This window comes from Nicotiana tomentosiformis, chromosome 6, assembly GCF_000390325.3.
Source record: "Nicotiana tomentosiformis chromosome 6, ASM39032v3, whole genome shotgun sequence".
Taxonomy (NCBI): Eukaryota; Viridiplantae; Streptophyta; class Magnoliopsida; order Solanales; family Solanaceae; genus Nicotiana; species Nicotiana tomentosiformis.
The window spans coordinates 86,430,650-86,502,738 of record NC_090817.1 but is presented as its reverse complement, the minus strand read 5'-3'; the positions used below and the strand labels follow the sequence as shown (position 1 = coordinate 86,502,738).

Here is a 72,089-nt window from a genome sequence, read left to right as displayed (position 1 = left end):
CCGCAGAATGTTATTATGATTTATGCCATGATTGGATTAGTATAGCTCTTGGGCTGAAGGAGCCCCTCTGGAGTCTGTACACCCCAGTGAGTGCAGGTACCTACAGAGTGCGAGTGTGAGTACCAAGTGATTGGGAGGACTGACTGACTGAGAGGACTGAGTGAATTGATACTCTGAGAGTATGCTTTTGGTTTTATCACTGAGTTGCATTGCATTCGACATGCACACTTGACATACAGACATAAAGATGCATTTTCCTCATGTTGTACGACATTGCATCATTCATGACTTAACATACACATTGACATGTAGGCATAGAGATGTACTTTCCTCATGCCATTTGAAAATGAAACATTTACCAGTTGAATATTTTGGGGAAAATCACAGTTTTACAAACGTACTCATATTTTGGTGATTTCGGTAAAAGATTTGGATTTTCACTGACATACTTGAAAAGCATGCCTATTTTTCGGAACTGTGAACAAGCTGAGCACTATAGCTCTGAGTTACTTCTTTTATTAGTTTTATTATGTTGTTATGAACTATTGTTGGCTACTGATGTTAGACTCCAGCCTTTGTTCCAGCTCGTCACTACTTTCAACTTAAGGTTAGGTTTGTTACTTATTGAGTACATGGAGTCGGTTGTACTCGTACTACACTTCTGCACCTTGCATGCAGATGTTGGATGTTGATGTTGCTATGCACGGCGGGAGGTGGATTTGAAGATGTACCTGTGTTTCGGTCATAGCTGTCTCTTGATCTTGGTAGCTTTAGAATATTAATCTGTTCATGTATATTTCAAACAGATGATGTACTTTATTTCATACCAGCTTTGTAAATACTAAATCTTAGAAGCTCATGATTTGTAGTACTAATCCTTGGAAAATTCTTGTATAAAAGCAGTTGAATTTTTATTTCTTTTCTTAATAAATCTCATTTAAATTGGATAGTTGTTAATGGGCTTACCTGATGGGTTGGGTTAGGTGCTATCACAACTAGGTGGATTTTGGATCGTGACAAGGTAGTATCATAGCTCTAGGTTCCTAGGTTCTACAACTCATGAACAAGTGTCTAGTAGAGTCTTACGGATTGGTATGATGATGTCTATACCTATCTTCAAGAGGCTACAAGACATTTAGGATAAACTTCCCATCTTTCTTTCCTTATCATGTGACATTGATTCGGCTTGAAACATAACTCTTTGAATTTCCTCCACGCATTCGTTTGTGCATATGGGCGCTCGGTATCAGTCGTGCATCTCCGGCTTGTGATTTCATGGATGAGGTGCTAGATGTGATTTTTGTGTGTTGATGATGGGTCAGTCTGGAGGACTTGAGGACAGGTTATGGCTGTAGCTTGAGCACGAGGATTTCCGTTATGTGAGCACGTGTTTTTGGACTTATATGTCCGGTAGCGTCCATATGAGTGTAATTTGTGACTCGATGAGTGATTGGATGGCTATATGATGAGTATGATGTGACTTCGGGATGTGTTTAGATGGTTTGAATGTGATGAAAAGAGTTTTCTTGAGATGTAAAAAGGACTATTGGGTGATAGATTGCTGTCTTGATATGACGTATAGTCTCGAGTTGAGTGTGTTGAAAGATTTTTCATGTTGTTTAATTGAGGAATGAAGTAGATTTTCATATCTTGTGGTGAGTTCAAACTCAGGAAGATTTAGTGTAGCGTAGTAATCGCGGCTGCGAAAGGGTATAGCAAGATACCAATTTGAGGCTAAGTAAAATCAATCTATAGACTAAATAAAATTAAGCTTATCACTATCAAGCCACATCTTTTCAATTAAGCTCAAACACACCCATGACTTTGGCTGATACCAACAATTAGCCCTTTGCATATGCATTCTTGGACTTTCCTCCCCATATTAAAACCATGCCTAGAACTCTCTTGAATAGTTCAAACCAATCAAATAACAAATTCGAGACATCTCAACCTCAGAAACTGACTCCCTAGCATAACTACTTTCAGGCCAACTTACTCACTATAACTGAAGAGCTTAATAAAGTCGCATATCCATCATGAAACATGTGCCCTCACCACAAATCAAAGAGAGATAGTCCACACACTCAAATAAAATTCGAACATATTTTAAGGACTTCAACCCATGGAAGAAATCACTCATTGAGACCAGGTTCTTGTCAAGCAGAGGAACTCCATGAGTTACTGATCTAACAAGAGGTTATGAGTTCCTGCACGTCTATTTCATCGTTGAAGTATTGTGAAGGTTAAGACCAGGCTTATATGGGTTATGAGGTATATCACAGGCATCTGATTCGTAAATTTACAGCTATTGTAGTCGGAGGATGTTATTATGAACATACGAATTGTGCGGTACATTGTGTGATCTCAGCATGGGTGCATAACCATATTTGATACAATGTGTAGTGATTGATGCGGTGTTCGTGTGTTGAAATCAGACCTGGTAGAGAATTCTGGATGTTGGGATTTGGTTTTAAGGCTTGTGGGCTAAGGTAGCAGGAAGGATTTTCAGTCTATCTCGAGCTAATGTATTCACCTGGGTTGTGGTGGCACGGGTAAGTGCACAAGGCGTTAAATAGTGATTTTGGGGAAACTCCATAGCAGTTCTTGGCACATTCGAGGACGAACGTTTGTTTAAGTGGGGGAGAGTGTAACGACTCGAACAGTGGTTTAGAGCTCTAGTGCATCGTTCGGCGGTTTGAGGCCATGGGTAGCTTCACTTTATGTACTATGACTTGTACGTGTAGTCGGAATTGAATTTTGGGAAGTTTGGAATTTATTCGAATGAAACAATCTCAATTCGTATGCTTTAAGTTGGAAGAGTTGACCAAGGCTTGACTTTTGAGTAAACGACCTCAGAATCATGATTTGAGGGTTCCAATAGGTTCGTATGATGATTTCGGACTTGGGCGTATGTTCGGGTTGATTATCGGGTGGTCCTGGAGCATTTCAGCGCTTATTATGGAAAGTTGGCATTTTGAAACTTTAAGAATTCTTTAGTTTGATTTGAAGTGAATTTTGGTGTTATTGATGTCCGTTTGGGGTTCCGAGCCTTAGGATAGGTTCGTATCGTGATTTGTTACTTGTACGTAAAGTTTGGCGTCATTTTGGAATGTTTAAGTATAATTCGAACGCGTTCAGTGAAGTTTAAAGGGTTGAAAGTTTAAAGAAAGGTTTCGATCGTCGATTCCTAATTTTGACGTTTTTTGATGTGATTTGAGGCCTCGAGCAGGTCTGCGTTATGTTATGGAATTTATGGGTATATTCGGACGGGGTCCCGAGTTTCTCGGGTGAGTTACGGACGTGGTTCGGATCGTTTCGTTGCATGATTTCTCTGCTGAAGGGGTCTAGTGCTGGTGCAGTCGCTTCTGCGGAATTTGGTCGCAAAAGCGGGTTGCTCATCGCGGAAGCGGGAAAAGGCTGGGTGGTGAAGGATCGCAGAAGCGACGTTTGGACCGCATCTGCGAAGGCGCAGATGCGGCTTTTTGGAGCGCAGAAGCGAAGGGGAGCGCAGAAGCGATGGTCGATTGTCGCACCTGCGATGTCGCAAGAGCGCAACATTGTCCGCTGGTGCAAATGGGCGACCTCCAGCGCTTTCCGCAGAAGCAAACTTTTTGCCGCAAAAGCGGCCAATAGCTTCGCAGATGCGAAGATTGCCTGGGCAGAACATATATGTTAGCCAAATCGAGTTTTTGGATCATTTCACCTCATTTCTCTCATTGGAGTTGGCCTTGGGGGAGATTTTGGAGTGCTATTTTTATCATCGTTCACGGTAAATGATTCCTACCGTTGTGAGTTAAATACGTGATTTACATATGGAATTTAACATGAAAAATTATGAAAATTGTGGGATTTTAAGAGAAAACCTAGAAATTGGTATTTTTGGATTTTTACCACGAAATTGGACGTGAAATTTGGAATAAATTATATATTTGAGTTTGTAATGTTATGGTAATGTTATCTTCGAATATTTTCGGAATCTGAGCACATGAGCCCGAGGGTTGACTTTGTTGACTTTTCGAGCGGAGTTGGAAATTTTTACAAAATGATTAATTATGAGTATTAGAGTATATTTTTATTAGTTTGCACATTGTTTGACTAGTTTCGGATTGTTTGCCATCGGTTTGAGGTGTTAGAGAGACGTCGGAGTCGGTTATGGAACTTCGGAGCGAGGTAAGTCTGTTGTCTAACCCTTTGAGGGGAAATTTAACCCTTAGGTTTTATTCTTATTATATTCTACATGTTGTGGGTGCTACGCACATATGAGGTGACGAGTGTCCGTACGTATGCTAGAATGTTTTATTATGTCCGGGTAGACTTAGGTTCACGCCATGCTTTAATTGTACTAATTGAGTTATCCTTGCCTGTTTATTCCCTTTATTTTGCATTACGACCTGAGACTAGGCTTGCATAGAGTGACGAACTCGCTATTGTAGAGATTCAACGAGCTACTTTATTAGCCGCAGAATAATTGTGCTCTCCCCTACGAATTTCTCCCGCGTTGTGTATTTTCATCAAAAATCTTTCTTAAATTTCATAACTCATACGTATATTGGTGAGTGGGGTCAAGGACCCATTAAGGCTTCTTATTCTAATAGGATCGGTCAATTCACCTCGGCGGTATCATATTCAAACAGGATCGGGCCATTCGCCTCGGCACTATCATATTCTTACGGGATCGGGCCGTTCGCCTTGGCGATATCATATTCTTACAGAATCGGGCCGTTCGCCCTCGGCAGTATCATATTCTTATGATATCGGGTCGTTCGACTCAGTAGTCTCATATTCTTATGGGATCAAGCCGATCGCCTCAGCAATATCATATTCATATGGGATCTGGCTATTAGCTCGGCAATATCAGATTCTTACGAGATCAGGTCGTTCGCCTCGGCAGTATCATGTATCATATTCTTATGGGATCGGGCCGTTCGCCTCGGCAACTTCATGAAACACTCTAATCGGACCAGGTCATTCGCCTCGGCAGAATCGTGCGTAATATTTGAGAAGATGCCAGTGTATCCGTGAATTTTCCTAATTTGAATTGTGACGACCTATCTGGTGGGGACTATTTTGTATATATATATATACTCCGGTTGAGGAGGTAACCGATAATTGAGAGCTTGTGTGTTACTATTCAGAGGAGGATGTACCACGTACCTATATTTATTTACACTATTTATTTACGATGCCTCATTCTTGTTTACTTTCTATTGTACTTGATTTATTGAACCACTAGTAAGTGTCGATATCGACCCCTCGTCACTACTTCTCCCGGGTTAGGCTAGATACTTACTGGGTACGCGTTGATTTACGTACTCATACTACACTTCTACACTTATTGTGCATGTATATATATTCCTGGTGGTCTTTTGGGCGCAAAGATGCGGCTATTGCGAGGACTTTACGGTGAGCTACATCCCATGTTACGATCCGCCGCATACAGAGTCTCTATCAGAATTATTTACATTTTTTCTTGTCTAACTTGTATTCCAAACAGATGTTGTATTGTTATTGTACCTTCTAGTAGATGCTCATTCACTTGTGACACTGGGTTTTGGGGGTATTCTAGAATTTGGTATGGATTGTTTTACATTGATACACTTTCACTTATTATTTTAACGAAATTGTACGTAACTACGATTTATTTTAATGCACTGACCTCTCTATCTAAGTAAGATTCATGATTTTAAAAATAATAAAATGGATAATTAAGTGTTGGCTTGCCTAATGGCGACGTTGGGCTCCATCACGGCCTATAGTAGATTTTGGGTCGTGACATAAGTGTATTCTACACAATGTGAGTTTAATACATAGATTATGGGTAGATTTTAATATGAAAAATTGTAGAAATTTTACTATTTTGTTGAAATACCTAGGTTTTGATAAAATTGGGATTAGACCACAAAAATGGTTATGGAATTAAGTAAAAATTATATATTTGTGTTCCTGGTATTATGGGTAACAATTATTTACAAATATTTCCAGAATTCGGGCAAGTGGGTCCGGGGATAAATTTTATGAATCTTCTAAATTGGGTTGGGTAATTACTCTAATAGTTAAACGGAAAAGGTCCAAAATTTCCCCTAAACTAATGAATATAGAGCAATTATGTCCTCCATTTGATTTTGGTACCAAAAATATCCTTGTTGATAAATTATTGGACCACTTATACGCCTAAAAACTACTAGAGCTCCAGCTCAAATTTGACACATTAAAAGATTTTCTTTTTTGACTTTTTGACTCCACCTTCCACTCAACTTTCAGACACCTACAATGTGAAGGCAACACCTTATCTTCTGTCTATCACTCGCTGGAAAAACCTCTACAGTGACACTTCCATTGGGGAAATCATCTTGTGGATATAGAACCTTCAAGACAAGAAAATCATTCAATAAAACAATATTGCATCGATTGCAACTCCATTAAATTCATAGTAATTCTTGGGGATAAGCTCATCTTTTTTTGGTCTCTAGTATCATAAACATAAAACAATAAAGTCTATTATTTACAAGCGATCACTACGAATGACAACTTTTAGAACACAGTGATAATCAAGTACTGTAGATCCATAATAAAAATTATAAACCAAGTAATTCATATAAGAAATACAGAAATCAACAAGAAGTGTACTAACAATCCAAACTTGAACACAAAAAGTTTCCTACTTCTTGCTGCAGTGTCGCATAGCAAAGGAACTGCAACATTTTGATAACAAAATCTGGAGTCTTTTAAAACCAAACTAGTCGTTTAGGGGGATAGGCTCTTATGTGCAGTTCACCATGAATGACTTAATTATCTAGTGAAAAATTGACAACGACATACCAAATCAAAATCCATTTGACCACTCGGGATAAAAAACTTGAGTTGACCATCGCCCTCCCTCCTCTCGGCAATGTTGTCACCAAACATAATCACCGGCGCCATCGACTTCCATACCTTGACCATCGCACAAATTCTCTCTCTACCATCATCGATTTTGTCTCTCTCCATATTCAATTTCTTTTGTCCTTGGCCAAAAATATTATCACCAGCAGCCCTGCCTCCTGATTAAGGAGAATGGAAAGGATATGCTTGTAAGGGTTTTAATGTGTTGTCCATCTTTCAATACATGGTAGTTGTGTATTTTAGGACGGTGGTGTAACGACAATGATGGAGGTTGTGTAGCAGGTATGGAATACTTAGCCCATGCTTAGTCTAGCCCTTGACACTTCACTTTGAATTATCAAATATTTCATCTGAGTTGGACTTCTGCATCAGCATAAACATACTTTTTAAATGTGTCAAATTTGAGCTGGAGCTCTATGAGTTTTTAGGGGTATAAGTGGTCCAGTAATTTAACAGCAAGGATATTTTTGGTATCAAAATCAAACGGAGGGCATAATTGCTCTATATTCATTAGTTTAGGGGCAGTTTTGGACCTTTTTCGATAGTTAAATTATGAACTTTTGAGCAAATATTAATTGGTTTGTACAACCTTTGGCTAGTTTCGGATTGCTCGGCACTGACTTGAGGCTTTTATTGTGATTTGTGGACCAGGAAGTGGAGTTTGAAATGAGGTAAGTCTCTTGCCTAACCTTGAAAGAGGGAATTAACTCCATAGGTGTTTAAATTGTTATTTGCTACTAATTATGGATTATACGTACGCACGAAGTACCGAGAGTCCGTACGTAGCTAAAAACATGCTATGTCGAGGTAGACATAGGACTTTATTATGCAATACTTGCACCATTTGAACTCAACTTGTTAGTTTAATTGCATGTATTAATAAGTAAAATTTGATTAAAGATTATGTTAGACCGAGCTTCATTACTTAGATATTTGGCGGGATGTTTAATTATTGATGGAAAATTTATATCCCTTTATGGGCTTACTTTGGGGTTTTAAACACATAATTCATAGTTCGAAGAGTTCCCTGTTCCTGTGGATCGGGCCGAATGCCTCGGCAATATTTAGATATAATGTTATGCATCCATGGATCAGGCCGTACGATCTCGATAGTGTATGTACATGATTGTTGTGGATCGGGCCGTACGACCTCGACATAACTCGTGCGTGTTGTCCCTAAGAGTCTGATTATACTCGATATATCCTTCATGATTTGAGAAATTATAGTTACTTGTTGAGATTAGCATGTGATATTATGGGACTTTTAACTTATTATTTTATTAAATAATCACTTATTTATTGCCTCATATTCCATTATTACTGTTGTATTTTATGCCTATTTATAATTCTTGACTGTTAGCTTCACCTCCCAGGTCATCATCATCAACCATCCTAGCCAGATTGAAAATGGATATGCCTATGTCCTTGACTATCACACCTCCCACATTGTTGTCAAGTTTGTTGAGATCTTGATCAAGATTGATAGTCGTTCTGGTAAGGATATTGAGAAGGAACCTAAATTCTTGAAGAACGGATGCTGGTATGGTGAAGATAATTCCCACAAAGCCTATGGTTGTTAGACATTCTCAGAGTACCCTTCATTGGGTCGTTTTGTTGTGAGGAAATTGTTGTTATTGGTGTTATTAAGAATGTCGACAAGAAAGACCCAACCGGTGCCGAGATCACCCAGGCTGCCCAGAAGAAGAAGAAGTGAGGCTCTTTTGATTAATTTCTACATGGTTGAACTATTTTTGCTTATTTTCATTAGCTATCCTAAATTTTGGTTATGGACATTCACCAGATCTTGATACGACTTCAGATGTATTGTCATTGTTCTCTAATCTCTTTTGAGGCAGTGGAGTTATTGAGAGTTATTACTGTTTACCCTAAACTCGGATAACAATTGAATTTATACGCGGTTTTAAGGATACGTGATATAACTTGATACAAATTGAAAGAACAGATTAATGTTGAAATTAATGATAAGAAAATAAATGCAAACCACACAAATTGAACATCCTTAGCCTTGAAGGTTGGTCACCTTCGAATCAAGAAGTGCCTCAATCGATGTCAGAATAGAATGACAAGATAATAAGAACTAGAAATAACAGTGTATTGCTTTTGGATGAGTTTTTTGATGTCTCTTACAAATAATCAGACCCCCATTTATATAGTAGGGGAGTCCTATTCTTGATATAATTCTATAAAAGGTAAAAAATCTCATAATTTGATAATTAACCGCCTCTCCTTAATATGTGCCGAGATTTTCGCTGTGATATCCAAATGATTGCGGATATTTTGGCCTTCCGTTATTTGGCTCAATAAAGTTTCCTCGATCTTGTTCGGTCCCGGAGTCACGAGCTCGATGATTTAACTTCGCGCCTTGGTTTGATATAATCCGGAGTCAAGCTTCAACCTGTCACGTTTCAGCCCCAACTTGTCAAACAATAGACGAGCCCGGTTTTGACCGTATACAGATAGTCCCCTCATTTTTCGGAGAGAAGATGAGAAGAAACGATATGAACTTCCGAACCTTGCTTCGATAAATCATGACATAAGTGACAAAAGGTAACTGAAATGTCCTGTCGGTCCAGTCTCCAAGGCATTAAATGTGTGTCAGTTACTGGTCGGCCATTACGGGTATTGAACCGTCATTTGCAAACTATAAATACTTCATCTTTCCATCCATTAGAACTTTTACATTCAAACTTTGCTCTTGTGTTTTTAAGAAAATTTCATCACCTTCATCCTCTGGTTTTCTTGCTTAAATTTAAAACTTCTTCCCTTCTAGTTTTCTGAAAACTTTCATAAACTATTCGCCAATTACGTCCTCTCTTTCATCAGTACCATTTCTTCACCCTTATTCAGAAGCAATGACAAAGACTTCAAAATCTGTTCCTCAAAAGAAAACTCCCTCTTCCTCGAGACCGTCTGAAGAAGAAAATGTTCCGTCTACTGTTGTCGAGAAAAAGACACAGGAGCCCCCCTTAACTATGTTCGTTCCTGCGAGGTGCCCAACCGGTGCTGACTTCAAAGTTGAAAAAACCACTTTTGTACCTTGTCGATGCGAGCCGGTCTAGAGATATATATGCTCCATCACTGACAATCTCCTCCCCAAAGTTAAGGAAGATTGTAATTGGGCTTGTAAACACGTGGTGGTGCCTATGCCCGAGGAGTCAATCACTACCCACGTGGAGGGTTTTCTAAGTGTTTACACTTATCCCTTCACGTTGGGCCCTCCAGACTCGGTCATTATCGCCTTTTGTAAGAGATACGAGATGACCCTCGGTCAAATCCATCCCTCCTTCTGGAGGATAGTGATTCTCCTCCGCTTCTTTGTAAGTAAAATCGACAAGTGGCCCTTCACCATCGACCATATCATACGTCTGTACAGTCCCCGACTCTACCAAGGGTGATTGATAAAGCTTGCCCGTTGGGATGCTAAGGCTCAATTCTCGAGCAAAGACAAAGACCGAGACCAAGGCTAGTTTGGCCGATTCATTCGAGTGAAGACCTCGAATCTAATCCCGACTGAGGAAATACCATTTCCTGAGAAATGGAACATGAAACGAAAGTATAACCTTACTTTTAAGATTTTGTTTATTGTTTTTCCCTATACTCTCATCTAATCGATATTTCGTGGTACAACTGTTGCTCGGATGCTGGATGCAGTTCCCCGACTCAAGGAGTGGGTCGAGGGCATTGTATCACAGAAGCCCTATTTTGAGCGTGCGTGGCGCGAACTTTCAAAAGGCCGGTGGGAGGCCCAGTCTCACTGTAAGATTCTTTCCTAGAACTGACATCACTTGGGTTTCTTTCTGAGTTTACTGATCTCTTTTTCTTTGTAGGCCTTAGGAAGGATGTTGCAATGAGGTCCCCATCCGGAGATGAAATCATCCTCCCCCAATCACCTGCTCCGAAGTAAGATAAAGAGAAGAAAACGAGAAAAGCTCTGAGTTCCTCGGGGCCTGAAAATAAGAAACCGAGGGGGCGGCTGGTACGCAAATCAAAAAAAACTACCAGCGCCTGAGAGCTTCAATTGGATTCACTCCACCAGTTGAGGGATGAGTCCGAAGAAGAAGAAGAAGAAGACTCTGAATTGATGATTCACGTGAGGAGCGGTACCTAGATGCCTCAAACCAGGGAGGCCGGTGGAGAGGTAGTGGCCGAGGCCTCCGAACTAGGGAGGGACGAGCCTGTTTTGCCCCGAGCTAAGGAGGTCGATTGAGAGACCGTGGGTGGTGCTCCTCAGGCAGAAGACAATGTGCCAAAGGACGCTCTCGGGGTGATAGATCTCTTTGGGTCGCCTTCATTCACTGATTCTATGATAAATAAGGCTCAAACGCTGAAAGGACACCCAAATGAGGGTCCTCAATGGGAGGTCGATCCCTTCAACAACTTCTTTGACGGTATGGATTCCACTGCCTCGGAAGATGTCACCGGGTTAGGTGACTTACCAGTACCAAATAAGATGCCGCCTTCGGGAACTAGCGGATCTTCTCCAAGTCCGAGATTGGTTGACTAGTTCCCAGCCCCGAGTACAAATCCTGACCGGAAGCGGTCAATCATTATGTCCATACCGGAGGATGCCTGAGTTGTCTCCGCCCCTGTAGGGGTTGCCAGCTATCTCCGATGCCTGGTGACGGAAGAGGATCAAGCCAAAATGGACGAGGTGGAGGCCCCATGCCTTTTTAACGAGGCTCAGCAGTCATTGAATCAGGTAACTTCGAAAAATTTCATATTACGTACTTAGATTAAATTGCGAATAATCATAACATTCTTCTTTGTTTTTGTAGGCCTCGGTGCTACATCATAAAACCTTTCTCTGATACCGGGAGGAAATAAATCAACACGAGGCCGAGGTTTGGGAGCTCGCCGAGAAGAGGGATGCTTACAAGCTCCTCAGTGAGAAGCTCCAGGCCGAGTTAGAAGCGGCTTGGAAGGAGCATGCCAATCTAGTCGAGCAGGCAAGACGAGTATTCGAACTTATGTTGATGATTCATACATAATGGCTAATGATCCAAACCCATAGGTTCGAAATAGAATTGACTAGATCGAGCAGCTCCAGGTAGAGGTGGACAGGTGAATGCTGAGGCCGAAGAATAGAAGAAAAATATAGACCGCCTGGTCTAGGAAAAGGAGACCGCCCGAGAACAACTGGCTTTGACAGAAGTCCAGCTCCGGGCTACAAAATAAAAAACCTTGGTACAGGCCAAGAAGATCAAGGAGCTGTCTCAACTGAGCTCGGCAGTCTCCGGCCAAGAAAATCTGGCCAAGGAACTCGAGATGGCCAAGTCGGAGGTTGCTGTGTTTAAGGCCAAGGCTGATGAGTGGGTAGACCAGCATAAGGACGATGCTGAGGCAGCTGAGGTCCAAGCGAGAAACTTGGTGGAGAACTTGAAGTGGCAATCTTGAAGGGAGGCCCTTGAAGGAGTTCAAGTTCAGGGCTTCGACCTGCTGGTTGAGATCGAGAATGCCAAGATATCTGAGGCCAAGGCCAGGAAGTTGGCTTATCCCGAGGAGGAGGATTCCGAGGGATCTGAAGACTCGGATGAGCTTGAAGACGGTGAAGGCCCAGAAGGCGACGACGCGGCTCCTGGTGAAGATTAGGCCACTTAGGATCTTTTTAAACATTTTGTCTTTGCCATTTTGGCCTATGTAAATTTCTGTATCGGGGCCATTTGGCCCTTTTAAAATGAATTTTGGGTAAATATATATAAGGCTTTCTTTCCCTTTCAGCTTTCGAATTTTCCTTTGTTTTATCAATTGTGTTCACAAAGATCGAAATGCCTTAGCATGAAGTAACTTAGGTTATGTTCGAAGGTTCATACAAACCTCGCCTTTATATTTTTACATTTTAAGGCATCTTGGGGGTCCGGTGTTACCAGAAACCTTTTCCCAAAGTAAGCAATTCGGATTATAGTTTGTAGAGGGTAGCCTTTAGAACCGGTTATGAAAAAAAATTTCTTTTTCTAAGGCCTAGTTTTTGTTACGGGTCTCGGACGTCTCCGAGCCGTGTTAATATGGCCGTAGCCTTTTAATTCGGGAGTCGCCTAGTGGACTTGCTTTCCTGAGTTATCCTGGCTTGCCCAAGATAACAGTCCTCGAGCAGAGGTGGCCGTGGCTTTCAAAAGTTGGGGGTCGCCTAATAGGTCTTATGCCCCCGAGGTCTAGTAGCTTGGGCCGTTCGAGTTTGTTTTCGGACGCCAGTCCCCGAGTGAGAGAGTTCGAACTCCGGTTATAAGAGGCCCTTGGGCTCATTACCTTTAAGGGATCGGAAGTAGAAAATTCTTTAAGGAATGCAAGGAAGAAATTTTAAAATATAAGATGATTGCAAGAAAGAGACATCTCTTTATTCTTGTGCATAATAAGGATGTATGTGTACATGATTTGCATCAGGGTTCGAGCAGTCTACGTAGGCATGGTTCATTTGACCGTTTGGCCCTTACATTCAATCCTATAGATTAAAACCCTTCAATCCTGAAATCTCTTTCCATGTTAAAATTGATATCAGAGGGTAATGCCCCTAGTGTTCGAGCTTGATTGAAGTGAGGCCTCGAATACTGTATTGATCGTTGTTACCGGTTCGTTGTCAACCTTCAATTCTAAGTTAGCACGATTTACTTGTTGCCTCGTTAAAAACCTTGGCAAAAAACCCATTTGGGACAAAACCGGTTCAAGGGAAAAAGAGTGCAACGCGTGCTTTCAGACCTAAAATCTCGTACTTTTCCCCGTCGATTACCTACAAGAGTTAGTCTGAAATATAAGTGAAAGAATATGAATGAGGTTGTACATTAGCAGTAATATAGTTTTAGGTGAGTTACATTCCAATTGCTCGGTAGTTGTTCACTGTTCATCGTCCCGAGCTTGTAGGTTCCTTTTCCGGTGATTTCGATGATATGATACGGCCCTTCCTAGTTCGGCCCCAACTTTCCCTCTTCTGGTTTTGGGTGTTCAATATGAGCTTCCTTTGAAGTACCGAAGGGTGGCCCTCCTATTGTAATATCTCTTGATCCGCTGCTTTTGGGCAGCCAGCTGAAGAAAGGCAGCTTCACGCTTTTCATCCAATAGCTCCAGGCTCGTATTCATGGCCTCGTCATTTGATTCCTTTGTTGCATATCAGGATCTTATGCTTGGCTCTCCGACTTCGACCGGTATCAGAGCTTCAGTATCATAAACCAATGAGAATGGAGTGGCCCCGGTACTGGACTTCAAGGTCGTACGATATGCCCAAAGAACTTCGGGCAGGAGTTTCTTTTATTTCCCTTTGGTGTTGGTCAACCTCTTTTAAGGTTCTGGAGTATGGTTTTGTTGGTTGCTTTGGATTTCCCGTTCCCACTAGGGTGGTATGGTATCGATAGGATCCCTTTGATCTTGTGGTCTTCGAGAAATTTGGTCACCTTGCTACCGATGAATTGCTTCATGTTATCGCACATGATCTCGGCCGGCATTCCGAACCAACATATGATATGGTCCCAAATGAAATCGATGACCTCCTTCTCCCTGACCTTTTCATATGCATAGGCTTCTACCCACTTGGAAAAATAATCAATCATAAATAAAATAAATTGGACCTTATCGGGTGCCCACGGTAGAGGGCCGACGATATTCATTCCCCACTTCATGAACGGCCATGGCGATAAAACAAAATGTAGCAGCTCTCCGGGTTGGTGTATCATTGGAGCATACCGTTGGCATCAATCACATTTGTTTACGAAATCCTTCGCGTCCTTTTCCATATCGATTCAGTAGTAACCTACTCTGATCACCTTTCAAACTAATGATTCGGCGCCCGAATGATTTCCACAGGTGCCCTCGTGAATTTCCCTCAGAACGTAATTGGTATCTCTTGATCCTAGACATATTGTCAGCGGGCCATCAAACATTCTCCTGAATAAGGTTCCATCCTCAGACAATCAAAATCGGGCTGCCTTTGTACGGTCTTTTGAATCCGAGGGCAATTTGTCGGTCTTCAGATATTCTATGTATTTGTTTCTCTAATCCCAAGTCAGGCTTGTAGAGTTTATCTCGGCATGACCTTCTTCTACCACCGATCTCATGAGTTGCACCACTACTCCCGAATTAAGCTCGTTGTCTTCGACCGATGATCCTAAGTTAGCAAGTACATCAGCCTCACTGTTTTGATCCCCAAGGACGTGTTGTAAGGTCCACTCCTTGAACCGGCGTAATGCTACCTGTAACTTATCCATGTATCTTTGCATTCGTTCTTCTCTAACCTCGAATGTTCCATTAACTTGGTTTACCACGAGGAGGGAGTCGCACTTAGCTTCGATCACCTCAGCCCCCAAGCTTTTGGCTAGTTCGAGACCTGCAATCATGGCCTCATATTCGGCCTCGTTGTTAGTCAATTTTAGAGTCCTAATAGATTGTCTAACTACATTACATGTTGCTGGCTTTAAAATGATGCCGAGTCTGGACCCCTTTGCGTTTGAGGTACCGTCCTTAAAGAGGGTCCAGATTCCCGAGGACGTCCCTGAGTTAACCAATAACTCTCGTTCGACCTCGGGTATTAGGGCCGGCATAAAGTTGGTGACAAAATCCGCTAAAAATTGAGATTTGATGGCTGTTCGGGGTCGATACTCAATATCTTACCCACTGATTTCAACGGCCTAGTTGGTCAATCGTCCCGAGAGCTCGGGTTTGTGTATAATATTTCGCAACGGGTAAGTTGTTATAACACATATGGGGTGACAGTGAAAATAAGGTTTTAGTTTCCTAGAGGCGCTTAGTAAAGCGAGCGCCAGTTTTTCTAAGTGAGGGTATCTAGTCTCGGCCTCTCCTAGGGTCCTGCTAACGTAATAAATTGGAAATTGCGTACCTTGCTCTTCTCGAACCAGGACTCCACTTACCGCTATTCCGATACTGCCAAGGACAAGTATAGTTGTTCATCTATTTTCGGTATATGGAACAATGGTGTGCTTGATAAATATCGTTTGAGCTCCTCTAAGGCCTGTTGACATTCTGGGGTCCGTGAAAGGTTGTTCTTCTTTTTGATCAGCAAGAAGAATTGATGATTCTTATCCGATGACCTCGAGATGAATCGCCATATGGCAGCTATGCGTCCGGTTAATCTTTTCACAACCTTCATATTGTCCACGACCGTGATATCTTCGATGGGTTTGATTTTGTCGGGGTTGATCTCGATTCCTTGGTTGGATACCATGAACCAAATGAACTTACCTGATTCGACTCCGAAGGCGCACTTCTCCGGGTTCAGCTTCATATTATACTTCTTCAAAATGCTGAAAGTTTCCTAGAAATGTTTTAAATGGTCCTCTGCTCGCATGGACTTAACCAACATGTCATCAATATAAACCTCCATCAATTTTCGTATTTGTTCCTCAAACATCTGGTTTACCAAGCATTGATAAGTGGCACCGGCGTTTATTAGTCCGAATGGCATCACGTTATAATAGTACATGCTGTACTTGGTAATGAAGGAGATTTCCTCCTAATCATCCGGGTCCATCCGTATTTGGTTGTACCCGAAATAGGCATCGAGAAAGCTAAGGATCTCGTGGCCAGCCATGGTATCGATCATGCGATCGATGTTGGGCAGAGGGAAGGAGTCCTTCGGGCAGGCTTTGTTCAAATCTTTATAATCTACACACATTCTTAGTTTGTTCCCTTTTTTAGGAACTAGTACTACGTTTGCTAACCAATCCGGGTATTTAACCTCCCGAATGAACCTTATTTTAAGGAGTTTAGATAGCTCGTCCTTGATGAAAACATGTTTCACCTCGGACTGGGGCCTCCTTTTCTGCTTGACCGGAGGGAATTTTGGGTCCAGGCTTAGTTTGTGGGTAGTTACCTCTGGGGGGGTCAAGCTACCTGGATCAACTAACACACATTTAATCTGAATTTTATTCACAAGCATAGATATTACCAGTGCATCATTGTGGGCCTGTATGATCCCTTCTGTGTCCTTGTCATTGAAAGATAAAGTTCCTTCATGTACCTAGTCTCGAGTTCGTTTCTCCCTAGAGAGAGATACTTTGGTGCATTTCAATATCGGCCTATGTGGGATATCAACCCCGCCGATAATCATTGATGATGTGCTGAGGCTCTTCTTGTTCTGCCTGTTTGTTAAAATCCCTGTTCCTAAAGTGATTCTTGGCTTGGTCGCTCAAGAATTCTCGAAGGTGACCATTGTTAGGTAGACGAGCTACTTCCTCTCTCAACTGTCGACAATCTTCGGTTCTGTGACCATGCATTCTATGATATTTGCACATATGGTTAGGATCCCTTTGGGTTGGATCGGTCTGTAGAGGTCGAGGCCATTTGGTATCTTTGATGCACCCGATAGCTGATACAATGGTGGCAACATCGACATTAAAGTTGTATTCCGATAGCATTGGTGCGTCTTTGGGCCCGATGGACTTGTCGAAGCCATTTTTGGTCATAAGTCGCCTACTGCTCTGACCTCGGTCATTTCTCCTTTCGTTTCTCATAGAGTTTTGCCCGGACCCGTTGCCTCTCCGATACCCGTTATATGGCTGATACTGATCTCTATTCGACCTCGGTTCCTAGTCAATATCTCTTTTGATTCTGTCGATAGGTCTGATAGGATAAACAGATCCGGAAGGAGCCCCAAGTTGATCGTCTTCGACCCTGATTTTTGATTGGTGCCGATTATGCACATCGACCCAAGTAATAGCCGGGTACTCTATCATATTTTGTTTCAACTATTGTGAAGCCACCGAGCTTCGAACACTGAGCCCTTGAGTAAAGGCTTGAACGGCCCAATCATAAGCGACTGGTGGTAGGTCCATCCATTCCATTTGAAATCGAGACACAAATTCTCTGAGCATTTCATTGTCCTTCTGCCTTACCTTGAAAAGGTCCTACTTCCTGGTGTCGACCTTGATGACCTCGACGTGTGCCTTTATGAAAGAATCTACAAGCATAGCAAAAGAGTCAATAGAATTAGGTGGTAAATTATGATACCATATCATGGTTCCCTTCGACAGGGTCTCTCCGAATTTCTTTAATAAGACGGATTCGATTTCATCATCCTCTAGATCATTCCCTCTGATGGCATATGTGTAAGAGGTGACATGCTCGTTCGGGTCAGTCGTTCCATTGTACTTAGGAATCTCGGGCATGCGAAACTTCTTAGGGATTGGCTTGGGAGCCGCGCTCGGGGGAAAAGGTTTTTGCACGAACTTCTTGGAATCCAAGCCTTTCACTATCGGTGGCGCTCCTGGTATTTGATCTATCCTGAAATTGTAGATTTCCACCTTTTAGTAATTGGCCTCGATTTTTTTCTCCCCTAATTCTATCCGTTTTCATAAATTCCTCGAGCTTCTTTATAATCTCGGGGTTAGCCCCCGATTCATTTTCGTTCGACCTTTCTATGACCGGTTGATCCCTGCGGGTGACTTCCTAGGGAGCATCGGGCTCAACCCTGCTCGGTGCACGTTATTGGTTTTGTAACTGAGCTATTGTCGCCTATTGTGCCTGCAATATTTTGAAGATCACTCGTAGACTGATCCCGTTCCCTTCAATATTTTATGTGTTTTGAGTTGCCGATCGGGCTTCACCACGAATGTTATTTTCGGGGTCAGTAGGCAAGTTTGCATCGATAGCCACATGTGAATTGGCATCAATCGGATCTGCGATTGGAATTCCAACGGGATCAATAGGTGGTATCTCGTTACCGGTTGCTATGTTGTTATTTTCATCTTGGTGACCGGACTCGTTGTCAACGTGCAGAGGTGCTAATTGAGAATTTTTGTATTTTAGCCTGGAATCAAAGATACTTCGAAGAGCAAGCGGTGTGTTATGGAGATTTGTATCAAATAATCACTATTATCCTTAGCCCCACGGTGGGCGCCAAAATATTTACCCTAAAATCGGATAACAATTGAATTTATACGCGGTTTTAAGGATACGTGATATAACTTGATACAAATTAAAAGAACATATTAATATTGAAATTAATGATAAGAAAATAAATGCAAACCACACAAATTGAACAATCTTAGGCTTGAAGGTTGGTCACCCTCGAATCAAGAAGTGCCTCAATCAATATCGGAATAGAATGACAAGATAATAAGAACTAGAAATAACAGTGTATTGCTTTTGGATGCATTTTTTGGTGTCTCTTACAAATGATCAGACTCCCCTTTATATAATAGGGGAGTCTTACTATTGATACAATTCTATAAAAAGTAAAAAAATCTCATAATTTGCTAATTAATCAGCCTCTCCTTGATACGTGCCGAGATTTCCGTCGTGATATCCAACCGATTGCGGATATTTTGGTCTTCTGTTATTTGGCTTGATAAAGTTTCCTCGATCTTGTTTGGTCCCGAAGTCACGAACTCGATGATTTAACTTCGCGCCTTGGTTCGATATAATTCGGGATCGAGCTTCAACCTGTCACGTTTCAGTCCCGACTTGTCATACAATAGACGAGCCCGGTTTCGACCGTATACGATTACTATTCGATTTTCTTGATTTGCTGTCACACTAGCTTTGGATGTCATCACTTAAAATGCTTAATGTTCTGTTGCTGTAAAACGGGTTTAAATCCAGAACGTTTGGTTAGCTCTTTCCTCTCTAATGTTTTGGTTTTGTTATCCTCGTTAGTTGTCTGTCTTAATATATTTTCCATCAATAACACTTGGTACTGCTGGTTAAACTGTGGCGCTATTCCCTTTAGCTGAATCAGAAAGCTTTTTTTTTCCCCTTTCAATTTGTGCTCAGTCAGCGTAAACTGGAGCAGGCAGATATGCTAGTCTATATTCCAATTTATATGCCCAATGTATCTTGTAGAAGGGTTTTAAATACACTAGCCTTGTATTAGTCTTGATATCAAACTGCTCTAGCTTCTAACTTGAGAACGTTGCACTTCCATGCATCGTCCATTGCAAACCTCTAAAAAATTGCATAATCTATTCCATATGTTAAGTATATCTTAATCTTTAACACTGTGGAGACGTGCATAGTGTCGTTGTTACTGTGATAACTGTGAACACAATCGAGCAGAGTCTGGCCGGACCAGGATTAGAAAGTAGTATTTTGATGCGTCCATAGTCTGAGTAGTCTCTGTTAATTTGGCTGGGTGAGCCTGCTATGTACCTATACTTATTAGTTCATTTTTATATTTAATATTGTTAAAGAACAATTAAAAGATGATAAACGGTTTCATAAAAGGAGAGTGGAAACAACAAATCTTTTTATTAGTTACTACTATTTGTAACGAGTTGCTTTTTTTTTTTTTTAAATTGTCTTTTGAGTCACTTATTTTCAGCATTACCTTTCGCAATAATAAACAGATTTGAGTTATAGTTGCTCATTGTTCGCAGTAAAAACCGCTTTCTTGTTAATGAGCTATAATTTCTATAATTTCTCTTCATCCAGACGTACCTATTTTATGGAAGTTCTACTTTAACAGACATAAACATTTAAATCTAAATGAATAGGCAAACTGAGATAAGCAAAAAGCCCAAAACAAGGTGGAATGAAATGGGTTGTCGTTAAATATCTTGTTTCGATTTGGACCATTCTAAGTGGAAAGCCCATATTTCAGAGGCTCCTCGTATGATGTTGGGAAAGTGCACAAAAGAGCTACTTTTAACCCCCCTCCTTAAATTTCAGCCGTTTTTAAGAAGTATTTAGACATTAGCTGCTGTTTTGTAAGCAAATAATACGTGGACAAAGTTACCCCTCCAGACAGTAGTACTGCTGCTTTTCTTTCGTCATTTCCTCTTCAGCCACATGCTTTCTAATAATGTCAAAAACCAGGACAAAGGCCTTATTTCCAATAAACTGATTCAAATTCACAAAAGAAAAGACAACTCTATATTTTTCTTCTTTGCTATCTAGCAAAAACATTTTTTTTTCTTTAGCTCAAATCATTTTGTACATACAAGCACCTTCCTTTACACGACTCTCGTATAGTCGTATTATATTATCAGTAAAAAGAAATAAAACAAGAGATACTCGGACGTGGTTGTACTCATGACAACTAAGGCGTTTGGATAATACTGAGTTGTAGTTGAAAAGAATTAAAGTCCTAAAATTTGCACTATTATATGTGAACTTCAGAAAATATCGTTCTGAAGTTTGCATTATCACAAGTGAACTTCAAGATACATTTTCTTAAAATTTGCATTGTACATGTGAATTTCTAGACATAGTTTGCATTGTCACAAGTGAATTTTATGACACAATGTCCTGAATTTTGCACTGCTACATATGAATTTTAAGACATAGTTTGCATTACTACAAGTGAACTTTAGCGCATAATGTCCTGAATTTAGCATTGTTACAAGTAACTTAGGACATTGTGCATGTCCTGAAGTTTGCACCGTTACAAGTGAACCTTAGGACACTCAATTCAAACATCGGGACACTTCAATAAAAAATACCTAAAGAAGGAACCGTATAATTTGAACTTAATTTTGAACTTCAAGATACAATGTCTTGAATTTTGAACCATGATGTTCAAACTTTAGTGTTCAATGCCCTAAATTTTGATTGTGAATTTTGAACTTCATGACATTGCATCCTGAATTTTGAGCCGTGAAATTCTAAATTGAAGACACTGTATCCTAAACTTTGAAGCTTCAAATTCTAACTTCAGGTCTGCAACATTCATTATCTTGTGAAATACCAGCACACATGTATTAGCTAGACACACCAAAAATTATGACAAAACTATTGCTTTTGATTCGACATTCTCTCCGTAACCACGAACCAAGATGGGCTGGTGTTGGCCGGTGAAAATGCAACTGCCTTTTGGAATCGATCGAGAAGGTGAAAATAGTGGTATAAAAAAATAGTTCTTTAATTTGTAGGAGTGGTAATGAGTCCTGCCAGGAAAAATGGCCAGTGGGTAAGGATGAAGAGTGAAATTGGGCTAGTACGGACTTTCTCTGGTAGAATGTATATATGAGTTTATGCTTTTGAAAATTTTCTCAACGTCCCTGTGAATGAATTGTGTATGTTTATGAAGGGTGTAAAAGAAAAAGAGTTAGTGTGCGTATGCGTGTGACTGTGAGGGCGGGTAGATAGAAAAAAACAGAAGTTTTTATTGTGAAAAGGGTTAAAAGGTCTTTAAATCTTATTGCAACTAAATACTTTTTGCTCAACATTCAAAATGGTGGCTAAACACTAAATACCAAGCCACAAAATGGACAACCCATGCTATTTCCACGTATGACGTTTAATAGTAGAAATGATATCAGATAGCCACTTTAAAAGATGCTATTTAAAAATTAGTAAGTGCGTCATGAATATTTGTTTTTCAATTCAATTTTTTATGATAAAAATATCTTGAATTGTTCAAAAATTAAGATTTTTAATTTAAAATTTCAGGACAAAGTAAGTATTGGACTCAACTATTTAATCTATATTGGGAAAATGACATTGAATAGCTGCTCTCAATATAATATCCGAAAAATATATTTTTTTTGTATATTATTTGTATATATATACATTCTATATGTTATATACAAAAATTATATAAATTTGATACACTATTTTGGCTATCGAATGTAAATAGTTTCTGGCATGGGCTAAAAATAAAAAAAGTCCATCTATATTTAATCTTGAGGGGTATCATCACTTTTTACCCGTATCAGAAATTATTTATATTCGATAGCCAAAAAAAGGTATAAAATTTACATAATTTTTGTATATAACATACAAAATATGCAGTGTCATTTTTCCTAATCTTGATGGACTCAGTTAGCCCGTTGCTAGATTGAACAAAAGAATTTCTCGGCCTCTTTAAGCCCGAAGCCTCAAAAGTATGGCCCGTAATGAAGAAAAGCTTCCTCTTAATCTCTAACTTTATTTTTTTAAATTGTTTTACTAGAAAAGATATGGATAACCAACAGATTCGCTTAATATGCTTTAAAAAAAAAAACATTTGACACAATAGTGCTGGTTGTTTCAATGTACATGATATATTATGCAAATATCCGCCACCCAATCAACTAGTAATATTAGATAAGGTATTCGTAGCCGTCAATGTCACGCCTCAAATTTTCCTCCGTAGAATATCGTGACGGTACCTAATAAATCTAACACTTACTGAATTAAAGATAGAATTTAACCAGAACAACTACGAAGCATGAAACTGAAATTTTCATAGTAAAACCAATGATCCTAAGCGCATTACAATACCCCAAAACCGATAGTACAAGTCGTAAACTCTACTGAGTTTGCTACGAAATCCCTAAATACAATTCTTCGGAATAGAATTAAACAGTACAAATACAATATCAGAAGGTGACTCCGAGGCCTGCGAACGCGGCGGCAGATTTACCTAGAGTCTCCACAGCAATGCTCGACCATCCAGCTAATAATCAACCATAACCGAGGCACCTGGATCTGCACAAAAATACGTAGAAGTATAGTATGAGTACACTACAGCGGTACCTAGTAAGTATCAAGACTAACCTCGGTGGAGTAGTGACGAGGAACAGTCAAGACACCCACTGGACTAAACAACCTAAACAACTATAAATGTAGAACTAGCGCGGAACGATATCAATATAAAGCTAGGCATGATGACAATAATAATATAATGCTTGTAATATGGACTAAAAGCAACAATTAAAAATAAGACACAACACGTAATAACACTGTAGAGTAAACTGAACACAGTTCAAATCCGGTAAAACAAAATAAAGGAAAACAAGTGACAACTCAATAGGAACCACCGCTTTCACAACAGGTTTATCCAAGAATTTTAACGAGGTACCAAACCTCAAAATCACAAATCACGGGTCCCAATTCGTGATCCCTAATCACTAGGCATCTTGCGCCTGCATTACAATTCATAACAGCACAGGCGACTCACGTGGCAAAAGGATAACTCTCACACATAAGGCAAGTATACGGGAGTACATGTAAATGGTTAAAACATCAGAATTCATCTTCTTAGACCGGTGCAGGTGGTTTATTTACATGTATGCTTGTGTAAGTGTTCTACCACAATTCAAGTCAACAAGTAAGTATAGAGATAATGAATGGCACATAAGAAACGATCACAACAAAATGTACAGTGTAATAAAGACAATAATAAAATTGAAACAACGAATAGTACAACAAGTTTAGCTACACAGAACCAAGCAAATAATGCAACACAGAGAAAAAATAATTAATAGTATGCTAAGGAAACCAACAATCAAAGACAAGTACAAAAGAATGGAAAAATATCAACAAGAGTCACTACCGAGGTACCGCTCGTAGTCTCAAATCACAACATGAATCACAATCTTTCCTTATATCATCGCGGGAGTCTTTACATTTAGTTTTGAAAACTATTTTTTTCGAAATAGCACCCCGCGTTTTAGCCACCTTATCACACCGCATGGCTTCTAGTAGTTCCCCTACAAGCCACGCGTATCAAGTTCACCTTATCTCACCGCATGCGTTTCAACACCCAGACCTTATTCCACCGTATGTATATCAAAAATAACAGCAACACGGCAAAACATTCGTGCAAACACCATAACAACAGTATAGCAGAAACCTCGTGCAAACACCCGAACAATTCTCTCTACAATAACACATGTGCCAAAATATAACTCCATAAAATGACTTTCACAATATGTACCCATATGCCATAACATTTTCTCAAAATACTTCCAATATTACATCCACGCATAGCCCTCGGCTCAACAACACTGAATACAACAACAACAATAACAACAACAATAACACGAGAATATGGAAAGTAAATCAACTCAGGAGCTTCAGAACACAAAGAAATGGTGGAACGAGCTCACAAAGAAAGACACAACATGGAATAATAGTCTCAACAAGAATAGCTCAACAGGGAAGAGATAATGTGTAGCAATAATTCCACAAAAGTAAAATTCGACGATAAGAGAGATAACATGAATCAATGATTCCAAATAAGGATAAGTCAACAATAAAAAAGGATAACAAAACTTCATTTAAGGTTGAGCAATTACAGAAGAGATACAACAAATTCAATTAAGGATAAACAATTACGGAAAACAAAAAAATAACTTCAATTAAGGATAGACAAAAATGGAAATGATAATAATAAACTTCAATTAAGGATACGTAATTACGTAAAGAATAATATGGTAATAAAAGAGGCAACACTTCAATTAAGGCACATAAGAGTTTAATCGGCAATACGGGTATAACACGAAGTAATTAATTTCAAATAAGACACGTAAGGGTGAATTTAATAAATGAGGGATTTAACATGGCAAAAAAACTTCATATCTAGTGAACTTAAGAATCTAAGAGACCTAAACGGTCAAATTTCCACAAATAATCTAGAGCACGTACTCGTCATCTCGCGTACACGGCCTTCACATGACACAATTAGCACAAATTATTCAAATCCTAAGGGGTAATTCCCCCACACAAAGTTAGGCAAGATACTTACCTCAAAGAAGCAAGACCGATACTCTAAAATGACCTTCTCGAGTAAAACAACCTCTGGACGGCTCAAATCTAGCCAAAATAACTTCAAATCATAAATAAAACTCATAAGAAACAATTCCGGATAATAAAGCTTCAATCTTTAACAAAAACTAAAAAGTCAACCCCCGGGTCCGTACATCGGAATCCGACAAAATTCACAAAACCCAAGCACCCATTCCGATACGAGTCCAACCATATAAGAATTACCAAATTCCGATATAGAATAGCCCTTCAAATCCTCATTTTACATATTGAAGGATTTTTAAAAACAATTCTTAAATTTCCAACTTAATTCACTAATTAAATGATGAAGATAACAAAGGATTCATGAAATATAATAAGATTCGGGTAAAGAACACTTACCCCAATGAATTGCTTGAAAACCGCACAAATAATCTCCCAAAGTCGAGGTATACAACTCCAAAAATGATAAAAATCCTCAAACCCTTCGAAATATATGTTCTGCCCAGCGTTTTTTGTATTTGCGAATAGAAAATCCGCATTTGCGAACACAACTTACCAGGCCAGGATCCGCATCTACGAAAAACATAGTCGCACCAACGACAACGCAGAAGCGCCAAACAAGTCTCATAAGAGACCATCTTCGCATATGCGATCACTGGGCTGTAAAAGCGGCCATCGCACCTGCGTGCAAAACTTTGAAAAAGCGAACCCCCTCCCAGGCCTTAATCATCGCAGAAGCAACCATACTCACGTAGAAGCAGAGCTGCACCCGTGCTCCAAAATGTCACAGGTGCGAAGCACCAGAACCAGACTTGCCCAAAACATGAAAATGATCTGAAGCTCGTCCGAAACTCATCCGAGCCACTTGGGACCCCGTCCGAATATACCAACAAGTCCTATAACATAATACGGACCTACCCGAGGACTCAAATTACATCAAACAATGTCGAAACTATGAATCGCACCTCGAATCGAACTTATGAACTTTCAAATCTTCCAACTTCCAAAACTCATGCCGAAACATATCAAATCAACCCGGAATAACATCAAATTTTGCATGCAAGTCCCAAATGACATAACGTAGCTAATCCAATTCTCGGAATCGCAATCCAATCCTGATATCAACAAAGTCAACTCCGGTCAAACCTCTTAACCTTCCAAAAGTTCAATTTTCCAATTTTTACCAAAATGCATGAAATTACCCTATGGACCTCCACATCCAAATCCGAACGCAAGCCTAAGTCCAAAATCACCATACGAAGCTATTGGAATAATCAAAACGTTATTTTGGAGTCGTCTACACAAAAGTTAAATTCCGGTCAACTCATACCGCTTAAGCCTCTACAACAAGAATCCTTCTTCCAAATTGACCCCGAATCATCCGAAAACTGAACTCGTCCACACACGCAAGTCACAACAAAAAATAGGAAGCTTCTCGAGACCTTAAGCCTCTGAACGGGATGCTAATTCTCAAAACGACCGGTCGGGTCGTTACATTCTCCCTTTCTTAAACAAACGTTCGTCCTCGAACGTGCCAAGAACTATTCCGAAGTCGTCAAGTCATGGAGTGAACTACCATACATATACTCGCGGGTGATCCCACGTCACCTAAATCGACATAAGCCCAACAACACCGTCTCAACTGAAAATTTATTCCTTCCACCAATACCAATAAGCGTTAGAACCAAATTTCTCACTATCCAATCATTTCCAAAGACCTGATTCCTACATCAACACACGGTATTAGCCTCAACCAGCTGCAAAAACTTATGCCTACACCGACAAGATACAAACACACGACGTAACACACTACACCTATATCTATAACAACATTTTTATCACAATAGTTGTCCATAATCAAACCCAACACCGACAATTAACCTCATATCTGCTTAGAACCCTGTTCCAAACCTTCACAACACTGACAACGATGCAAGAAATATGAAGACCTCATAATTATTCACTCGAATCAATAAGTCACATCTAACGCCACCTGGGCACACACCTCGTAAGCTAAAGCACAAAAAGCACAACGCGAATACGACTAAATATGCAAGGAGAAACACATATGAGAACTATCAAACAAGCCCGACAGGCACAACTCCCTATCAGTACCATACTACAAATCAATTCCACAAGGGAGAATCAAGGCATATGAACTAATCACAAGGATCCCACCCTAATATGACTCTACCGTGTCCCGCAACCCGGTTCAAACATATCAAACCGCATGAAAATGCGAGGACCCTATCCTTAACTTTGAATCACAAGTAAAATACACATCATACCAACCGAAACCTTCCACTAATTCAATTGCTCTAACAAAATCCCAACACATATTGAATCCACATACCGGTAGAGCATCTAAACCACAAATCGTAACCAACCATCAAGAATTCATATCAAAACTACCGAAATGAGTAACAAAAAGCCACTTCTAGTCTCATAGCTCTCAATAATGAATAAAAACCAAATGATAGACACGGTATACCACTATAAAATATCAAAACAGGGGTAAACACATAAGCGGAGCAAGAAATCACGAAACTCACCCATGTGTGAAGTAGAATGAGGACTCACCCCGACAAGCAGAACCGAAACAAAATACGAATGATGCTCCTCTACCACAAATCAAAACTATACATGTATGACATCATCTGGTGCATCGGCCTCATCCCTACCGTAGAAAGCACATCAATAGACTGGGCCCTATAATCGGCGAGCGATCTCTACTACCTACTAAAATGGAACATCCGACTCCAACTCATGAGCCAGTCTGAACCAGATATCATGACTGAGCCCCTCCATGAACCTGAAGACTCGCTCTCTAACTATAGAAACCAAAGCAGGTGCATGTCTGGACAAATCACAGAATCTAACGACATACTCTGACACCGACTTAGGGCCCTAGCTCAGCTGCCCAAACTCCACGCGCCACACTTCCCAAAGGGTCTGGGGAACAAACTCTCTCAAGAATACCTCTGAAAACTGAGTCCATGAAATTAGTGAAGTTGTATCGGCCGGACTACCCAACTCATACGCTTGCCACCACTGATATGCTGCTCCCTTAAGCTGGAACGTAGTAAAAGCAACCCCATTTGTCTCCACAATACCTATTTTGCAGAGAATATGGTAGCACTCCCCTAGGAAGCCATGTGCATCCTCTGAAGCCAAACAACTAAAAGAAGGAGTGTAATACTTCTTGAACCTCGTAAGTTTGAGTTGTTCTTCCTCAGATGTTGCTTCCCTAACCACGGGCGGAATTAGGATAACAGGCTGTGTTAGCATGACACCTGAAACCTAACCAACGTGCACTTGCTGCTCCGGAGTACGGGCAGTGGAAGTTTGAGCTCCTCCCCCAATCTGTGAAGTAGCTGGTGCAATAGGAATCAACCCCCGCCTGAGCCAATATACCAAATATGCTCAAGAACTGTGCCAAAATCTCCTGAAGTCCCAGGGTAGAAACAGGTGCCTCTGGTGCCTGTCCCCCAACCGGAGCTATTGGCGGCTCCTTAACTGCTGCTCTGACATGTGCTCTAGCTGCGGTACATGCTCCTCCTCGACCTCTGCCCCGGCCCCGGCCCCTAGCAATACCGGCTCTGGGGGCAACGTCGTCGATAACTGCAGCTCGTGTCCTCACAATTTGTGAGAGAATAGAATGAAAAAGTTCAAACCCCGAGATCAATAAACTCACATGATATGAATGGAAGAAGAGAAATTGTCCTAATAGTTCTGTAGCCTCTCGAAGATAAGTACAGACGTCTCCGTACCGATCCGTAAGACTCTACTAAACTTGCTTATGACTCGTAGCACCTATAAACCTAGAGCTCTAAACGGTCAAATTTCTACAAATAAGCCTGAGCACGTACTCGTCACCTCTTGTACACGGCCTTCGCATGACATAATTACCAGACTTAAATCCTAAGGGGTAGTTTCTCCATACAAAGTTAGGCAAGATACTTACCTCAAAGAAGTTATACCGATACTCTAAAATTGCCTTCTCGAGTGAAACAACCTTCGGACGGCTCAAATCTAGCCAAATAACTTCAAATCATGAATAAAACACATAGGTAACAATTCCGGATAATAAAGTTTCAATATATAACAAAAACTAATAGGTCAACCACCGGGTCTGCATCTTAGAACCCAACAAAATTCACAAAATCCGAACACTCATTCCAATACGAGTCCAACTATGCAAAATTTACCAAATTTCGATATCGAATCACACCCTTCAAATCCTCATTTTACATTTTGAAAGATTTTTATAAATTTTCCTAAATTTCCAACTTAATTTACTAATTAAATGATGAAGATAATAATGGATTCATGAAATATAATAAGATTCGGGTAAAGAGCACTTACCCCAATGAATTGCTAGAAAAACCCATGAAACGGCTCCCAAAGTCGAGGTCTACAATCCATAAATGATAAAAATCCTCAAACACTTCAAAATATATGTTCTGCCCAGCGTTTTTTGCATTTGCGAACAGAAAATCCGCATATGCGGCCTCTCATTTGCGAGAAAAAGTTCGCATCTGCGAACACAACTTACTAGGCCAAGATCTGCATCTCCGGAAAACACAGTCGCACCAGCGACATCGCATATGTGATCACTAGGACGTAAAAGCGGCCATCGCACCTGCGTGAAAAACTATGCAGAAGAGAGCCCCCTCCCAGGCCTAAATCATCGCATAAGAGACCATACTCACGTAGAAGCGGAGCCACACCTACGCTCTAAAATGTCGCAGGTGCGAAGTATCAGAAAGCGCAGGTGTGACTCAGAGTCGTCTACACAAAAGTCAAATTTCGGTCTACTCTTACCGCTTAAGCTTCTAAAACAAGAATCATTCTTCCAAATTGACCCTGAATCATCCGAAAACTTAACTTTGCCATACATGCAAGTCATAACACATAATAAGAAGCTTCACGAGACCTTAAGATGTTAAACAGGATGCTAATTCTCAAAACGACCGGTCGGATCATTACAGTCAAAGAAATTTTAGTCATGGAAATAACTTAGCTACTAATCGGAGTTGGCCTCGTCCAAATGAAACTTTTCCTTGATAGATTAGACCTTGGATAACACCAAGGTAAGGAGAAGAAACTAGAGAGCACCTAATAATTAAGGAGAAATAATCATACTTGGGATGTGGTAAGGTGATCACGCCCAACTCTAGTCCTAAAAAGCATAAACGATCGCAAAAAATATAATCTGGTCTAAAAGTTCGGAGTCGAATCCCACAGAGAACTAAGATTTCACTATAATTATTCAATATCACTAAGAAGACAAGCTCGAACAATTACTAAGTTATAAATATTTACATTCTTATGTATAACTAATTAACTAACAAATTAAAGTAGTAAATTACCAACTAGGGATACTAAGGGTTGGAGACAAGATTGGAGAAGCCTAGAGTTATGAGTTTTCCAATTGTTAGAATCCTTCCCGCTACGTCTTCTACAATTTTGCCTAAGTATTCTCAACTGATCATAAGCACTCGACTTATCGTACTTCTCTCTCGAGCAACTACAATAATGTACTAGTCATATTTTTTCGAATTACGCTACCTCACACTCTTTCACCGCTCACTATGATCACGTCAAAGATTCGTTATCTCTAATCCCATTTGTAAACCCACCGTATTGATCTCTCATATACCTTGAGAGTGACGTTGCTCGACAACAACCTAAATATGTACTCTTTCTCAAGCAATACATAATAAATAGGCACAGTCAATTGATGGTCATTCAATCAACAACAATAAACACGTAGTTGAACAAGTAGGAATATTTAAAGACAAAATTATATTAAAATGTAACAAAAATTCATCTTCCAAAAGGTTCCATCAAACCCTAGATTAGAGAGTTTAGCTACTCATAATTGTATAAACAATCATAGTCATAATCGAAAGTATTAAATTACATACTAAAGAAGAACGTAGCGAAAAACTCTTGTGTCCCGCGCTCTAGAGTGTTATGTTGCTATTTGCCCCTCCAATAATGCTCCTCCGTCTAAAAACTAAGTTTAGGAGGTATTTATAAAGTAGGATTAAAATCTACATGTCCAAAATTAATAAGTAAATAAAAGTGGCGCGGATAGGCATCGCCGGCGCAGGGCATCTTCAGAGGTGCCAAACTACATTGCAAGGCGCCATCAGAGGTGCCAACATACACTGCAAGGCGCCATCAGAGGTGCCAATGTTGATGCCTTGGACAACGCCTTGCACACTCTAAGGCTGTGACTTTTCATGGCCTTGCAACGTCTAAGGCTATGACTTTTTATGGCCTTGCAATGTCTTCTTTTATTTCTCTATTTTGTAGTTTCGAGGTACCATTTCGTGCAAATTTTCTTTACTTTATATCCAAGTGTTTCTACAGGTAAAATAAACTCAATTAAGCTCAATTGTCGCACGAATTAGCATCCAAATAACAAACAAGTATGGTGAATAACGTCAAAATATATGAAATTATAACACGACATCATAAGAAAATCCTTTACCATGGCAGGGAGCTCTTAACTCCCTCAGTATATTTGGTGCGAATTTAAATTAGCCGAATCAACGGATTTCTAGTACCGGTTGTTAAACGAAAATAATTATACTCGACTGTTCTTTTATTTCAAATTTAGATCCTCTCTGATGCAATATTGAACTAGATTAATAATAAGTTGTCCGTATTATTAAGGGAAATACAATTGATAATTGGACCGATTCAAATGAATATATTCTTGTGTTCAACTTTTTAACAATTGCACTTTCTGTAGTGCACTTGAGAGGAGACTTGCTTCTAGTTCACAATTCCACTTCTCTAATGGACTTGAGTTGGGTCCTTTCTTTTACTATAAGATCTTTTAGTCAACGGCCTAAGGTAATATAGGGCTGTGAGTTGGAACTAGTACAAGTATCCCTATCGATTCATGGATAGAAACATCAAAATAGAAAATAGACTGTTGATTAATGCCATCCTATTTGTGTATACAACATCTTTAATTATCAGTATCAGATTTTTGGGTGAAATTCCATAACAGAGCTTGCTCTGAATTTATACTAGTTAAATTAATCATACCAGTTACTGGAGTACTACTTATAACTTGGAAGGGGAGGCAAAAAAGAAAAAATAAGGGGGGGGGGGGGGGGGGGGGGGGTGAGGGTAGGACATGCAAGTTTTCTAAGTCAAAAGTGTTCCTAGCTAATGAGTGAACATCTTCATTGAGTTTAACATGTATAACTCCTTTTTTGGGGTCAATTTGACAAGAGAAAAATCAGACACGGACGGTTTCATACTATATAGTGAATTTAATACTACATGAAAAAACTGTATACAGAAACGGGTACGCTTCTATTATTTCCAATAAAGATTTTCAAAAAATGTAAAATATACTAGGTTAATTTTTTTTTAGGTTAATTGTAGTGTAGAACTCTAAGAAAGTGGAAAGTGAAATTTTTTTTCCCGTAAAACGGTACAATTAAATTTGTTATGCGGATTATAGACAAGTAAATCAATTTGATCCAAAATAATAAAGAAATAGGAGTAAAATTAAGATTGAACGGTCGAAATTAAAGAAGATAATAAGTTTGGCTCTGAATTTAGTGTTTCCTAGAGCATAAGTGAAAATAATGACAAAGCGATAAGAAATATGTTAGATTGAGAGCAAAATAGTAAAGTATAGCTTTTGTGTACATAATATTTCATGTCCCTACAATGACTGTTAACCCCCTCCCCCCCCTCCCCCTACCAATTTATAGCTCTTCCTAGGGAAACAAGATCCTATGATCAAGTTCCTTTTTAACGAGAATAAAAGAGTCATTGATGGACATGTAATGGCAGGTCTTGAATGCGAATATTCTCTGCAACGACTGCTTATTTAATGTTAGCGAATATTCCCTCATTGAATATTGCCCGATGCAAGCCTTAGAACTTATATCGTCGACTATGTTCCCTTCGGAATCTATCCGGTACCGGTCACATATGTTGTATCCGGCATTAGTTATTTCCGACTCGTTCTTTGCTTATCTTCGGTTTCACGTGCTATGTTACCATTCAACCATCTGTTATTAACCAATTTTACCCTATACAAATAGTCCATCTACTTTCTCGTGACACAACTTAGTGTTACCGAAAAGTAGGTGAAGATTTCTTTCTTGGCGGGAAAGTTCCTGAACAATCTCTGACGATTGAAAGGACGCACGTTTTCTCGTATTTAATACCCCGAACACGTGTTGCCCAGCGATTCAACAAATATTTTTGCCGGTTTTCGAGGTAATCATGACCACGATTTCTGCCGTCTATCACTTCTCGGTTATTCATCATTTTTACTTCTTCACTTCCAAAACTTTCATAAGTCTTTCTTCTTCTCTGCATTTGCTTAGAAACCTTTCACAATCTTCAATTTTCTCAACAAGAACTTTTTATTTTATGAACCTCTTACTACCATGTCTTCATACACTGCTTCCTTCGGTAATACTGGTCTATTCTTCGATAGAGGCTCGAAGAAAAATAAAAACAAGGAGGTTGACGTTGAGTCTGAACCTTCAACTGTTAGCACCATCATACCTCTCCAGCTCAACACTTCAAATGACCTTCAAGAAAAAGCTCCTTCTGCAACTTCTCAAGGCCACTGGTTTGGGCCAGTTCATAAGTATCCTTCCTCCATTCACCCTTCTGGTATCCTAACTATGAAGGAGGATTGCAACTGCCCCGATATTGAAATCATTTCCCCAGATATAAATAGAGCGAGTTACCTATTCCAAGCAGGGGTTCACGTATGTCTATATGTATCCCTTTACCTTGGGCCCATTCTCTTTGGGGTCGAGTAAAGGGCTTGTCCCAATAATTTTGAAGTTTTACCATCGATATTAGGTCTGATTAGTACAAATAGACCCATATATATGGCATACGGTGGCCTGTCTTCGTCAATTGTGCAATGAGACTGGAAAAACCCTAACTCTTGCACATATAATGAACCTTTACTCTCCCAAGATTTTTCATGGGGGAGTAATAAGTTTTATCAAGCGTGGTCACCACGCTCTCCTCACCAGCGTAGACGACAATAACAACAACCGTAGAAGGATCGAATAGTTCATCGTTATTGTTACTAGGGACATCATCCTGATCACAACTCCATCCTTTCCCGAGTCGTGGAACCTTCTCCGTTAGTCTTCGGTTATTTGCTTCCTCTCTTAGTAAAAAGACAATCTCCTATTTTGCTGAATTTTCTGTTTTCTTTGTTTCAGCTACCCGCTAGGAACCACCACGGGATCAAGGTCTGGACTAATGGGTTCAAAAAATTCTAGACATTACAACCCCAAAATATTACACCCCATATTTTCGTACGTGAGAGTACGTGGTAAGTTAATTGCTGTAAGCTCAGGAATGAGATTATATTTGAAAGTCTATAAAGTAATCTAATCATGTTAACTTGGAGGGTACAACTATTTAAGATCATGAATAACAAGTACCAAACTCTACATTGGAAGAACTACATTTGCGCGGCAGCACCATCACAACAGAGAAAAGAATGTTGAATAAGCTTGATCCATTTGTTCACTGTAGTTGAGATGTGTTGCACTGCAGTTCCTATGCATCTTTTAGCTTTTTAAGCAAATCTTACATTTATTAGAAGTTGCAGGAAGAAGAAGATGAGACACATTTGCGGACTAGTAAGAGATGGAAATTAAGCACATTTGATTAAACGAGCGAAATCCTGCAAGATGATCCACTAAAATTTTGATGTGAATTGTGCTTAATAATCTTTGTGCAACTGGAGATCCTTGACATTGCCACAACGAAAAGGGTGAGACTAGCATGCACCGATTGTAAAACGTGCTATGTGCAATTTTTCACCAAAAGTAGGGCTATAAGATTTATAAACTCCAGATCATTTAGTCCTTTGATGTTAAATACTTTGCACCTCTATCTTGATAATTAAGAGATGGTTTTTAGCCAAAAATCACTGAAGAACCTTCCTTAAAAGAAGCATTAGTTGAACAGTGCGTAATAAATTCTTTTCTGGAGATAATGTTAATATCAAAGTTTGCATATGACTTTGCAGACTTTACCAAGTATGAATGAGTGCTGGATTCATAAGGCTCTGTATTTTGCTTTGTTTTCAATTTTAATTGTATCTGAGTTTTCTTTTTTTTCATGCCCTAAAATTAGAGCTGTTAATATGAGCGGGGCCGGGCTAGCCCAGCCCACGTGGGTTTTAGCAATTGACGGGTTGAGTTGGGCTAGCCCACCATTTTGATGGGCCTTATAATGGTCAGCCCACCCCAACCCTATGTGGGTTGCGGGCCCCCAATGGCCGGCCCATCATTTTTTAAAAATATAATTTTTATTTTTTTATTTAAGTTCTAACCTAAAAAAGATAAATATTGAAAAGTTAAAAAAATTTTATTGAAAAAATTTCACAAAACTTAATAACTTTTATTACTGTTCCAATATATCACAATAAATACTAAAAAAAAGTAAAAGATAAGACTTTATTTCATTCACTAAAAGTCAAAACTCAAAACAAATTATTCAAGAGAACGTCCATGATGCTTATGTGATATCGAACATATCATCTTCATCAAACACATTTGAATCCGCTTGTGAGAATGTTGTCTTAATATCTTCACTTTCATCTACATCTATAATACGTATGCAATATTAATTAGTTAAATATTAAGAATAATTAAATTTTTAAAACTAATTAACGTTTTAAGACAAATCTTTTAATATGACGAGCTTAATAAACTTTAAGCTTGAGATACTCTTCTTCTTATTTTTTGTGTTATATACTTTTTATATTTTATATATTTTAAATATGTATTTTTATTAGGTGCAAGGGCCGGCTCAGCCCAGCCTCAGTCAAGCTTTGCGGGCCACGCGCTTACTCGAGCCGAGCTTAAAAGCCTCGTTTTTAAATGAGTTCCAAAAATTCTAACTCAACCCTGCTAAATCACGGGTTAGACTGGGTTGACCCAACAGGCCAAGCCCATATTTACAGCTCTACCTAAAATGATTGTACAAATGATAAATGACAGTCCATAGAGGTGCTCTTCTTAATTATTCACTGGGAAAAAGAAAAAAAAAAGACTCGATTCACACTATCATAAGATGCTAATAATTAGGACGCGTATCATATTTACATTACCATTGTGTTATGGTAAGTGATTTTAATGTCACCATGCATCTTAGATAAGAGTGAGTTGCTCTAGTGGTAAGCACCCTCAACTTCCAACCAAGAGGTTGTGAGTTCGAGTCACCCCAAGAGCAAGGTGGAGAGTTCTTGGAGGGAAGGAGCCGAGATTTCTATCGGAAACAGCCTCTCTACCCCATGGTAGGGGTAAGGTCTGCGTACACACTACCCTCCCCAGACCCCACTAGTGAGATTATATTGGGTTGTTGTTGTTGTTATAACAACACTTCACTATAACGATCAGGTTTTCTTTGAAACTAATTTTAATTATGTTATAATATATCTTCTATATATCTGGTTTGACTATATATGATTGCCATAGCCTTAAGGGAGTCTAAAATTCTTGATTTTCTGCTTTTGTATCTTTTCACTGTCTAACTATCCAACACTTGAACAAGGTTTTTCTTGACGGTGTTGAATTAATTAATAAGTGCCTCAGCCTTAGGTTTATTTTCTTTTTCTTCAAGTAAAAGCTACATTTATTTTATTTGGTGTTTCATTAGTCAAGCAATTGCATATAAAAATAAAATATTTTACTCTAAGGTTTGGGGAACCTAGATCAACAGGTCCATCTAAGTTTCTGCATTAGAACCATTAGATAATAAGCATATGGTACAAGTGACAGCAGAGTAGAAGATTCAGTTTTGTTTGCTTATTTTTTACACTGGTTTGGCAACTTTGTCCATAAAACTGAGTAAAGAGCTAAAATACAATTAAGGAGACATTCTAGGAACACACTGTGGAATATCAGGTTTTCGCTCATAGTGTACACCTGTCCTATTTCTTTTCAAATATTTAATTTGTGATTGAAATAACATGTTGCATGCTTACTTGTTTGCCAGTATCATCAGGAGTCTCAGCCCGAATGTCTACCTGCCTGGCATGATTTTTGGTGTCTTACCTAATATTGGTGGAGACAGAGATAAAGAAATGTGTTATAAAAAAAATTAAATTATGGTAGATATCTACTCTTCTTTCATGATCTTCTCAAATGTTTAATGACATATTTCTATGCTTAATAACATATTCAATAACATATTTTTCTTCACTTTTCATGCCTATATAAATGCCTTGTAATAGATAGGAAAATACACACAATTGAAGAAGAAAATCTCTTTCTTCTCTCTATCTCAATTTCTTGTTCATGTTTTACTAAATTACTTTTATTTTATAACAATATGTCTTGTTCATGTTTTACTAAGTTGCTTTTATTTTATAACACGTTATCAGTACGATTTGCTATTTTATCTACACTTCCTACGAGAGATAACAGAATTGTAGACTTAGCTTCGTTGAGGTCTTGACTTTTGTTAGTGTGTTATATAGAGTTCATCCTTCAATAGTTTTCATGTTTTGGGACTTTTCTTATACCACACTTATATGGCCATCAAACAGTAAGAATTGCCTTCTACTGATCATTCTAAGCGTACAAACAAGATATGCACATTTCTAATAAATAAGTCAGATGAGGTATGTACACCTAGTATAAATTATAATTATAGTTTATAATTAGTATGCTCCTTCTGTCATGTTCTCACCTTTAACTCCCGTTTTAGTTACTTGGTGATACATGATGGTGGAAAGATCAACATACCAAGTAATTTTTCTAGAATTAATACTTTCCAATTATACAATATCAGTTGATTGACTAGCTATATTTACTACAAAATCATGCTTGTGTTTTAAAACTAATTCATGAAAGTGTGTTAGGTTGTCGCTTACATGATGATATCCTCGTAATAATTTAAATGTATTTTCTATAATTTTATATAGTTTAGATAAATTGATCCTCTCTAAAAGGTTTTGTTAAGTTAGGCACCTATTTAACATAAAAACTATAGCTTTCATTGTTTGGGTGATTTCTCTGCAGAAAGTATTGGATTACTTTATTTCACCAAACTTATTAAACACAGCGATCAAAATGCAACACATATAATTTGGTTTCTATTTGAGCTAATGTCATCTCGCGGAATTATTCATATGGTAATTAAATACATGTGCTTCACACTTGTAATATGAGGTTGTATTTATTCTTTCACCAACTAATTTTATAGGTTTCTTTTAGTATGCGAAATATTTGAGCATATCACATGTACACAACTCATTCATACTTTCATATCTTTGCATTAACTTTATGTGCAATGTTTAGTAAAAATATATTTTTTAATTGTATCTAGTGAAATAAAGAACTGGAAAGGCATGTCTTTATTTGCTACATCTCTTATATGACAAAGATAATATTCCAATGTATATATATGTTCTGACCTTTTACATACTATGATAGATAATTATTAAGGTAATTTAGTAATAATAGTTTTACCATAACATGATGTATTTCATTGAAAGCAAAATTGGCATATATCCTAACTAGCATTTTTGTTGCAGAGGAACTGTTTCAAGATTGAAATAGTTATATATATCTTCTTGAAAGTTAATTTACTTATGCCTATAATTATGAAGTAATAATATTTTAAAGGCTCGAGTGCGAGTCCTAGTGAATTTTGGCCTATTATGCCAAAGATTGAGGGTAAGACGATGGGTTCAAGTCCCAACGCACTATGTTGATGAAAAGATGTTGGATTCAAGTTCCAACGCATTATGGCCTAGCATGCCTTTATATGAGTAAGACATTGGGTTTGAGTCCTAATGCACCATATTGATAATAATAATAATAACTAAAAAATAATAACGTAATTTTCATGAAAAAGTATGAAACTTGTCCCACTTGATTTTTTTTATTTTTGAAGTAAATGTGATAGCAGTGCATGATAAGTCTAAATAAAGACAAGTGATTTACCAATGAATGTGGGCGTGCGAAAGGCCAAAATAATAATAGTTATAACTATGGTAATTATAAAAAGGGAGAAATTCTTTGAAGAGAATATGACTTGTGATAAACATTGAGATTGCATACTCATTCCTGAAAGTAAATGTGAAATATATATATATACTCATTCCTGAAAGTGAATGTGAAAATATATATATATGATAAAGATTATGCATAATAATGTATTTGTGCATAGTTGGATAAATACTACAACTCACCTCTAAGGGAGGTTTGAGACAAAGAAAGATAATGAATATTATTGTGTAGTTACATGAATATATCATTGGTCGCATGCATGTGATGCGCCAAAAATATTTTCTCATGCCTTACGAAAGTTATTAAAAGCAAAATTAAAGCAAGAAATTATTTTGCTTGTGATGATTTTGAACATGACAATTATTATGATATGATTCTCTTTGTGAAGGAGACATTCATCATATGGATGGTGTGACAAAAGATCTTGTAGTACAAAAGCAGTTAAGAGCTCTGAAAAAACTAATTTGTTACTACCCGGATGAATGAAATTGTTCATGACATTAATATTGTAGTAAGTCTCAAAAGAATATTCTGATTTACAAATATATTAGCCAAAGTGGTTGGCATATTGAGACTATAAATGAAAAGAAGATTGAATATCTTTATATTATTATAATCATACTGGGTAAATATGAAAGGTTACCTGACTTTTCTTCTATTTGTACTACACAAGTATAAGCATGATGATGCAATCACAAGCCACAAGTAAACTAGAGGTTTACTGAAACAAATATTAGTTGGCATGACCGGTTGACCATCTCGGTTCAATTATGATGCGAAAAAAATTAATTGAGAATTATATTGGCATATATTGAAGAAATATAAGATTCTTCAAGAATTCTCTAGTGCTGCTTATTTTCATGATATACCAGTTAAGGTCGGGATTGAATCCCTTGATTTCTGGAACGAATAAAAGGTGATAAATATATGGGCCCAATCACCTTCCGTGTGGACTGTCTACTATTATATGATTTTAATAGATGCATCTATTCTATGGTCACATATGCATTTGTTATCAACTTGTAGTTTGGCTTTTGCAAGATTGATTGCTCAACTTATTAGAACACAGTTCCAGAATATAAATTATGATGATTTATCTTGATAATACTGGTTTAAATCCAAGTTGGTTTAGCAGAAATTGTATGCCTCCAATTATATCTAAACCATTGGTTATGAGAACAAAATTGCCAAAATAAAATTTGGTATGTGATGTATTATTTAATATACAACAACACTTGTATGCATCTAGCCAAGTTATGATAAGTTCTTCCTATCACAATTGGTTTAGGGTCAGGAACTAAATAATTTTCATCTAGAAATATGAATGTGCTATATGATTTAATTGTTCTATCACAATGCACAAAGATGAATCCCTAAATAAGACTAGGGATATGTGTTGGTGATCCCAACAATAAGGGAAGAAAATGGGCAGCTGAAAAAGTAATGCATGTAATGAATTATTATGAGTACATCGAGATCCTCGTACGAGAAAATGTGAACTTGAAGTTCAAGTGAAAATTCATTTGCAAAATATTGCCAGGCGTATTTGCTGACCCAAAGCTAAATATCATATTCAACTGCTAATGCTCCAAATAAAATAAAGTTCATAATGAATAGAGTCCATGGCATGCATAAAGCATAATAGACTAATCGGTTCCAAAGATAAAATTCCTTGAAGAAGAAGATGAGCAAATGTTCAAGATGGTCATAATAAAGAGGCAAGTGCTCTAGAAGAGCACCACGACATAACACTTCATAAGACCTCATGGGAGAGGCTCAGGTACCTGAAAATAATAAGATAAAGAGATCTCAATAAGTTATGTCTTTATTGGGTAATAATAGAACCGATATAAAATGATCGTCGACGATATTGTTAATATAATGTAGCGCTCAATATTATTAATATTGACGAGGATCTTGAGCTCAAATCTGTCATGAAATTTGGACAGATAATTGATTGGCCAAATAAAAAATACGCAATAAAAATTGATTTCACATGAAATATATGAAGTTGGACGGATAGTCCCAACACCTGAAAGTATAAAGCCAGTGGAGGGATAAATGTGTTCTTGTGTGAAAAAAAGGTCAAGTCGATAGACATAAAGACGACTTGTGTCACAAGAAGATTTGTAAATATCCTGGCATTGATTATATAGAGACATGTTCTCCTGTGGTGGATGTCGCTATTTCAGGTTATAATCTGGCAATACAAGAAAAACGTGATATGCGTATAATGAAAATCATTGAAGGATTTAAATTGTTCTGAAACATATTAAGGTTTCCAAGAAATTTATTAAATAAAGCTTCAAAAATCCTTATACGGATTGAAACAATTAGGCTGTATTTGGTATAATCGCCTGAGTGAGTACCTGTTGAAAGAAGGGTACCAGAATGATTCAATTTGTCCTTGTGTCTTTTAAAAAAAAGATCTGGATCTAAATTTATTATAATCACCGTGTATGTTGATGATTTAAATATCATTGGAACTCCTAGGGAACTTCCTAAAGCAGTAGAGCTTCCTAAAATAGTAGACTATTTAAAGAAAGAATTTGAAATGAAAGATCTTAGAAAGACAAAATTTTATCTTGGTCTATAAATTGAGTATATGAAAGATGAAATTTTTGTCCATCAATCAGCATACACTAAAATGATTTTAAAGCAATTTTATATGGATAAAGCACATTCATTCCGACCTCATAAAAATAATGAAGAGCTTCTTGGTCCCGACGTACCATATCTTAGTGCAATTGGTGCACTAATGTATCTTTCTAATATTATAAGATCTGACATAACTTTTTCAGTTAATGTCTTAACAAGATATAACTCTGCTCCTACAAAGAGACATTGGAATGGAATCAAACACATATTGTTGTATCTAAAAGGGACTACCGATATGAGATTATTTTATGGCAATGATTGCAGTCCTGATCTTGTTGGTTATGCCGATGCTGGGTGTTTATATGACTCACAAAAGGTTCGATCTCAAACAGCCTATGTGTTTACATATGGAGGCACTGCCATATCTTGACGATCGACTAAGCAATCAATCGTGGCTATTTCATCTAATCATACTGAGATAATTGCTATTCATGAAGCAAGTCGAGAATGTGTATGGTTGAGGTCTATAATACACCTTATTCGAGACAAATATGGTTTGAAGTGTGATAAACTACCCACAATTTTGTATGAAGACAATGCAGCATGCATAGCCCAGTTGAAGGGAGAATTCATAAAAGGGGATAGGACAAAGCACATTTCACCAAAGTTATTTTTTATACATGATCTTCAAAAGAATGGTGATATCAATGTGCAACAGATCCATTCAAGTAATAATATGGCTGATTTGTTCATCAAATCTCTACCGACGTCAACCTTCAAGAAACTAGTATACAAGATTGGGATGCGAAACCTCAAGGATGTGAATTGATGCTCTCATCAGGGGGAGTTAATACGCGTTGTACTCTTTTTTCCTTACAAGGTTTTGTCCCACTAGGTTTTCCTTGCAAGATTTTCTTAACGAGGCAACCAAAAGGCGTATTTCTAAACATGTGTACTCTTTTTCCTTCACTAGGATTTTTTTTCCCATTGGATTTTTTTCTAATAAGATTTTAACGAGGCACATTATCTATAGACAACCAAGGAGGAGTGTTATAATAAAAATCAAATTATGGTGGATGTCTACTCTTCCTCCATGATCTTCTCAAATTCTTAATGACATATTCAATGGCATATTTCTATGGTTAATGACATATTTTTATTCACTTTTCATGCCTATATAAATGCCTTGTAATAAATAGGAAAATACACACAATTGAAGAAGAAAATCTCTTTCTTCTCTCTATCTCCATTTCTTGTTCATATTTTACTAAATTGCTTTTATTTCATAACAACATGTCTTGTTCATGTTTTACTAAGTTGCCTTTATTTTATAACAAAAATGTTATTTGTTAGGTACTTAGGTTAATTATTGGCTATTATTGGAAGAGAGCAGAGACCAAGTTTGCCGTCTTTCCTTAGCATTTAGAATATGTTGCCTGCCTTTTTTTTAAATTATATATTCGTCCTTTTTTAAACAAAAGATGGAAAAGAAAAGGAAAGGATGAGTAGCTGATAAGTGATATATAATTGCACAATTATATAAGCTTTCATGGGTGACACTCGTTCCACTTATGATTCCTATTTGAACTAGTATTGGAATATTTGTACACATTTAAAGCAACCTCGATAGGGAGCACTTCCCTAGGTAATACCACCAAGGTATATGCGCGACGGATGAGACCCTTCATTTTTTAGAGATTTCAAATTCGAGCCAATAATGAAGATATCTTGATAGGAATATTACAAATATCTTGACAGAGAGTGCTTTCCTTTTTAATGCCCCGTACAATGTAAATTTTGTGTAATCGGATCAGAGAATTTTTGGACAGCAAATGGTTATGAAAAAATGTAAATATATACTCCCTCCGTTTCAATTTATCTGAACCTATTTCCTTTTTAATCCGTATAAAAAAGAATGACCATTTTTCTATTTGAAAATAATTACCTTTGTGCAATGATTTATAGCCACATAAATTATATGTGTCACATTTTATACCAGAAGTTCAAAAGTCTTCTCTCCTTTTTTAAACCTCGTGCCCAATCAAATGAGTTCACATAAATTGAAATGGAGGGAGTACAATTTTTTTTTGGGTAAACTGGATACATATATATATAAACAAAATACAGTCAGACCTCTCTATAACAACATCCTTATATAACAACCATTCACTATAAAAATCTAATTTTTCTCAGAAACGATTTTTTGTGTTATATTTTACCTCTCTATAACAGCTTTTCACCTATAACAACAAAAACCATCTTTATAGCAGTACGCTCTTTGTAAATTTATGCCTCTATAACAGCCACGTACATTCTGTAAGATCATTACTAATAATAACTCTAAAGATTTTGATCAAATATTTTAAGACTTTAATGCACAACCTGTAATAAAAATATATTATTTTATTATGATAACAACAAATACTTTTCTAATGTTGAATCTACAGTCTATAGTATTTTTTATTTCTTTGTTTTTTCCTTTATGGATGTTATCTTCAGAAAACTAATAAAGTCTCAGTATGGAAAAGTATTATTGTAATGACCCAATCAGTTGTTTTGAGCTCTAGTGCATCATTCGGCAGTTTGAGGCCTTGAGTAGCTTCACTTCATGTATTATGACTTGTACGCGTAGTCGGAATTGAATTTCGGGAAGTTCGGAGTTGATTCAGATGGAAAATTCTTATTTCGGAAGCTTTAAGTTGGAAGAGTTGACTAAGGTTTGACTTTTAAGTAAACGATCTCGGAATCGTGATTTGAAGGTTCCAATAGGTTTGTATGATGATTCTGGACTTGGACGTATATTCGGGTTGAGTATCGGGTCGCCCGGAAGCATTTCGACGCTTATTGTAGAAAGTTAACATTTTGAAGGTTTTAGAGTTTACTAAGTTTGGTTTGAAGTTGACTTTGGTGTTATCGATATCCGTTTGGGGTTCCGAGCCTGAAAATAGGTTCATATCGGGATTTGTGACTTGCACGTAAAATTTGGTGTCATTTCGGGATGTTTAAGTATGAATCAGACGCGTTCGTCGAAGTTTGAAAGTTAAAAGGAGGTTTTGATCGTCGATTTGTAGTTTTGATATTATTTGGTGTGATTCGAGGCCTCGATCAAGTTTGTGTCATGTATTAAGACTTGTTGGTGCGATTGGATGGGGTCCCGAGAGCCTCGGGTGTATTTCGGAGAGGCAACGGGTCATTTCGCCACGTTGAGCTGCTGTTTTCTGAGGTCTGGTGCGTCCTACTTCGCGTTCGCAAGGAAAGGACCGCGTTCATGAAGCTCTGTTAGGGTGTTTGGCCATTTTCTCATCGCGTTCGCGATTAGGGGCGCGTGTTTGTGAAACCTTGGAGGAGGCAGTGCTTCGCGATCGCGAGTGGAATTACGCGATCGCATAGAAGGTAGGCACGTGGCGGGCACAAGAAAATTGTTCTATGCGTTCGCTTTTCTGGACTCGTGTTCGTGTAGGGGTGGAGGAGTTTGTCACCACATTCACGAAAGAGAGTTTTGGAGCTGGAGCAGGATGCTCTTCGTGAACGCGAGGGTAAGGTCGCGTTCGCGAAGAAGGTCGGGCTGGACAGTGTCATTTTGAAAACGGGGGTTTGGCTCATTTTCACTCTATTTCTTCATGGAAGCCGACTTTGGGAGCGATTTTGGAGCACCATTTTCATCATCAACCAGGAGGTAAGTGATGTCTTCTCATTTTGAGTTAAATACATGAATTATACATGGATTGGAACATGAAAATTGATGAAAATTATGGGATTTTGGTAGAAAACCTTAAAATCGTATTTTTGAATTTTGACCACGAAATTGGACATGAAATTTTGGATAAATTATATATTTGAGTTCGTGGTGTTATGAGTAAAGTTTATCTTCAAGAATTTTTGGAATCTGGGCATGTGGGACCCGATGGTTGACTTTGTTGACTTTTCGAGCGGAGTTGAGAATTATTATAAATTGATAAATTATTCGCATTGGAGTATATTTTGATTGATTTGAACCTTGTTTGACTAGTTTCAGGTCGATGCCATTGGTTTGAGAGTTAGAGAGGCATTGGAGCCGGTCATAGAACTTCGGAGCGAGGTAAGTCTCCTGTCTAACCTTGTGAGGGGGAAACTACCCCTAGGCGATGTAATTGTTATGTGCTATTAGTTGTGGGAGCTACGTAGGCACGAGGTGACGAGAGTCCGTACGTAGCTAAATCATGTTTATGTCCGGGTAGACTTAGGACTTTATCACGTAATATCTGAATTATTTGAACTCATTCTGGTAGCTTAATTAATTGAATTTATAATTGAAGTTGATTATTTTTTTAGTTGTTGGCAAGTTATTTGAGAAACGGTAAATGTTATATTCACTTTGTGCTCATGTACTGTATTGTAAGCACGTGTCTCGTAATTCGATAATTTTCTTCCTTTCTTATGGAGCGGGTCGAACGCATCGGCAGTATAATAAATGTATCTATGGTTCATGTCGTTCGACCCTCGGTAGTGTACACATTATTCTGGATTGGGCCGAACGACCTCAGCATAATCGTGCGTTATATCGTTGGCAGTCTGAATATTCACGAGATTATCGTTCCACTGATGACTGGCATTTTGTATAGTATTCCTTATCCGTTTGATACTGGCACTTGATACATATGAGCTTTTGAGGTAGAATACAAGACTGAGAAATTCATACCTTTAAAAGAAATTTTTGGAAGATTATGTAACTTACAGGTTTACCCCATTATTGCTGTGTGCTTCATATCTGCTTATGATTTATTATATTGCTTTATTGGACCTCTAGTAAGTGTCAATGTCGACCCCTAGTTACTACTTCTCCGGGGTTAGGCTAGATACTTACTGGATACGCGTTGATTTACGTACTCAAGCTGTATTTCTGCACTAAATGTGCAGGATCTGACAGGTTCAATTGGTGGTTATCTTGGCACATAGGCGCAACTGCTAAGGATACTTTATGGTGAGCTGCATTCTAGGCCACGTATCACAGCCCACAAAGTTTCCATCATACTCTTTACTCTACCTTGTCTTATTTATATTCCGCACAAATATTGTATTATTATCGTACTCCTTAGTAAATGCTCATGCACTTATGACACTGGGTTTTGGGATGTTCTAGATATTGTTGGTGATTTTCCATAGCATTTATACACTCTTATTATCTATTCTATTTAAAGTGTAAATTTCCATAGTTGTAATGCGTTGATTTCTTTATCTAATAAAATTCACGATTTCGAAAATAATAAAATGCCTAATCAAGTTAGTAATTCACTGTTGACTTGCCTAACAACGATGTTGGGCGTCATCACGGCCTATAGTGAGTTTTGGGTCCTAACAATTATCGTGTGATTGAACAAGTCAAGTTAACTTTAGATAACTAAACTAAGATATTTTATTGCAAATGGATATAGTACTTGCTTTTTTTAAAAAGCAAATATACTATTAGGTTATTCCCCTAGTAACTGTTATATATAATAAATTCTAAACTGGGTAAAACTTACAAAATTTTTAAGTAACCTACAAACAAACAATACGATAAAGAACTGCAATGGCTATTGCTACCAAATACAATGTAGCAGTAGCATAATGAAAGATGGAAAATACAAGGCTAGTAATTTGAAACATCCAATTGTTGTCGACGACTGTGAATGCGCACACCAGTTGCCAATAATTTATTGTAGCACCTACAAAACTCTCACCAGGCGCCATTTGTTACAATCCAAAGGAGTAGGTATGTTTAAATCCAGTAATTGTAAAGCAAAGCATTTTGGACATTGTGAACTTGGAGCTAAAAATTCCAGCATCATTGTTGATACATTGAACATGAATTTGAGATGAAAGCATAATAGAGACAGAACTGCCTGCTTGATACATGAGGACAATATAGTGTCTTCTCATCTCCAGATTGAGCATGCATGCACACTAATACCATTAGATAATGATATGACACTATACTGTCAATACCAAAAACAGATATAAGCAGCAGTTTTCCTTGTATTTTATTTGAGTAGATATCCTCAGTTTAATATACCAGTACCAACAATTCATACACAAAGAAGCTGATCATATGTGCAGCCATATAATTCTGTGAATAAATGCAATCACATCTAGTATAAGCCTTATCTATGAGATGCATGCTTGACTCCATGGTTCTGTATGGTGTTAAACCACCCCCCAGAATGAGCATGATAACATGCTAATACCACTGAGAAATAGTCTAACACCACACAAATATTACATAGTAGTCAAGCTCTGGCCATGTTATAACTATCTGTGTAGTTACATCTGATTAATGTCCAAGCCAAGCTGCTTGTGATGTATAGCAGGATAGCTTTCATTTTTCTGAACCTGATGTGTATTGACATCTGTGTTGTTACTGAGTACGTACAGTAGATTGCTGACCACTTCAAGCTGATTGAAATTGATCTGTATAGCATGATTGTGTTGTCATCTGTGTTGCTGACGTGTTGTTGTTGTAATGTGTTGAAAAACCCCATAATGAGCATTGCAATATGCTAACACCTCCAGGAGTTGATACTAGCACAAATAGGCAGTAAGAATCTTCTGAGGAGCAGCAGACATATGTTGTGTAGAAAGAGTAACGCTTGACTGATGTTCTACTGAGTGTTTGTGATGTCAACACCCCTTTGTATACTTGCCAAAGCAATCTTATCCTATCTATGAAACCTGCAAAATGAATATAGATGTCATATTTTTTTATTTGAAGATCTACACATGATATATTTTATACAGGACAAATGTCAAATGGTAGTAAGAGATTGGAATCTATAAAAATTTATAAAACAAATCTTCGCCAATTCAAATGTTATACTGCTAGTAAGAGATTGGAATCTACGAAACAAGTTATAATTATTAAGTTCTTCCATCAATCTCGAAAGAATTTAACTAAAGTAGCTTTAAAATGTGTTCCTTATATATTTAGTTATGGGTTTATTGATAATGTGTTAAATTTCTTTAGCATTTAATTAATAAAATATGCATATCTTTTGAGTATTTAAATTTGAATACTTTTCTTATCTTTTATATGTAACATTAAAAAAATTAACTTTTGGATAATTTTTGCTTATAACAGCGAAAAAGTATTTAAACGTCAAATATTTTTATAGGTATATAATATCCATTCACTATAAAAATAAAAAAAATATCGAAACAAACAGTGATGTTATAGAGAGATTTGACTATAGTTACAACACAGTTTGAGAGGCTATGCTCTCAACATTTTCATTGTAATTATTTTAAACTACATTAGGATTACCTCGACACTTACTAGTGGTCCAATAAATAAAATGCAGGGATCATAAATAGACATAAAATACAACAGGATCAATAAAATGAGGAACAGTGGATTTCGAAATCCTTTAACAACTATTATTAGTTAAAATGCCCCCAAAGGCCACGTGCTATCTCAACAATATAAGAACCATCAATTAAATATCCGATCTCAAGTCATAGAGTGATATCATGAAATTTTCAAGTTCAATTAAGAGTATAATCTCGTGGGTATTCAGACTCATAACGATTTTACGCACGAATTATGTCGAGGTCATTCGGCTCGATCCATATAGTCGTGTATATACACTACCGAGGTCATACGGTCCTATCCATGGATGCATCCCATAGTATATATAAATATCGCCGAGACGTTCTGTCCGATCCTCAAGAATAGAGAAACTCTTTGGATTTGCAAATTATGTATTTATAACTTCAAGGTAAGCGCATAAAAGAATATAAATTTCCATCAATGACTAAACATTCCGAAAAATCTATAAGTAATGAAGATTGACTTAACATAATCTTTAACCAAATTCTTACTTATTAATTCAAGCAATTTAGAGTAGCAAATTGAGTTCAAATAGTGCAAGTAATAACATGATAAAGGCCTACGTCTACTCGGACATAACATAAATCTAGCTACATACGGACTCTCGTTACCTCGTGCGTACGTAGCCACCACAACAAGTAGCACATATCAAATACATCACCTAGGGGGTAGTTCCCCCCCTCCCCCCTCCCCCCCACGGAGTTAGACAGGAGACTTACTTCACTCCGAAGTCCCATAACTGGCTCCAACTCCTCTCCAGCACCTCAAACCAATGCCCATCTAATCCGAAGCTAGTCAAACAATCATGAAAACCAATAAAAATATACTCCAACACTTATGATAAATTAATTTATAACAATTTCCAACTCCACTCGAAAATTCAACAAAGTCAACCCTCGGGCCCACGTGCCTGGATTTCGAAAATATTCAAAGATAAAATTTACCCATAATGCCACGAACTCAAATATATGATTTATTCCTAATTTCATGTCCAATTATTTGGTCAAAATCCAAAAATACCATTTCTAGGTTTTCTTCCAAAAATCCCACAAGTTCTATCAATTTCCATGTTAAATCTCTCTCTCTCTCTCTCTCTCTCTCTCTATATATATATATATATATATATATATATATATATATATATATATATATATATGGAATAAATTATATATATGTATAACACATCTATTGCAAAATTATTTGGTCGAAACCATCCCGAAGCACACCCGAGGCCCCCCGGACACCGTCCCATCACACCAACAAGTCCCAAAACATAACACGAACCTGATCGAGGCCTCAAATCACACCAATTAATATCAAAACTACGAATCGACGATCAAAACTTTTTTTAAACTTTTAAACTTCGATGAACGCGTCCGAATTACACTTAAACATTCCGGAATGACGCCAAACTTTACGTACTAGTCACAAATCACGATACGAACCTATTCCAAGGCTTGAAACCCCAAACGGACATCAATTACCAAAGTCCACTTCAAGTCAAACTTAGGAAATTCTTGAACTTTCAAGATGCCACTTTCCATAATAGGCGCCGAAATGCTCCCGGACCACCCGATACTTAACCGGAACATACGCCCAATTTTAAAATTACCATACGAACCTATTGGAATCTTCCAATCCTAATTCCGAAGTCATTTACTCAAAAGTCAAACCTTGGTAAACTCTTCCAACTTAATGCTTCCGAATTGTGAATATTTCTTGCAAATCAGCTCCGAACTACCCGAAATTCAATTCCGACCATATGTACAAGTCATAAAATATTAGGTGAAGATACTCAAGGCCTCAAACCGCTGAATGACACGCTCGAGGTCAAAACGACTAGTCGAGTCATTACATTCTCCCCCACTAAAATATACGTTCGTCCTCGAACATGCCAAGAACTATTCCGGAGTTTCCCAAAATCACTATGTAACACTTCATGCATCTACCCGTGCCACCACAACCCATAGGAGCACATTAGCTCAAGCCAAACTGAAGATCCTTTCTGCTACCTTGGCCCACAAGCCTTAGAACCAAATTCCAACATTCGAAATTTTCTACGAGGCTTGATTCTAAAGTACGAGCACCGTATCAATCTCAAAACATTGTACCAAACATGATCATGCACTCATGATGAACTCACACAATGCACCATATAATTTGTTTGCCCATGATAACAGCTTCCAACCGTAGAAACTGCAAATTCACTAACCCGATGCCCGCAATATACCTCATAATGCGCATAAGCCCTGATCCAACCCTCGCGATACTGCAACGATGAAAGCGACTTGTAGAAGCTCATAACCACCTGCCAAATCAATAAATCACGGAGTCTCTCCGCTTGACAAGAACCATTACCCCATTCTGAACTTAATAGTGACATTTTCTCCTTAATATACCTTACATAAACCTGATCACACTGATCTCAGGTCCAATAACCTCGTCTCACCCAATACAAGTTGCTCGGGAAATAGGCCACCTCAATCACCATTTAAAATCTTACATGACTCCATCAATACGCCAACCAACCACAACTCGCATATGACCTATAAGGAAGAATAGACTCTGGAAAGGAACTACCCAGCCCGCGTAACGAATAAAAATGGCCGCACAGATGCTATGAACCTATCTCATAGATGAGAAACAAGATAGATAAAATAAGTATAAAGAACCGTACTCAACATCTCATTATTACGGCGCGCAACCCAATCCAATATCATACCCGTGGTGGCGTGCCACCCGATACACACACATACAATCAATAAAGAAATATCTATTGAACCAAAATGCTCATACCCACAAAATGTCCGAATGTCTACCACAAACATGTTAGGTGCATAAACACAACCCTGGGGAGACAAATAACACCATGCGCTACAAAATGTCAAGCACGACTAAAGTGCAATAAACGATTTGCATCTCGCTCCTATAACACCACAAGCTACACGGGATTACGATACATTTGCGAATAATCAAGCCATCTCACAACCCACATGGCATAATAAAGTATTACATAGAATAGCTGACGATAGAATAACATCTAATACCCGAAGACTCCTCCATAAGTAATGTTATGCTGAATGAACACATCTGACCTGATGAAGAGCATACATTCATATTTGATCTACCAATACACCTCTAACAAATTCCAATCATCCCATACTGGGACAATAACCTTTTAAAGATCCACAATGACCCCATTTATGACATATACGGGCAGCCTTCCAATCTGGAAGAAACTTTCACAGTCCATAACCAAAGGAATAGAGCATCCCTCAGACATAAACTCTACAATCCATGGTAGTACCAGAAGCTTCATACCCGACTCTAACAATCAAATGACTAACATGACACACTTATACGATCTTACTGTGGGATATACTCCCACAACCTTTCGCATCAGGTAGCAAAATCTGAACATCAATGGCCATCGACCATGCTATTTCTGTAATGCCAATTAAGAATCCACAAACCAATGCACAATGCCTCTTCCACAGAACGCCGTCCTCAGGCGACACTAAGATGGTGCCGGATACTCTGAACATATGATATCTTCCCCGCTCCTCCAAGCTTGTGACATTCTTATCAACCTTGATCCTTAACTTCCAATTTCTTTACTGCTCACTATACCTATCATGCTGCTACACGAGAGTACAGGAATTCACTATAACCCCTGAACTACTAGTAAAACAAACACTTCATTGGCTAGAAACCTTTCACTTAACTCATTTAAGAAGACGAATCACAACACACAACCAACTTATCATAACCGCGAAAGACACAGAACTCAGGTCGTGGTCTAAGCTGCCACAAATATTTTGGGATCCATTTACATATAACAAGGACATCATAATCAAATACATCCCAAATCAATCAAATTATGGTGGTTATCAAGCCCGCACGTACAACCACAAACCACCTTCATAGCTTAACATACCGAAGGAACCGATCATTTCCACAACTATGCTGATTCAAACCATTACTAACTGACTCAACTTCTTTCAATTTACTTTTGATTTGCCTTTGGAATAATAGTCCTATTCAAACACATAACGGACCTCCAACAACACTCATCCCGAGTGACCCAAATCATGAAACCACATCGTCCCAATACCCTAAGCCATCTCATACCCTCCTCGTGCACGCAATCGTATCTCAAACTGATGCACCCGTTCTGAAAAGTCTTCTACGACTCCGAAGTTGTTTCCTCTAAAACTGCACCATAGACCCGATGATAACATAGATATTTCCCAAGTATTCTTCACACTCTGCTGCGAAACCCAGTCCTCAGCCCCATAACGAACCCAAAATCCTTAGACACCGCGCTTTAATTCTTGAACCCACTAGAACCATTGATGAGAGTCACCCACTCTGGCCTGGTCCTAATTATATAACCAACCACTGGTGCTCTGCTATCACATGAACACTTCCAAAGAAGCAATCAGATGAATTCTCTTCCTTGTACATCACATCCACAAGAAGCATACACTCTGAATCGTCCCAACACATACACACGAACCGATAAGGTGGAATGCATCACACGTACATCAAATTCCTTGCCCGAAATACCTTTGATGTTCTCTTTCCTTAATAATAACTAATCCACCAATGTACCGATAACCCGATACTACCAAGCCACATAACCACGTGACCCAATCGTAGATGGTGGGCTCCCCCACTTAGCTTCAAGCCACCATTACATAAATCCATAATTCACAATGACTCCTCCTCCTCCTCCTCAGTTACCACGATTTCGCACCGTCGCTTCGTCGAATTCCTCGCAATCCCTTGTTAAACTTGCATAACATAACTCGAATTACCACCTCCAAACACACACTCGACCTCCTGACCGCTACACTATCTTATTCAAAGGATTCCAGCCCATATCGTAGCACATACTTCATATTGACAGAAAATAAAGTTCTTCAGAAGACCTTTACTAGGAATTACGCAACTCCTAACACCTCACAGGAGATAGCCCACCAGTGTAACCCCATATCGACATCTTCCAACGACATTGCCCTGATTATAGCCATCATGAAATCAGTTAGTCCTCCTGAGCCCACGCTCGCCCACCAGTCAAAAACGCTCGTTCATTCCTATCAACATGAAATGAAGGTCCAGCCATGCATCCAAAACCCTAAGTAATATTACATCCCAAGCAAAGTCTTTCCGTCATATTCAAACTTCCGAAGCATAAAGACACCGTCCTAAGTGAAATCCACAGACCTAGTCACTATCCACCATGATCCCCAAATCTCTCTAAACTTCCCCAAGGCATGTAGCTACCCTACCACAGAATCCATATGCTACTATGCCACTCCTACTTCTGTTAAACCACCTCTTTTAAGAAATTTCTCGACCTCTAGCAATTCAACCTTCGCGAGACATCTCCCACCATGTCCTTCCTCATCATTCGCTGCCCAAATATTGCCTTAAATCACAATCCATCTCTGTACACCCGAACTAATAAATTGTTACCAATTCTAAGACTCCTCAAAGATTATCTTTCTCGAGTCATCAACATTAGAAACACTGATTCGAATCTGAAACCGCTACACAATGCCATCCGACAATGTCACGACCCCAGTTTCCCTTTGTAGGATGTCATGATGGCACCTAGTCTCTAAGATTAGGTAATCCTAACAAACATACGGAATATAATTAAAATAACAAATAAACTCTCAAATACTCAACAATTTTAATAAAGAAAACTCCACAACTCAGCATATACAATTTTCCCAAAACCTGGTGATATCGAGTCACAAGCTCTACAATAGTGTCATAATCATCCCTATAAAACTATATCTAATAAAAGAAGGAAGATATATAAGTTGATAGAGGGTGACTCCGAGGCTTGCGGACGCCGACAGGTGTACCTTGAAGTCACCAATTACGAACTCAACTCACTGATGCCTAAACTAGTAGGAGGTACCTGGATCTGCACAAAAGATGTGCAGAAGTGTAGCATGAGTACACCACAACGGTGCCCAGTAAGTGCCAAGCCTAACCTTGGTAGAGTAGTGACGAGGTCAGGTTAAGGCCCTACTGGAATAAATAAGAGACAGAATGAGTAATTTGACGGTGCAATAATAATAACAATGGAAATGAAGCAAGTAACGAATATGCCAAATTAACTATACATAATCAAGGCAAATAATGCATCACGGAAGATAACAAGAAATGTTAAGTCCAGGAAACAAAACAACCAAACACAAGTGAAGTAATAGAGAAGTACCAACAAGAGTCACTACCGAGGTACCGCCTCATAGTCTCAAATCACAAAAATAATCCACAATCTTTCCTTATATCACCGCGGGAGCCTTTCATTTAGTTTTGAAAATAATTTTTCCTGAAATAGCTTCCTCTGTTTTAGCCCACCTTATCACACCGCGTGGCTTCAAGTAGTTCCCCTACTAGAAACACGTGTGTGAAGCCCACCTTATCTCACCGCATACGTTTCAACCCCAAAACCTTATACCTATGCATGCATATCAATATCACGACGTATTACAAATCGCATCTCAAGTGCCCAATATCACAACTTGCCAAGAAATTAACAACAATAGTATTTTCACAATAAGTAGCCTGTGGCTCAATCACAATATGCACAAGAGTATCAACAATGACAACCAGAAGTGAATAACTCAACAAGAATAGTATTTCACAACTTAACACTTTGCCTCAATGTGAATCACGGCCTTTATAACTCAATGCCACTTCCAACAACAAGATATCCCAATAATAACCCCTTTAAGCAAAGAATTCAACGGTTAAATAATGAATATGGAATAAAGAAAACAAGAACTTCAACTAAACATGTAGAGCAATTAACAAGTAAGTGATAAGACAAGTAGAGCATGTGAAAATGGTCTAATGATGATGAAGATAACATGTTAAGATAACTCAATTAAGGCATTAAAGAAATCTACATAGCTAAAATTGGTAATTTTCCACATTTAGCCCCTATACACACTCGTCACCTTGCATACACGGCTTCTATACATCACTATTATCACAAAACAACACCAATCCTAAGGGGTAATTCCACCACATAAAGTTAGGCAAGACACTCACCTCAAAACACGATAACTCAATCCACTAGTAAGCCTTTCCCTCGATTATCTAACTTTGAACGGCTCGAATCTAGCCAAAACAACTTCATACCATAAATATAAACTATAGGAAACTATTTTGAATAATAAAGTTACGATCTTTCCAAATAAATAAAAAGTCAACTAAAAAGTCAACCTAGGCCAGCATCTCGGAACCCGGCTAAAATTACAAAATCCGAACATCCATTTGATAACGAGTCCAACCATACAAGAATTACTTAAATCCGACCTCAAATCGCCTTTCAAATCCCCAAGTTTTAGCCTAAGAAGTTTCTCACGATGTTTCCTCAAATTTCCAACTCAAATCACTAATTAAATGATGAAATTAACATTAGATTCATGTTATTTAACCAAAACTGAGTTAGGATTTTTTACCCGAATGATTTCCTTGCAAAACTCCCGAAACATTTCCACAAACCGAGTTCTCTAGGTCCAAAAATGGATTATGAAACTCAAACCCTCGAAGACCCCTTTTCTGCCCAACGATCCTCGCTTCTGCAGGCCTGGGATCGCACCTGCAGAAATTCCATCGCAGGTGCGGTTCCAACTTAACTTCAAAGGTTCCGCTTCTACGGAAAATAGCTCCCACCTGCAAGCCCGCTTCTCCAGAGAAACGACCACATCTGCGGTCACGCCCAAGGCTGCTCCCAAAATTCTGATGCTGCGAAGGTAGTGTCCGCTCCCGCGGAGGCGCACATGCACCCAGGTGTTCGCACCTGCGAGTCCAGTCCTGGCTGCCTCATTTCGATCCTGCGCTTCACCACTCGCATTTGCGATTCCGCACCTACGGCCAATCCCTCTGTAGGTGCAATGACACCAGAAGGCTGGAAACTTCAACAATGAGACTGAGTCCAATTTTGTTCCGAATTCAATCCGAATTACACCCGGGGCCCCCGGGACCCAGTCTGAATATACCAACAAGTTTTGAAACGCATAATGGACCTACTCGAGGCCAAAAATCATGTCAAACAACATCGATTCTATGAATTGCAACCCAATTCAAGCCTATGAAACTTTGAACTTCCGAATTACAAAACTAATGCAGATTCATACCAAAACAACTCCGCTTTACTTTAAATTTTGCACACGTCATAAATGACATGACAGACCTACTCCAACTTTCGTAATTGGAATCCGATCTCGATATCAATAAAGTCAATTCCCGGTCAAACTTTCCAATCTTCCAAACTTTCAACTTCCTAACTTTCGCCAATTCAAGCCGAAACGACCTACATACCTCCAAATGAATATCGGAACACGCTCCTAAGTCCAAAATCACCATACGAAGCTATTGGAATCGTCAAAACTCTATTCCAGAGTTGTCTACACAAAAGTCAAACTACGGTCAACTCTTTCAACTTAAAGCTCTAACTTAGGGACTAAGTGTCTCATTTCACTCTAAAACTCACCCGAACCAAAATCAAACACCCCCGGCAAGTCACATAACCATAATACAACATAGAAGAGGCAATAAATATGGGATTAGGGCAAAAATACTCAAAACGCCTGGCCGGGTCGTTACATCCTTCCCCTCTTAAAACAAATGTTCTCCTCGAACGAGTATAGAGACATAGTTGGAGTGGTGAAAAGATGAGGATAACGGCTACGCATATCATGCTCGGTCTCCCAAGTCGCCTCCTCGACTGGCTGACCCCTCTACTAAACCTTCACTGAAGCAATGTTCTTCGACCTCAACTTTCGGGCCTGCCTGTCCAAAATGGCCACTGGCTCCTTAATATAAGACAACTCCTTGTCCAACTGGATTGAGCTGAAGTCTAACACATGAGTCGGATCACTGTGATACTTCCTGAGCATAGAAACATGGAATACTGGATGAACTGCAACTAGACTAGGTGGCAGTACAAGCTTGTAGTCCAGCTCTCCAATTTTCTCAAGAATCTCAAAAGGTCCAATATACCTAGGGCTCAACTTGCCCTTCTTCCCGAACCTCATAACACCTTTCATGGGCGAAACCCGGAGCAAGACCTACTCCCCAACCATGAATGCAACGTCATGAACCTTTCGATCCACATAACTCTTCTGTCTAGATTAGGCTGTGTAAAACTGATCTTGAATCAATTTAACATTTTCTAAAGCATCCTGAACCAAGTCTGTACCCAAGGCCTCATACGGATCCATCTGAATGCTCGACTGACAGCTGTTGTTGTAGGAAAACTCCCAAGAACTGATCCCAAGAACTCCCAAACTCCATCACACATGCACGAAGCATATCCTCCAATATTTGAATAGTGTGCTCGGACTATCCGTCCATTTGAGGGTGAAATATTATGCTCAACTCCACCCATGTTCCCAACTCACGTTGTATGGTCCTCTAGAACCGCGATGTAAACTGCGTACCTTGGTCAGAGATGATGGATACCGGCACGCCATGAAGTTTGACGATTTCACGAATATAGACCTGAGCCAGCTGCTCTGGAGAATAAGTAGTCACCATGGGAATGGAATGAGCCAACTTGGTCAACCTATCCACTATCACCCACACTGCATCGAACTTCCTCTGACTCCGTGGGAGTCCAACAACAAAATCCATAGTAACCCGTTCACATTTCCACTCTAGAATCTCTAGCCTCTGAAGCAATCCACATGGTCGCTGATGCTCATACTTCACCTCCTGATAGTTTAGGCACTGAGCTATATACTTTACTATGTCTTTCTTCATTCTCCTCCACCAATAATTCTACCTCAAGTCCTGATACATCTTAGTGGCTCCTGGATGAATAGAGTATCGCGAACTGTGGGCCTCCTGAAGAATCAACTCACGCGAACCATCTATATTGGGCACACATAGCCTTCCCTTCATACGTAACACACCGTCATCCCCAATAGAGACTTCTTTGGCATCGCCGTGCTGAATCGTGTCCTTGAGGACAAGCAAATAGGGGTTGTCATACTGACGCTCTCTGATACGATCAAAAAGAGAAGACCGAGAAACCACACAAGCCAAAACTCGACTCGGCTCCGAAATATCCAATCTAACAAACTGGTTGGCCAAGGCCTGAACATCCAAGGCTAATGGCCTCTCTGCTGCCGGTAGATATGCTAAAATGCCTAAGCTTTCCGCATTTCAACTCAAGGCATCGGCCACCGTATTGGCCTTCCCGAGATGATATAAGATGGTGATATCATAGTCCTTAAGAAACTCTGGCCATCTCCGCTATCGCAAATTAAGATCATTCGGTTTGAACAGATGTTGTAGGCTCCATTGGTCGGTATAGACCTCACAAGGGATACCGTACAAATAGTGCTGCCAAATCTTCAAGGCATGAACAATAGTTGCTAACTCGAGGTCGTGGACATGATAGTTCTTCTCGTGCACCTTCAGCTATCTAAACACGTAGGCAATCACCCTACAATCTTGCATTAACACCGTGCCGAGGCCAATACACAATGAATCATAGTACACATTGTAAGACCCCGAACCCCTATACAACACCAACATTGGGGCTATAGTCAAAACAGTCTTGAGATTTTGAAATCTCTCCTCACACTCCTCGGTCCACCTAAATGGTGCCCCTTCTGGGTCTCTGGTCATATAAGCATCAATAGATGAGAAACACTTTATGAATCGGTGATAATACCCTGCAAAACCAAGAAAACTCCGAATCTCAGTAGCTGAAGATGGTCTGGGCTGACTCTGCACTGCTTCAATCTTCTTCGAATCTACCTTAATTCCCTCACTCGACAAGACATGACCCAAAATGGTACTAAATCAAGTCAGAATTCAAACTTTATAAATTTTGCATACAACTTCTTTTCCCTCAAGGTCTGGAGCACGGTCCTCAGGTGCTGGTCATGATCCTCCCAACTACGGGAGTACACCAAGATGTCGTCAATAAACACAATGACAAATGAGTCAAGATAGGGCTATAATACACTGTTCATTAAGTGCATGAATGATATTGGGGTGTTGGTCAGCCCAAATGACATCACAAGGAACTCGTAAAGCCCATACCGAGTCCTGTAGGCAGTCTTCAGAATATTTGGCTCCCAAATCTTTAACTAATGATAGCCTGACCACAAATCAATCTTTGAGAACACTCTGGCACCATGTAGCTGATCAAACAAGTCATTAATGCATGGTAATGGATACATGTTCTTCACTGTAACCTTGTTCAATTGTCGATAATCAATACACATGCGCATAGAACCATCCTTCTTCTTTACAAACAAGACCAGAGCACCCCAAGGTGACACACAGGGCCAAATAAAATCCTTATCAAGTGATGTTTTATACTTTAATACCACACCGAGGGGGGGGGGGGGGGATTTGTGAGCTATCTAAATTTTGCGTGCACTAATTATAGAAGGATCCGGTTCTTCTATGTGTTTCTTATACTACTGTTGCAGAAATAGTAAATGCGGAAAGTAAAGAACATAAGTATTTTTATGTGGAAAACACCTGGCTCAAAAGGTGAAAAAACCACGACCTACTACTCAGTAGGATTTTCCCCAATACTTCACTAAATCACTGAGCCAAAACAGTATTTACAAAAAATCTTTGTAAACCTAAGGATTACCTCTAATACTGTTGTGGCAACCAGCCTTTAACTGTTGCGACAACTTCAGGTTAACTCTAATTTGAATACTCAGAGTATCTAATACAATTTCCTCTAGATAAAGCTAAAAGGTACCATTTGGAAATCCCTACTACAATTGAACTAGAATAAAAGACAGACATTTGGAACTGGTTCTTCTATCTGATTCTTGTAGCTTCAGGTTCGCACACTTGAATCACACAAGAATTGTTTGCAAAATGCCTTGCTATTTTTCTCTCAACTCACGTTTAACTTCAATGTTTGTGCGTACCTGTAGAATGAGAACATCTTGCAATTTATAGAGTTAGTAGAATAAGAAATAACTAGAGTTCTAATGCTATACTCTTCCATAGTGGAAGAGTTATAGTTATCTTCAACTTCTAACTCCTCCCTCATCTAGGATAGAGTTCTGTTGAGTAAGGAGTCCTTTTCCTTATCACTTAAGCAATCTTTTTGATTAGGAGATATCAGATCACGTGCATCCCTTATGCTCGAATCTGCTCGTGTCTGTGTACACTGTGTATGGACCTGGTTCATGCTTTGAGTTCCTTTGTCAATCATCAAAATAAACTTCACTTGGGCCAACAAATTCCCCCTTTTTGATGATGACAAACTCTGTATTTTTTATGAGCATAGGCCGTGTGTCAACTCAGTAAAACATCAACACAATGTTAGAACACTTTTCATTTTAAAGTCACAAATCATAAAGGACTAGGTTCATTAGGTTCTAAACATCATAGTCCAAAGTAAAAAAGTACAACATATATTCCCCCTTTTGGTATTATAAAAAAGTTGCATAATTATGTTAGATAACCAGATTTTAATAGAAATTACTCATGGCCACTGGGGCTACTTCAAATGCAATCATGGAGTCAAGCATCATTTATCAATCTAATGATATTAGTCAACTAAGAAGCATCAACAAACAGTTAGAGTACAAAAACAGTTGATTATTATTGATACTAGTCATCCACAAAGCATAAAGAGAAATAAAAACACTGGATCATGAGCAAAAAGATCAAAAATAAATCTCATCCGGGTCACTGGTTTGTCTAACTAAGCTAGGAAGGTTTTAAGATTGGGAAGGACCGAGTTCTTGGTTCTTGGCTTGAAGCAGTTTCAGCATATTAAGATGAATGCCATCATTCTTCTCCTTTTCTTTTGCAAGCTCAGCTTTGAGAGCATCTCTCTCAGTTTCTACTTCTACCAACCTCTTCTTCAGACTTTCAATTCCAGCATCCTTAGCCCTACTTTCTTGCACCAAAGCTCGCACTTTGCTGTTCACAAGTACCTTTTTGGATGAACCAGGTTCTTTGGGAGTGGTGTGGACTTCATAGTCACAAGCAGTCAAAGTGTTTGCCCCAAAGTGATCCTTGCTTGTACCAACTTTCCATTTCTTGATGGGTACCTTGAAATGTACGAGTACAGCCGTGAGAATGAAACCATAAGGTATGTCAGTGCCAGTCAGAACCCTATCGAGAAGCTGGATGACAAATCCAAGCCAATTAATTTGCCTTCCACTGTCTAGACATTCCATAAGGACCAGGTCTGTGAATGTGGTAATGTCCCTCCTTTCCTGCCTAGGCAGCAAAACTTTGTTAACAAATTCGAACAACACTTTGTAGGGTGGCTTCATCTCACTTTTGTATATAGCTTTGGGCTGAAGCTCTTCTTCATTGTCACCAAACTTCCTTGTCATCAAAACTCATTGTTACCCCCTTCACCACACTGGTGACTCTGCCTTTTTTTATCTCACAGTTTGTCATGAACTCCACAATCTCAGTTCTGGCAAGCTTTCCAACCATTTGAAGGACCATGTCCTTCCAACCCTACAGTTGTAACTTTTCGAGCATCATCATCATGCCTTCCTCCTCCAAGTTCCTGAGGAGTCTAACTTTCAAGATGGTTTATTTCCCAAACTTAATCATCTTGTCATTCTCTGCATAAGATTCTTCTTCTTCCACTACTTTCACTTTTCTAGACTTCAAAGCAGACTTGGTTCTTTTAGCCAAGGTAGAGGGCCCTGTAGACTTTGTCTTTGAAAAAGACTTCTTTATGAAAGTCTTGATCTTCTTTGCCTTTGGAGTCACAACCTCCACTTTTTCTGCCTCCTCTTCACCGCGAAGAACCCGGTCCATCTCCTCAATTTCAACTGCCGCAACAGGCTCAACCACCTTCTTCTTTCCCTTAGTAGTAACATTTCTCTTACTTTTTTCTAGGGCCTTTTCCAGTTCAACCTCACTCTGCTTCTTCTGACTCCTTGTAGCTCTTTCTCTTGTAGGAGGAGTGGGATAGAAGAGGTAACCTTTCTCTTCTTGTTTGCCCTAGTAGTACCATGGACTCTAACTCCCGACCCCCTTTTCTTTTTAGGATTGTAATTGTCAGACACGTTTCTTAGTAGGTCCTCGAGGGGTTCCTGCACAGATGGAACAGGTTCTTGAAACCTCTTCCTCAACCTAACCAGCCTCTCAGCTGCTTATCCAGACCCACTTCCCCCTTTTTCTTTCACACTTTCTTCTTCTTCTCCAGCAGATTCTTCACTCCATACTCCCATAGCTCATGTTTCTTCAGTCAAACCAACATGAGTGGATGAAGATTCATCCACTCTTTTTTCCCATTCCCCTCAAGCACCTTTATTCTCCTTTTCTTTTCTCCTTTTATTTTTACCACCAATTTTTTCAGACTCATTAGTACTTACCCCAGCCACAGTTCCTACCAGAATAAACCTATTTTCCAAATTTGCAGCAACCTCATAAATGATTTTAGAAGTAATTTTTGGACCAGAAGTTACCTACTCTATTTTAGAAGAAATAGTTTCTTCCCCCTCAGTAGCAAACTTGAATGATTCATCAGATTTCTGGGGTTCTTCTTCCCTACTTGCTTTTAATTTTTCATTGATTTTCTTGATTTGTTCTCCTCCAGCAACAACCTTACGAGCAACCATCTTGAACCTTCCTTTCTTAGAGATGGGCCTGATTGAAGGTGTGATGTATGGTATGGGGGTAGTTTCCTTAGGTGGTGATGAAGGATTCTCAGAAGGGTTTGCAATTGCTATGTTTGGGTATGAGAGAAGGTGAGTATCTATGTGTTTGGAAGATGAGAGAAGATAGAGAGAATTGTTTGACGGCTTAGAAATTTGAAGTGAAGAAATAACTAAGTTCTAATCAATATAAAGAGGAAGAGTTTAATTGGGTAACAACTGCTTTTTCAGAAGTTCAGAGGTCTAATCAAACTGGGAGTCAGTTTGAAGAGACGTTTATGGCTCTCCCTAGAATCTAGGCACTTATTGTGTTTTTGGGACTCTTTTGAATGAAACTAGTTCATTTGATAACGGGTAAGTTCAAGGAGGTTAGGATTAAATGGGACTCTCCATTTGATCATAATTTAAATATAATTATTTGAAAATATGCAGAGTGGAGAGTACGTACCATATAATCTTGATGCACCAGGTTCTTTATTGAGAAATCTCTTGTGTAAGTCTGAATTTTCCAAGAAAATAAAGATAATATCATTAGAAATTAATGAGACATTTTAGCACATGGCACAAGAGTATACTGATGAAAGTGTGAGACTGAGCAAAATCTTATCTAATTATGTATAAAAATTCATAGATTTTCTAACCAAAGTTTTTGAGTTAGAACTGGGTCCTTTTAGGCGATCTTAGTCATCCATAATTCTAACCTGTTCCTTTCAAAGTGATATCTACTTGGAGCTTTTGTGAATATGTCAACTATTTGCTTGTCAGTAGCATAAAATTCTACAGTGATCAAACCCTTTTCATAGTTGTCCCTCAAAAATGATGCCTAACATCTATGTGTTTAGTTCTTTTGTGATGAACCGAGTTCTTGGTCATACTAATTGCACTGGTGTTATCACAAAAGATGGGGATACAACCTGTCCATTAGTTGCTATTTGAACCACAACAATTGAGCACAACATGAGGCAGCAACAACATACTCAGCTTCAGCAGTGGATAAGGCCACAGAATTTTGCTTTTTGGTGGCCCAAGACACAAGATATGAGCTAAGAAAGTATTCCATACCTGAGGTGCTCTTTCTATCCACAAGAAAACCTACATAATCAGCATCAGCATATCCCACTAAGTTGAAATTACTACCTTTTGGATACCATAGACAAAGGTCAGTGGTGCCTTTTAGGTATCTCAAGATCCTCTTGACAACATTCAAGTGAGACTCCTTTGGATTTGCCTGAAATCTAGCACAAAGGCCTACACTGAAAACAATGTCAGGTCTGCTCGTAGTGAGATATAACAGAGAGCAAATTATTCCCCTATACAACTTTTGATCAACAAATGAACCAGGTTAATCTACATCCAATTTTGTGGCTGTTGCTATAGGAGTGTCAATTTCTTTGGAATCTTCCATTTTAAATCTTTTAAGCAACTCTTTCATATACTTGTGCTGATGGATCATAGTTCCACTTGAATTTTATTTAATTTGTAAGCCTAAAAAGAAATTAAGCTCACCCATCATACTCATTTCAAATTCACTCCCTATTAGTTTAGAAAATTCTTTTACTTAACTTTTCAGTAGTTGCTCCAAAAATTATATCATTAACATATATCTGAACTACCAAGATATCTTTACCTTTTTCTTTCAAGAATAAAGTATTGTCAATTTTACCTCTCTTGTAGCCATGCTCAAGCAAGAATTTTGATAATCTTTCATACCATGCTCTTGGAGCCTGCTTGAGCCCATAAAATGACTTGTCAAGCTTGTACACATGATCAGGATATCCCTTGCTTTCAAATCCCAGAGGTTGCTTGACAAACACATCTTCCTTTCGATAGCCATTGTCATCCATCTGATGGAGGGTGAATTCCATATATGTAGCAAAGGCTATAAGGAGTCTAATTGCCTCCAATCTTGCAACTGGAGCAAAAGTCTTATCATAGTCTATGCCCTCCTCTTGACTATATCCTTGACCTACCAATCTTGCCTTGTTCCTTGTAATTGTTCCATCTTCGTCAAGTTTGTTTCTGAAGACCCATTTTGTGCCAATTACTGATCTGTCCTTGGGTCTTGGTACCGAATGCCAAACTTGACTTCTCTCAAATTGGTTGAGTTCATCTTGCATTGCATTCGCCCAGTTGCATCCTGCAAAGCCTGAGCATCATTTTTAAGTTCAATAAGAGATAAAAAAGCATCAAAAGCACAAAGATTCTTCAAAGAAGATCTAGTTTTGATTCCAGAGGTTGGGTCAGTAATGATGTTCTAAATGGGATGAGAACTTTGATACTTGTAAGGTTTCACAACCAGCTGATTTTCCCTAGATGTTCCTTCAATGTTTTGTTACTGAGGAATAGGTTTATGGGCAGGTTCCCTTGAGGTTTGAGGATCATTTTCTCTTTGTTCAGTTCCCCCTGTCAAGTTTCCCTGGGTGGAGGGACCTGTTCCTTCCTCTGGTGCAGCTTCAGTCTGAGCTGTGATTTCATTTGAGTTTCTTACTAGCCCAATTGCTTCATCATCATGTTCATGTCTCTTAGAAAGAATGTTAGTTAAATAAAAAACTACATGTACACTTTCTTCTACACACATTGTTCTTTTTTTATAAATCTTATAAGCTTTACTATGTGAAGAATATCCCAAGAATACTCTCTCATCACTTATGGGATCAGACTTACCTAGGGAGTCCTTGCCATTATTGTACACAAAGAACTTGCATCCAAATGCCCTAAGATGGGATATATTTGGCTTTCTCCCTTTAAGTAACTCATAGGGAGTCTTCTCAACAAGAGGTCTAGTCATGCACCTATTTATGATATAACATGCAGTGTTCACAGCTTCTGCCCAGCAGCTATGGGGCAGTTTACTAGGAAAAAGCATAGTCCTAGCTATTTCTTCCAATGTCCTATTCTTTCTTTCAACTACTCCATTTTGTTGTGGAGTCCTAGGAGCAGAAAAATTATGATTTATGCCATCCTCATCACAAAATTCAGCAAATTTAACATTCTCAAATTCAGTACCATGATCAGACCTAATTGATGCAAGTTGATTACCTAGTTGTTTCTGAGTTTTTCTAACAAAAGAAGTGAACATCTCAAATGCTTAATCTTTAGATGTGAAAAATAGCGTCCAAGTAAACCTAGAGTAATCATCAACAAGCACCATCACATATCTCTTACTACATCTGCTCAATGTTCTCATTGGTCCACAAAGATCCATATGGACCAGTTCCATCGTCCTGGTGGTGCTTACCACTTTCTTGCTTTTGAAAGAGGATTTTACCTGCTTCCTCCTTGCACAAGCCTCACAAACTTTATCTTCCTTAAACTTAATGTTAGGCAGACCTATCACCAAGTCCTTGGAGACTAGTTTGTTGAGTTGACTTAGACTGGCATGTCCAAGTCTCTTGTGCCAAATGAGGGGATCATTATCCAACACACTTAAGCAAGTGAGTTCATTTTTTGAAAGTGTGGACAAATCTACAACATATATGTTGTTCACTCTTTTTCCCTGCAAAACTATCTTGTCAATGGTAAGATTAATCACAAAAGCATTTTGTAGAGGTGAAGGCTACCATGTTACCTCTATCAAATAATTGTGATACACTTATTAGACTGTATTTCAGTCCATCTATCAAGTAGACATTCTCAATAGAGTGAGAATCAGTCTTACCAACTTTTCCAACCCTAATGATCTCACTTTTCTCAATAGTGACATATTTTACTACAGTGTGTGCAAATCTTGTTCTCAGGAAGTGTGAGGTACTTACTTTTGGGATCCCACTTAGGTGCCAGGTTACCAAAGACAAGTCATTTTCTGTTGCTACTATGGTGTTCTTATAGCCATGAAAGTGTATCAGAGGACCTGTTCCATTTACAAGTTCTATCTAGCTCATGCTTGACCTTGCTTAGATCCTCCTTTAGGATTCTTACTTGCTCATCCCTTTTATACAACTGATCTTTTATTTTCCCTATATTTTCTTCTAGAGTGAGTTGTGTGTGATCAACTATCTTTTTACATATTCCTAATTTCAGTTTTAGATTTTTAGATCTAAGCTCTAGGAAAGTTGAGTCAAGTGCATGAACCTAGTTCTTCAACACGGTGTTTTCACTTACAGTTTCACTGACCCTAAGTTCCAGGTTTTTGCACTTAGCCTTCAAAATCACACATTCTTTAGACAACTGTTCCTTTTCATTGTTTACATCCTCAAAATCATCAATTGGTTCTAGAAGTAACTCAAATAATCTTTCTTTAGACTACAATTTAATCTTGTCTTTGAGATAAATTACACTTACCTCAGTTTCTTCATCAGATTCTCCAATGGTCATAAGTGCTTATTCATCCTCATCATCATCATCTGAGCTTTCTCCCCAAATAGCGACCATAGCCTTGGTTGATCCTTTGTTGTTGCTTTTCTTGGGTTGAACCTGTTCCTTCATTCAGCTCTTTCCTTCTTTCATTCAATTTATCATAAAGGATAGTTCTTGATGTGGTGATCAGTCTTTCCACACTTATAGCAGCCATCATTGGTTGCTTCTCAGGAGCTTTTGACTTGCTATAGTTTCTACTTCTTGAAGAGCCTTTTCCTCTCCTCGGGTACTTCTTGAAGTCCTTGGTGATCATAGCCATTTCATCATCTTCTAGATCAGAACCTTAAGTGATTCTGAGTCCCAAGCTCTTTTCTTTCTTAGGTACATCCATTTTCATGGTTTGTCTCCTAAGTTCATAGGTAGTGAGATTTCCAATTAATTCATCAAGTAGGAGAGTGGCAATGTTCTTTGATTCCTGGATGATAGTGATTTTTCTCTCCCAAGTGATAGGTAAAACCCTAGTCAGTATCTTCTTGACTCTATATTCTTCAGGAATTATCCTTCCAAGAGACTTTATTTCATTTGTCAGTGTAGTAAACTTTGTGTACATCTCCTGAATGGTTTCTTCTTCCTTTATAGTAAAGTTCTTATATTAAGAATACAGTAGAGTTCCTCTGGATCTCTTCATTTGAGGTGTTCCTTCATGATCCACTTGCAATGTGTCCTAAATTTGCTTAGCAGTTGTACAACTTTGGATTCTGCTATACTCATCTGGACCAAGTCCACAAACAAGCCATTTCTTGGCTTCAGCATTCTTCTCCCATTTCTTCAAGTCCTCAACAGTACAATCCGCTCTTGTCTTTGGCATCTCTACTCCTTCAGCATTTATCTTCAAGGTAGCCAGTGGACCATCGGTGATAATGTCCTATAGTTCATAGTCCTCTCCTATAATGTGATCTCTCATCATTCTATTCACCAAGAGTATTACTGGTCATTAAATATTGGAGGCCTTGCAGTGGATTGCCCTTCCTAGTTTCCAGGTGGTGCACTCTTGTTGATCTTATCCTAAGGTGTAAGCCTCTTCAACGAGAACCCACTCTGATACCAATTGATGTTTTATACTTCAATGCCACATAAGAGGGGGGGGGGGATGATTTGTGTGCCATCCAATTTTCGCGTGCTCTAATTATAGAAGGACCTGGTTCTTCTATGTGTTCCTTATACTACTGTTGTGGAAATAGTAAATGCGGAAAATAAAGAACACAATTATTTTTACGTGGAAAACACATGGCTCAAAATCATTAGGATTTTTCCCAACACTTCACTAAATCATTGAGCAAAAATAGCTTTTACAAAAATCTTTGTAAACCTAAGGATTACCTCTAATCCCATTGTGGCAACCTACCTCTAACTGTTGCGACAATTTCAAGTTAACTCTAACTTGAATACCCAGAGTACCTAATACAATTGCGTCTAGATAAAGCTGAAAGGTATAATTTGAAAATCCCTACTACAATTGAAGTAGAATACAAGACAGACACTTGGAACTGGTTCTTCTATCTGGTTCATGTAGCTTCAGGTTTGCACACTTGAATCACACAAGAATTGTTTGCAAAATGCCTTGCTATTTTGCTCTCAACTCACGTTTAACTTCAGCATTTGTGCGTACTTGTAGAATGAGAACATCCTGCAATTTATAGAGTTAGTAGAATAGGAAATAACTAGAGTTCTAATGCTATACTCTTCCATGGTGGAAGAGTTCTAGTTATGTTCAACTTCTAACTCCTCCCTTGTCTAGGATAGAGTTCTCTCGAGTAAGGAGTCCTTCTCCTTATCACTTATGTAACCTTTTTGATCAGGAGATATCATATATAATACCTTGAGCTTATCTCCTTCACGTGCATCCCTTATGCTCAAATCTGCCCGTGTCTGTGTACACTGTGTATGGACCTGGTTCATGCTTTGAGTTCCTTTGTTAATCATCAAAATAAACTTTAGTTGGGCCAATATCAAGCAACTCTTGCAACTGCTCCTTTAACTCTTTCAGCTCCACTGAGTCCATATGATATGGTGGAATAGAAATGTCTGAGTGCCCGACAACAAATCAATACCAAAATCGATATCCCTATCGGGCGGCATACCGAAAAGAACCGCCGAAAATACATCTGGATAATCTCTCACTACCGGAACTGACTCAACGGTAGGAGTATCAACACTGACATCTCTCACAAAGGCTAGATATGCCTTACACCCCTTCCCAACCATCCGTTGTGCCTTAAGGAAAGACACTACCCTGCTAGGAATGTAATCCAAAATATCCTTCCACTCCAACCGCGGCAAACTTGGCATAGCCAACGTCACCGTCTTGGCGTGACAATCAATAATAGCATGATAGGTCTACAACCAGTCCATACCCAATATAATATCAAAATCTACCATAGTGAGCAATAATAGGTCGGCTCTGGTCTCAAAACCACCAAGAATAACTAAACACGACCGATACACCCGGTCAACAACAATGGAATCTCCCACAGATGTGGACACATAGATAGGAGAACTCAAAGAAGCACGTGATATACCCAAATATGGAGCAAAGTAAGATGATACATAGGAATAAGTGGATCCTGGATCAAATAAGACTGAAGCATCTCTATGATAAAACGGAACAATACCTGTGATAACTGAGTACCACCTCCAACCTAGTAGGAAGAGCGTAACATCTGGCCTGGCCTCCCCCTCCAGGACGACCTTAACCCGTCCGATCTCCATATCTAGCTGGCTGTGCAGGTGGGGTGGCAACTGGTGCGGTAACCACGACCTGAGAAGCCTGAGGACCCTGTGGAATAGGTGGGGCATGAGTAGTCTATGGAGGTGCACCCCTCCTGAGTCTGAGGCAGTCCCTCACCATATGAAGAGTGTCACCACACTCAAAATAAGCTCTCGGAGGATGTGGTCACTAGAACTGGCTCGGTCCTGGTCGGCTGGACTAACCGCTGAAAGCACCCCATGAAGGAGGTACATTAGATAGTGGCGGTGCATAATGGGCAACCTGAGACCTAGGAGTAACCGGAATACCGCTGGAAGCTGGAAGTGATGAATGAATTGGATGGCTCATATAGCGTCTACCAGAATCTCGAGGCCTCTTGGCCTCTCTCTTCTAGGCCCATATACCCTCCAATCTCTGAGAGATCTCCACAGCCTGCTAGTATAGGATGTGAGTCTCCAACTCTCGAGCTATGCTGAATCTAATACCAGGGTTGAGCCCCTCGATAAATCGACAAACTCATTTTCTGGCAGTGGAAACTAATGTAGGTGCATGCTTGGACAACTCGCTGAACATGACTGCATACTCTGATACGGTCATAGCACCCTGGTGCAACTGCTCAAACTTTGCACGCCATGTATTCCTAATACTCTAGGGAACAAACTCCCTCATTAACATCTCTGAGAATTGAGCCTAGGTGAGTGGAATTGCCTCGGCCGGGCTACCCAACTCATACGCTCGCCACCATTGATAAGCCGCTTCCTTAAGCTGGAAATAGTGAAAGCAACCCCACTCGAATCCATAATACCCATAGTATGGAGGATACGGTAGTACTCCACAAGAAAACTCTATGCGTCCTCTGAAGCCAAACCGCTAAAAGTAGGAGGGTGGTACTTCTTGTACCTCTCGAGCCTGAGCTGCCCCCCCTCAGAAGTTGGCGCCCTAACCTTGGGCTGAACTAGGACAACCGGCTACACTGGTATGCCCTCTGTGACCTGATCAACCTAAACCTGTTGCTCTGGGGTACGGGCGACGGGAGTCAGTTCTCCTCCCCCAGCCTAAGATGTGGCAGGAGCAAGTGGAATCAACACCGCCTG

General features: G+C 38.9%; 2 protein-coding genes across 2 annotated transcripts; one reads left to right on the top strand and one right to left on the bottom strand.

The window, feature by feature from the left end:
• Nucleotides 1–7,548: 7,548 nt before the first annotated feature.
• On the top strand, nucleotides 7,549–8,638 carry LOC104093547 (elongation factor 1-alpha). Its single transcript, XM_033655443.1, is given in 5 exon segments — nucleotides 7,549–7,553; nucleotides 8,243–8,413; nucleotides 8,415–8,458; nucleotides 8,461–8,502; nucleotides 8,505–8,638. Coding segments are annotated over 5 exon segments (354 nt in total). The 3' UTR covers nucleotides 8,597–8,638.
• A 49,417-nt stretch (nucleotides 8,639–58,055) lies between these two features.
• Nucleotides 58,056–59,076, bottom strand: LOC138894358 (uncharacterized). Its single transcript, XM_070179052.1, has 2 exons — nucleotides 58,816–59,076; nucleotides 58,056–58,382 (listed from the first exon to the last, which is right to left on the bottom strand). Exons 1-2 carry the CDS (start codon nucleotides 59,074–59,076, stop codon nucleotides 58,056–58,058), a joined length of 588 nt encoding a protein of 195 aa, XP_070035153.1.
• Between the last annotated feature and the right edge of the window lie 13,013 nt (nucleotides 59,077–72,089).

Bases quoted from the DNA above. Each gene is read 5' to 3' on its own strand.
- LOC138894358 (XM_070179052.1), bottom strand. From the start codon at position 59,076: ATGAAGAAAGACATAGTAAAGTATATAGCTCAGTGCCTAAACTATCAG. The intron at 58,383-58,815 runs GTCTATATTCGT...GTTGGGGAGTAG, and splicing joins CTCCAGAGCAGCTGGCTCAG to GTCTTGCTCCGGGTTTCGCC.